The sequence below is a fragment of the Chrysemys picta genome, chromosome 1, assembly GCF_011386835.1.
Source record: "Chrysemys picta bellii isolate R12L10 chromosome 1, ASM1138683v2, whole genome shotgun sequence".
Taxonomy (NCBI): Eukaryota; Metazoa; Chordata; order Testudines; family Emydidae; genus Chrysemys; species Chrysemys picta.
The window spans coordinates 128276809-128348897 of record NC_088791.1 but is presented as its reverse complement, the minus strand read 5'-3'; positions in this window follow the sequence as shown (position 1 = coordinate 128348897).

Here is a 72089-nt window from a genome sequence, read left to right as displayed (position 1 = left end):
AAATATATTTAATACTTTTAATACCATACTCTGACTTTATGGTGCATTTCCTGACTTTTATGTGTTGTAGCATCCAACCTCAACATTGCGCCAACATAGGATTTCATTGGGAGGGAGGGTGTTATAAAACAAACAAATAATATTTTTTTAAAAATCTATGTCCACTCAAGAAAAGTGGGGCTTGGAACCCACGATGTAGCTAGAGGGGTTGTGGTAGTGCTTGTTTTGCTAAGGATATTAATCCCAATGCATTTGGGGTGCTTACAAAAATCACAAATGCAGTTTCTATAAATTGTTTTGAAAGCCTTAAGTGCACATATGCCAGATGGAAGAGTCAGTCAACTTGTTAATGTTAAAGTATAGTTAACTTGTCTAGAGGAGGAGACATGTGAATGTACAATTAGTTACATTTCCAAATTAATTTTCATATAAACCGGAGTCTGGCACTTCATAAAACACTCTTCTTTAAAAAAAAAATCAATTGAATTTGCAGGCACCAGAATTCAGCAGAAAGGTCCATCAGACCCCCTGGGTCACTTCTAATGCCACCTTTCTATTTTGGGTTTTTTACGGCAGGCCAATATGGGTCTTCCATAGATGGCTGACATTTTCTTCTATATGCAGTAGGTGGTCTAATGCAAAACCTGGGACTTGCATGGCTCTGCTGTGGCCCTGACAATTTTTGCTGGACAGAGCCCCTTATTTGTTTTTTAAAAAAATAGCTGGCAAAACAAGTGAAAAGTTGAGAGTTCTCAAACTAATAAATGATAAGAGGGGAACACCATAGCTTGAGTTAAATTATTGTCTAGCTATTAATCAAAATTGGTTTTTCCAATTAAATACAGACCTACAGTACAACATCTTTTTATTATGTAATGCATCTCGATATGTATCAATATACTATGTAGATTGCTGAAAATTCATCAGCCTCATAACTGTATTTGGATACTAAGACACAACATTTAAATAATCTATTCAAGTGTTAAACATGTTTGCATATTTGGGACCAATGGAAGTAGGGAAGGGAACTAGCACCAAAAATATCAAATACTCTTTGTTAAATGGTTTACATACATTTAACATCTATGAGACAGTGGCAATGACCTCTAAAGTTGATGTTTATCTTGGGTTTCACATCATTCAAAATATTTTAAATTCATGTCTTGGGTCACATGCATGCCAAGAAGGGAATAATCAGAAACAACCCGCCACCCTCCAATAAAAAAAGGTTATCGACACACAAAATCTAACACAGATGCTGCTGCTAAATGTTACCAAGCCTTACTTCGGGTATTGTATTCTTTTGTTTCAACAACTGAGATGATTATTTCTGACACTTTGCCGTTAAGTATGAGAAAGGAATGAAAGACAGCTATTCACTTGGCATAAGTTTACATTCCTGCCCATTACTGATCAACAGAAGCCTGTTGAGTTTCTAAATACTGTACAAGTAACAGCAAAAAAGGGTGCTGTAAGCCAAACTGCTTGCATCTTCATCCAGAATAAAACATTCTTACTGAAAAATCCTAAAAAGCCAGGATAAAATAAAATTGAGCATTTTTCAATAAAGAAAATAAGTAAATAAACACACTTACATTTTTTCTCTGTACGGATTATCTAAAAGGTTTTGCATGTGCCCTGAGACCTTTGAATAATTGGGGTTGCAATGTAGCTTTAGAAATATACCATACTTTAAAAAGACCAACATTGTAAAAATAGCACCTCTGAACATTTCAAAGGTAATTTAACCTACTGAGTGCCATAGCCCTGTTACCCCCACAACACCATCCTTTCAGAGAAGGCTCAGAATGAACATTTGGAGTCCTGCACAGTAATTGACTGTCCACTGCCACTGATGCATGCAACTCATGGAACTTGTATGACTAATTCCAAAACACATACTAAAACATACCTCATTAAGAGCTTGGCACTTTCTATTATAACACAAGCATGTAGGTTTTATGAACTATAAAGATCCACTGGCAGCAATGACTCTGGAGTGAAATACAAATGAATTATAAGCATCAAAATCTCTGAAAAGTTTCTGCAAACCTGCTCACATATATATTCGAGAATGAAACATTCTTTCAGAGATGGTGTCAGAAAAAACTTGTCAGGAAACTAGATGACAGTTTTACAGATTTCTCCCAGTATGGAAAATTACAGTCTTTCCCTCACTTTGGGCAGAACATTGATCCAGATTCTCGTCTTAGAATTACTGGGAAGATAGGATAGTAGATGGAGAGACTTCTTAGATCTAGAGGTGGAAGAACTAGCTCGTCTGATTTTGAAAGCATTCAGATATGATTGGTTTTGTAAATTCGACTCAAGTACTACTGGGTTGATGTTCTGCGCAGGAGACAACTATGGAAGATGTAGCTGAAAAACAAATGTACAGATACTGTGAAACAGGTTCTGGGTGAAGTGAGTGAGAAAAATCTGAATGAAAAAAATACAGTTGTTACTATAAAAATCTTTACAGTTCTCTTTGCATGTAATTACCTTACCATAGTATTCAGGAAAATCCCCATGACTGGTATAGGGAATAGACTATAATCTCTATGCTGAGCGTAGAGAAATAGTACAGTGGTACTGTTAAGTAGGCAAATGAGAGATGTATAAAGATTTTAAAGCTGACCATGTCTAAGTTGTTATTTATTTGTATAGCCCCTATCAGGATCGGGCCCCTTTGTGGTACGCACTGGACAAGCACAGAAAGACATGGGTCCATGATGTGAGATTTTTCAATCTAATTTGAAATAAGATGAACCAAAGCCCCAATCCTGCAAATGACAATGTATGTGCGCAATTTTACATATGTGAGTATTACACTGTCCTCGACATGACGTCTTGTGTGAGTAAAGTTAAGCAGGGGCGTAAGTGACAAGCGAGAATAACAAACAATGCAGAGGAATGGGGAAGGGAAGACGAGGGTACTGATAAGGAGATCTCACAGATACAAAGATACATTATTGCATAACTTGTGGGTTCTAAATAATTGGAAAGTTCTTTTTTTCCCTTTTATAAACAATTAAAATCAGTCATGACTGACTGTTGTTCAACACAGGCATCACTGGCAGGCTGATTTCTTGTAGACATTACAGAAAAAGTGGTTCTTGAGGAGGGATTTGAAGAAGAAGAAAGTACTGGATTTACAGATTAGTTTGGGGGTGTGTACAGTTTACATTTGGTATCTCCTTGTACCAACCTAGCTTTTTGAGGAACGTCTATTCATAATACATTAACCATTTCCCCCTTTTACTACAAAAACTTTTCTTAAAAAAAAAAAAAAGGAATCTTCCTTAGGGGGAAAAATGTTTTTAAAGTTACAGGATATAACATATATATATGTTTGTATAGCATGAACAGCATGCTAGACATTTAAGAGAGAAGTAATACAAAGGGGAGTATGGTATTTGTCCAGAAGAGTTTACAATCTAAGGCTTCATGTCTGCAAAGCACTCTGTGCAGGTGGATCTCTTCACCAGAGCTCTGGGCAGATGCAGAAGTCTGCCCATGTGGAGCTCTTTGGATGATCAGTGCCTAAATAGGTTGGCTAGTGGCAACATGTTACTGTCTCGTATTGCTCCTTGCTTGTGTCAAAATCCACATCTCTTTTTGATTTACCTAGTGTGGAAGGGTAAATTTGTGAAGAAGGTTGCTAAAGTGAAAGCTCATCTTTGATAAAACGAGAGTGGAAGTGACAATAAAGACAATATTTAAAGAAATGCCATTTCATTGTCGTTGGTTGTTCTTTGGAGTATGGTGCTACTTGATATGCTTGGCATTTAAATGTGATCCTAACCAGCCTTTGAAATCAACATCTAATTAAAACAAATGGGAGATGTAGTTCACAACTTTAATAAAAATAATTTGCACTGTTGTAGCATCTTCTGTTGAGGATCTCAAAGTAATTTATAAACTCTGCTAGGCAAGTAGTATTCCTCATTATACAGATGGGGAATTGAGGCATTCTGTGATTCCATGTGACCTTGGGCAAATCACGTAAAGTTTGGGGGAGAGTCAGGAACTGAATCTGAATCCCCTAACTCCCTGGTTCTTGAACAATATAAACAATTTTCTGAAATTTTTTTTGCAGCTTACATGGCAGCTACGGTAGCCATGGCAAGTCATCTTTTCAATGGAGATGGCTATAAATAATATTCCATTTAATTAATTCTTTTCTTAAATGAAAGCTTGGTATCTGAATGGAAAAAACCTGCACATACTGTATTTCCGGGGAAACCTTCAAAACACAAAGTTGCAATTTTTGTGCCCCTCCTCTCAGGAAACTACTGGCTCTCTTCACAGGGCAATCTGCCTCATTTGGTGAATTTACTCCCTGTTACATAATTCCAAATCTTGCTTGCAGCTCTGAGTCTTTATTGTGTGTATGTGAGAGAGAGAGAGAAAGAGAAAGGAAAAGAGTGATCCCCGAAGAACTAGTTTAACGTGCTTTATTTTATTACTGTACACACAATGTTCTGAGGTGTTTGGCACTCAGGGCCACTACATAAAAATGATTCATTGACTGATTCCACTTTAAAAACAGAAGTACTGTACTGATACTGGGAGTAACTAGCTACTATTATTAAGATATGGCAGAATTTTAAAAAGCTTTGTATCTGCATCCTACTGTGCATGTAAAGCATCCCTCACCATCCTCCCACTTATCCACGTACATGCAAAAGGTGCTTTTTAATGGTTTATAAAGGAAGCAAATAAATGCCATTAAATTGATTCCTCACTGGTCTCCCAACACACTAAATGCCATGTCCGTAAGATAACTGTAACGATTTCTTACAAGTCCTTTTAATTTCTGTTGTGCGTTTTTAGAGTGAGACTTAAAAAGACAAACGCTTGCAGCAAACTCAAACTGCACTATTTTTTTAAACATTATATATAGAATTCCATAAATATTACACATACCCTCCCGGATGTTGCTCTATGAAAGAAACTTAATTACAGCTATTTTGGGGATTTTGATTTTTAAAAATCTTACATTCGGTAGATGAAATCCTGGATATTAAAGAAGCTGCAAATAATATTCAGAATGAATGACATAGTTTGGTGGCCTTGTGCGATGTAAGCAGGTTCTGATTCAGAGCTGGGTTAGAGGCTACAGCTACAGGGAGATTCTGCCAGCAGCACATTTGTGCCAACAGAAAAGAACAGTTGATGGCATCTACCCAAGGTCAGCTCCTCGAGTTCGGGAGCTGGTCTTCTTCCAGATACTGTAAAGTCGCTTGTTTAAATGCAGCCAGTCGGCAACAATTAAGCATCTAAATAAAACATGCAGATTTTGTATTCCTATTGAAATCTCCTCCATGCCATGCTGTTTATTTTCTATTTCTCACAGTCTTCTTTATCCACCAATCAGCTACAAAATGGCGGTGAGAGCAAGGCAGACATTTTGTCTCATTAAAAGCTAAACAGAACAACCAAAATGCACTGAAAGAAAACAACCAATCTGAGGAGCCAAAACGGGATTGTGACAGGAAATATTAAGACTTGGAAAAAAGTTCTTTATATTGATTTGAGGTAAATTTAAAACAAAACTTAAGTAAAGACCCAAAACAACTATGCCCTTCCTACCCCCACCAAAACACCCTCCCCCAGCCCAGGTACAGTACAGTCTGGGTTCCCCTTCTTGGATATTTTTGTTCGGTTCTCTACCTATCTTAGCCATGCCCAGCTCCAAATTTAGTGTATGGCATATGGGTTCTGGACCACCCAGTGACAGTGACTCAGTCACTATAATCTTAACCACATTCTTCCTTTGCAAGTCTAGGCTAATGTTTTCTATTACACCTCAAGGAACTTTACATTTTTCAGCACAGCTTTTAAAACACTTTCACCAAAACCAGCAAATGCATTTTTAAACAATGGAACCCCTCTCAATGCATGCCGATAGTTTTTAATCTGAGCTAAACTATCTAATGGGTAATGAGCCTGCACAACAAAAACACTGACCAAGCCAATATCATAGCTCTTAAAAGCATAAAATCTACAAGCCAGGAAACACTTTCATTGTCTGGAACTATGTAACTACCAGACTTTGACTAGAGTTAATATGTACAGCAATTGATGAATCCAAAAGAGCAAATATGCTAATCTTTAGGAAACCTAGCAAAGCACATGCTACTTATTAAGGATTTATGTACCGGCCAAATTTCAGGTTTAAAGGTTCAGTCGTTTTTGCATTATTCCCTCAGGAAAAAAGGTGCAAATTTTTTTTAACTGAGAAAACTGTGTTTTTGTCACTCTCCTATAAATCACAAAAGGCTAAAGGGATTTTACTCAGACCCACTTAACCATACCAGATGAACAACATGACTGGGTTAATGTTACTTAGATAAGTGTACCTTAACATTTAAAAAACAGTAACACCATACGTTGTGTGGAAAAGATCTTTTGGATAATTATTTTTCAAAAGCTTCTATTTGCTAGTGATTTACAATTTAATAAATAATATTTTAAAGTTTATTTTTATACTGACTGAACAGTTAAGGAGTGATTCATGTTGAGTGGAGAGGTCTTGATGTCAGAGGTAACTGGGCCAAAGCAAGAGTTTTGCTCTCACTCCCCTCTCCTGCAAACTTGAACCAGTCACACTAAAATGTGGTGATGTGAGTTGGGGTTCAGCAGATGAGAGACTGAACTCCAGGAGCCTGTGCCTGAAACATGGACAGGCAGCGAGATCTAGCTACATGGGGAAGTGGCTGGTCCAAAAGAACCAAAATTGGATACCAGTTCCTGGAACACAGGTAGCAGGGAAAGGGTCAGCTATTTAAAAAGAGTGGCCAGCAGAGTGAGTCTTGAGACCATGTCCCCAGATGGTAAGTGGAAGGAGACGTCTAATCAATTACTGTGACTGGCCGAGCAGGAAGAACCCAACTCTGGGACCACAACCCCAGAAGGAGGGAAGGAGAAGACATTTGGATTCTGAGCAGTTAGCTTTGTTCGCGTACAGCAAGGACATACCAATAACATGGCATGCTCCTGTACATTTACATGTGAAAAATTTCCAGGTTGCATATTGAAACTTTCCTACTAGGTTCAGGAGGTATAGGAGGTAGAAGAGATTTTAACGGGCCAGACTGCAGCTGGTGCGCAAAGGGAGAAGAGGTGAAGTGCTATCACAGTCCACAGTGCCAGTGGAAGACAGGCCTATCAAGCATGAGCATATGGTGCACCTTGTTAATGTGTGGAAGAGCTCCCACTCCAGACTGTGCTTCACTAGAACCCCTGGAGGAATGCTTCTGAAGAGTCCAGCTGCTGTGAAACCCCTGATCACTCCAGCACGGGCTGTAGCTTAAAACACAATAGAGCCCTCTGTGTTTATGAAGAGATGTTCTTCCCTATGACATTTGTTTTCAATGTTCCATTTATCTCTCCAGTGGTGCTAGCAATCCACAGGAATGCTATGACAACAGGTGGGACAACTCTTTCAGAACTTGAGCAGTGCTGCCAAGATCAGGATGCCTGCCAAGCTCAATACACATACTGTACATGCAAAGGTTATGAACCATCTCTAAAACCACTGATTTAAAAACTATGTTAATATCAGCTCCACTTTGCTTTTGCTACCAAAATCGCTAATTCTGAAAAGCTGGTTGGTTCCAAGTTTTGTTAAAACCTTGAAACGGCGCCAAGGTTCATGAACAAGTTCACTAAAAACCCATTGGGATCAGATTTGTATAATTTTTGGTGGTGCCCAGAATGGTTCCAAGCAGAGCTGTCCCATCCATAGGACTGACCGGGGTAACCGCCTCAGGCCCCGCATTTTGGGGGCTCTGTGCTTCAGGGGGATGTGGGGTCCAGGGTGGCCTGTGGGTCTAGCGGGGGCCTGGTGCCAGCAGCAGCAAGCGACCAGGCCGCAGCCTGCCTCACTCTGCCCCACTGGCTCCTGGAGTTGCTTGGGGGAGGGGGCGGAAACCGGAAAGAGGCAGGGTGGGGGCTTAGGGTAAGGGATGGAATGGGGGCAGAGCAGGGGTGGGAATAGGCAGGGCAGGGGCTTGGGGGAAAGGGTGGAGTGGGGACGGGGCAGAGCGGGGTGGGCTGTGGCCAGGTCGCTCGCTGCTGCAGGCGCCAGGCCCCCTCCAAGCTGCCCTGGACCCCGCATCCCCCTGAAGTGTGGGGTCCCACAAAGCAGCTGCCCCAGTCTGTCCTATGGATGGGACAGCTTTGATTAAATATAAGCCCAAACATTGGTGGAGCCGGGCCCATATTCCTGAATATTAAAGGAGCATGGGCACCACGGGCCCATATAATTCGCCGCCTATGTAAGGACCATGACCTTTTGAGCAAAGCTAGCCCTAATTTAAGTTTTGGGAGGGTGGTGATGGGGGGAGGGGATGGACTTTGAGAATACTTAAGGTTTCACACTGAAAGTGTGGGAAACTCATGATTTCACATGATTTCATAGCAAAGCCCAATGAAGTTCAGTGGTTTGAATGGTTTTTCACAAAGAATTGTTAGGTTCTTTGAACTTGAAACTCAAGCAAAATTCAGCAGCTGCCAACTCATATAGAACAAAACAGAGGGGGAAAAAAAGTTTGTACAAGCTCCTGAGAATGGAATCCATTGAGTTTCACCTGTTGACCTTTTAAAAGACATAAATCTAAATACCTTACTGCTCAATTTTGTTTTAAATCTAAGACATTAAGGAGATATGTAGGTGGCACAGTTTATTTACCCTTTTGACTTATCTGTGTTAGCTAATCAGAGCTAGATTGTGTCGCTCATGCTCATATTTCCTCACATCTTGTGTAAGTGCCTGTCTATATTAGTAAGAGTTGCATAATGATTCCAGGGCCGCCCTAAGTGGCGAAGAGAGAAAAAAAAAAACCCCGCAATCGGCGGCTCTTCGGCGACAGCTCTACCGGGCCGCTTCATTCTTCGGTGGCAATTTGGTGGCCGGTCCTTCCCTCCGAGAAGGACTGAGGGACCCGCTCCCGAATTGCCGCCGAAGACCCGGACGTGTGCCGCCCCTTTCCATTGGCCGCCCCAAGCACCTGCTTCCTGCGCTGGTGCCTGGAGTTGGCCCTGAATGTTTCCCACAGAGGCAAAGCTGGCTCAAGGGGCTCATAGACCCCACTTTTCCCAATTTTTCGCACTCGGGGACTGTCACAGGCAATCTCAGCCTTTATTTTTTTTAAAGTCAGTCTCTAGCCCTTTAAAATGTGGAGTTAGCATTAGAAATAAAACCAGTTGCAAGGCTTTAAAGCTTGTTACTGTGTTCCTTAAAACTTCATGTTATTCAGACTCTATTGCAGCTGCCCAGGGCTGGCTTTCAAGGCCCATGACACTAAAGGCCAGGGGTTCTTCAGAGTTTTTGTGAGGGCGACACTACATCAGTTCACAACTGTGTGTGTGTGAGGGAGTTTTGAGGGGACTACCTGAACAGTTTCCTTCTCATCACTGCCAGCAAGCTGATTCACCTAATTTGCTGACTAGCTGAAGTCTTCTGGTTGTAAGAAGGGGCAGTTTATAAGCATGAGAGGAGAGTGGTCTTGAATGTAAAGGATCTATACATTGTTATACTTGCATGGTAATCAATGGTCTGACAATGACTTCTTCTGTAGTTTGGTCAAGTTATTTAATGTGTCTGCTTCGGTTTCCCCCCATTTTAAAATGGGGATAATAATATTCTGCCTGATGGGGGTTAGGAAAAATTAATTACTTAATACTTGAGAAAAGGAATATACAGGTATTATTAATATTAGAGAGATGTGGGGAATCTTGGATGAGTATGGAACATAGGTGGAAGTAAGAGGGAGAATGGAGGGGAAAAAAGCACAAGGGAGAAAAGAGAAGAAAGGGATTAAGGGAGGCAAAAACAATATGGGAGAGGACTAGTAACAGGAAAATATAAATATGAAAGGAAAATGAGAGGAGAGAAGTTGAGAGAAAGAAGAGAATAAAGAACAGAAAAGAGCAAAGAGAGAAAATGGTTTGAACATGAACTTGGAATGTCAGAAAATGGGGACAAAAAGCAAGAAAAGACAAATTATATGTTAATTAATTTTTGTTTACTGAATTTTCCTGGCAAACAGTGTGTACTTTTAAGAGTGGTAGAATGGGATGGGAGCACTATTTTGAGCCCGGATGGAATATTAATATTGCCAGCTACTCTGGATTCTATTGTTAAATCACTGGAAGAAGAGATAAAATAAGCCACATTTTGCTACCATGTTTATAGCCGTCGGACTTCTGCTTTTTTGGTGAGCTGTCCCTAAATATTTTTAAACGTTGGCATTTATGTCCAGATCCCAGTACAGAGAACTGGTTTCCAATTCTTCTGCAGCACAGGAGACACCCTGAACAATCACCCATTAATATAAAAGAGCCTTTAGTCTAGTACTAGATCCTGAGGAGTCATCTCAATGGCTCTTCCCAGAATCCAGAGGCCACATGTGTGCCTAATGTGGCAATCATTGCATACGGGATTTGGCTACGCTTGGGGAAAGAGGGGTGGAAAGTGTCTTGCAGGCCCACCTCAAAATATTTAGGCTAGCCTTGTTACTGCTTATTTCTGTACCCAGCCTCAGCAGGACTAAGGTCCTTTGAGCCAGGATGCTATTTGCTAATGCAAGATTTCAATGGCCACATATACGCCCAGAAATTCAGATGCTACTATTGGGAATACAGAATTGCTGTGATTTCAATGGTGAACTGGGATATATGAACTGGGATGAAACTAGACTTGTAAATATTGTCTGGAATAAAAAGGTCAACACTACCACCCCAAAGTGTTTCTTAGTTATTTTCAAAAGTATTAGAGTTACCATAACAACCTAATGTATCTTTTTATATAAATTCCTTTTCTCTTCATCATTTATGTAAGCACTGTTGCCTTGGCAACTAAAAGAATTGTTTTAATAAAGCAACGCCTTTTTATTTTTTTTCAAACTGCATGTTCCTGTAAGATTTCACTGAGAGAAGGCTCATCTCAGCCCTCTCCACTCCCCAAGACACTCAACAATGGAACAAAAGAAAAGCTGAGAATAATGAAGGAGGAGACCTCTTATCACCTCTTCCCCACAATAAAACTCCTTTTGTAGACATATCTGGCCTAAGTCTAAAACAATGTGAAATTGCATGCCCATTAGTCATATGTATACTGTATAGGGGATGCCACTAAATACTTAGTATGTGCCACTTCATATTGCCTGTGCTCTGCTATTGCCTGAGTATGGGAATCTACCTTGAGGACCTGGGGTAGTGGATGCTGAGTGTTTAATGGTGCCAACTCTATGCTGAAAAAGCTGCATTAATGTATGACCATGTCTTTGTCAGCAGCCTCTACCCAGGTTTCTGGGGAAAGGAAGAATAAAAGACACAAGTGCCATCTGAAGCTCTCAACAGTTTTGTAGTGGGTTCATAAGGTGCCAGAAATGCCAAAATGCAGTCCATGATTTTGACATATATAAACACCCTGGCCCCCCATCTGTGTTACAGATCTCCTCTTCACCCATAGACAGTAACACCTGTCTCTTAATTTATTTGACATCTTTCTCCCTTTGCACTCTAAATTTAGGATCAGATTGTACTCTATCCTACTGCATGTTGAGGGGGATATCTGACTGATCTGGGGTAGGTAGAACAGAGGAGAAGAGAAGTGTGAAAGCTTTAAATATATATATTTATGTATAACGTATATATTTCACATCTCCCCTCTGTGCTACCCACCCCAGGACAGCCAAATGACTTCCTTCTAAGTGAAGTAACATGGAGTACAATCTAGCCCTAAATTTAGAGTGTGAAGGGAGAAAAAATTCAAATAAAATAAGATACAGGTGTGGACGGGTGTTTCTCTCTGTGGGTGAAATTCACCCCCCTTGCAGAAGATTCCTGGAAGGTCTATGTACCTCTTAAGTTCTATTTTGAGGGCTGGTATAGAATGTAAGTGGGTCTTAAGCGTGGCAAGGGCGTTCATTGGCCCACTGCACAGGGATGAATTTTATGTGAAAATGGTACCAACTAGGGATCTGAGTACAGGACTGGGTACTATTTCCAATCCCTGCTGTGACACTGATTCCCTTTTGTGTCCTTTGGCAAATCACTTAAACTCTTTGTCTCTATTTCCTAATCTGTAAAATGAGCATCACGATGTTACCTGCAGTATGTTCTGTGGATGTGCAGATGACAAATACATAAATGTTAAGGAGGTGCTCACACAAAGTTGTTGTAGCCATGTCGGTTGAGGATATTAGAGCCTAGGTGGGTGAGGTAATATTTTTTATTGGACCAACTTCTGTTGTGGAGAGATGGATGCTTTCAAGCTTTCACAGAGCTCTTCTTCAGGTCTGGGAAACTTACTCAAGTCCCTTGAAATATGTGTTAACTACGTATGCTAAACAATCTGTTCCGACTTGTATTTAGCTGTGAAACTCTAAGTAAGTTTTCCAGACCTGAAGAAGAGCTCTGGTCCAATACAAGATATTATCTCATTCACCCTGTCTCTCTAAGGAGGAGCTCAGACATTACAGTGCTGGGAGTTTAAAATTAGTTTACATTTTAAATGAGTTTGGAAGATGAAAAAATTCAATAAGTGCTACATGAGGGTCCGATCTTCCAGGCAGACATTGAAGTGAACATTGACTTAATTAGAATTACTCAGCTGAGTCAAGCTAGGTGCGTCTTTTCAGGATCCTTATGCTGTAAGTAATTATTATGCTATAGCTCAGTCTTGGTTACAAAGATAAGGGGCTATGCTGATAAGTATAAATGAATAGGGGGCGGGTAGGAATTACTGATTAGGAAAGATTAGAAATAACTAAATATATACACACTTTGGTTTAAAGATTTCTTAGGGAAATGAAGTGGCATGATAAATCTTCAAATATTTGAAGGATATAAACAACAAGGTGAGAGAGAAAGTACTTAGGATTTCACAAGGTAAAAATGTAATTATGAAAGGGAAAAGTTAGGCTGAATATTAGGAAAAACATTGTAACAATGACTATGTATATTTTACAATATACTAGTCACCATAATAGTCTCCAACAGATGTGGTAAAAACCTCATTGCTTGGGGCATGTAAAACAGACTGGGGAAAATACTAGACTAAGAATTTTGGAACTTAAAAGATTCTCAAATCAATAGAAACATATCAACTCCAGGTCTGCAACAAAACTTTCTTTATTGTTTTTCTATAGAGAGCTAGACTTAAGACAGCTGTCACTTTCCCATAATTGTTAAGGGAGGCTGTTGAGATGGTTTATTCATACAGAGTGAAATTCAGTTATCAAAAGAAGACATATGTACCTTATGTGGTGCATAGGGCGTGTGCTGGCCCCTCTGCACAGGGGTGAATTTCATTCACCATGCAAAGCTAAAGAGAATATAATACCTAACAGATTATGTACAAAAGGGAACAATCCTGCATTGTCAAGGGAAATGGACTTGAATAACCTAACAGACTTTTTCCATAGCTAGCTTCTATAATTGTGTAGTCAACATCAACAGTTCTCTATAGACTTGCTACAGGCTCTCTCAAATACAGTACAATAACAGCAATACAGATTTACATTAATGGTATTCTACAGGACTTGTATGGAATGAACAGTTCAATTTAACAGTTTCCCTTAAAATTAGGGCATGGCAGTAATTGTCTCAAATCTGCCTCTCTGTAAATGAAACAACAATAAAGAAAAAATGCCAATGACTTGAAGCGTAATGGCTTAGGGCTCGTCTTCAGTGCAACACTGCCTTGAGTTGCCCCCTTGCCTCTAGCTAATCCAATCACTCTGTGCAGCTCAAGTGCCATTTCTCAGTATGGCTGCTCATACTCAGGCTAGAGCAGCCACATTGCCAAACAACACTGGATCCAAACAGGGTATGTCTACAATGGAGCTGTAGGGTGTGATTTCCAGCTGGAGTAAACATACCCAAACTATCACGGATCAAGCTAGCACACTAAAGATAGAACTGTAGCCAGGGTGGTGCAGGGGGCTAGCTGCCCTGAGTACGATCCTGCCTGAGACTTTAGGTACACAATCGGGCCACTAGCCCCTCCTGGTACTCGTGCCACTATGACTACACTTCTATTTTTAGGGCACTAGCTCAACCGGAGCTAGTATTAGTATGCCTATTCGAGCAGGAAATTACACCGTCCAGTTCCAGTATAGACATACCACAGCGTGTTTGGGTTTGCAGCTGATGAATTGTGCCGCAAACAAACTCGAGGCTGTAGTCTTTAGCTGCATCTTTACTGCATTACTACCTTGAGCATCAGCAGCACTGGAGTTTCAAGCCATCCTCCCTTAGAGGCCAGTTGGCTTGAGTTTAAAACTCCATCCAACTCAACCAGGAGACATCTGTGTGTGGACAGGAGTCGAGTCAGGGGCAACACTTGAGTTATACTTCGAGCTAACGTTGAAGGGAAAACAGGCCCTTACAATACACCCACATATGATTTGAGGTTTTAAATGTTCCTTTTCCCCCATAAAGTATTTATTTTCAGAACTACTTTTGCAAATAGATAAACAACAGTATGCCTCTGATTTTACATGGAAGGTTGCTTGTTAGAGATATTTTTGAATCAAACTTTGCATAAACTTTACCATATATATTTTGATGTCCCTAAAAAGTTTCTTATGACACATGACATCTTTCTGAATAGGAATCCTATACAGATTATTTGGATTAGAGTTTTTTTTTTTTTTAAATCCTATTTATAAGAGATTTTTGTGTACAGAGATTTAGCTTTTCATTTCTATGCAGCAGTAAAAGGGTTAATTTCGCATCTAAATAGGAGTTTGCCTTTAATAAGAAAGCACTAAAGCAAGCCAACAATAATAAAGATAAATGAATGCCATTATTTTGCCTTTTGTCAATATTTTTATAGTGACAAATAGATCAAACACAAGATATTGTTAAGGCTTTTATTTTCCCCTCCCCTTTGTAAATCATAAATGGTTTGGTATATTTCATTTCAAAATAAATTCCCAGTGGACTCGTCTAATACGATGAAATAAAAAAAACCCTCTGCTGTATCTTAGATGGAAAAGTATACAACTGCTGTCTTCCTCCCCTATTCTCTAGCTGTTCCTCTTTCCCCATAAGCTAACAGCACAGAGCTGTCTGCCTGAATCAAAAATGCTTCATGTTCCCTCTTGAATTAAAGTTAATTTCTGAGACTTCAAAATACTTGAAGCAACATATACATTTCAATCAAAATGAAAGATTTTATAGGCTCTATTTGTAATTATATATTCCAGGACCCAAGTATATTCTGTGCTGCACAAATTTAGCTGGCATACACATGTGAGAAGAGACAGAGAATTCACCTCCCAAGCATGAACTCAGTACTTCCAGGGTATGGTCAGTTTGGGAGTAGCTGTGTGTATATGAGAGAGACAGTGTGAGTTTAACTTTGTGCTTTGTGTGTGTGAGTGAGACGGGGGTTTGAGGAATGCTTGAAGACCCCACAGTCTGCTATTCTTGAACCTGTTTCAGCTTTAAAACAATCTCTTATGCAAGGTCAGAAGAAATTTTTGACCACTGAGCAATATTCGTAAACAAGGCCAAATTAACTTTTCCATGCAGCTGCAGAAAGGCAACAGCTCAGTGGCCAAATTCCCAAAATACTCCCTTACAGTACTGGTCAGTGGGGATTTAACTTGTAGACTTAAGACCCCTGAATGTTTTCTCCCCAGTATTTTTAGTCTGTTTGGGTTAGATATAACTTTAGCAGGCTCCTGACAGAAAGGTACAGTATAACTGCTAACTAAACTCAGCTGGGAGGGGGTACATTCAGATAATGTACTTTTTTTTTCTTTTAAAACCATTTGATGATAAAAGTTTCTTTCCTGGAAATTGATTTAATATAAACTGTGAATTCTGATCCATCTGGAAATGGAAGTGAAGGCAATGGCAGTGGCAGTGAGACAGCCTGGAGTTCCATTTGGATTGGATTACCATCATGGACTCAATCCAGAAGGGCAGTCCATGCTGGGCTGCTTCTTTCTTTCATACCTTTCTGTCACTGAATCAGAGCACAAAGTTTTAAAACAAAGGGAAAAAAGCACTGGGAAGGAACTGAAAAGGAAATAGATATATATTTTTATTGGGAGTCTCTTCTTGATAAACTGTTGCTCTTCCAGCTGTCTCCAGGCTGTAATTATGTCTATCAGCAGGATGAGAGCTCACCTTCAGTAAGAACATGCTAGGGGGTCTCCTTCAGTATTCACAATGTAGCCAGCCCAGCATCATTCCTAAGTGCCAAGTAGGCCTGCAGATATTCTGCAAAGGTGGCAAGAGTGGAGCCAAATTATTGATGAATGGGGCCCTATGTTCTAACAAATCTGTTGGGAAAGAGTGACATTCAGTATGAACACAAAATATTTTTACATCTCAGAGAAGTGAAAGCCCAATTTCCAGCTCCAAAAAGGATTATGAGTTCCAGCTATAGCATGGAAACGGTTTTGGTTACTTAGCATGTGTGTGAAACAATTGATTTTTTTTTTTTGCTGTGTTTATTTTGGAGCTTGCTATTTTTGAGGTCAGAGTTTCTGCTGAAGGAGGAAACCATATCTCTAGGGTATCAGGAATTAAACAGAGGAAAGAAAAAGCCATAGAGAAAGTAGCTGCCTTAAATAGGCAACTCAACTGTTTTGTTTCCTTCCTTGTTCAGCCTGTAGTCAGAAAAGAACCTTCAGTGTAAACATTAACTCATGTTTTAACAAAAAAAAAAATGAATGTAATATTGAATTTCACAGGAGTTCTCTTTTAACCTCTTTTCTGCTGAAACCCTTTTGGTACTGCTGTGCTTTAAAGGGACTATATAGGATTACTATAGGTCAGTTTTTGCCTCGGGTTTAGTTGTTAGATTCTCCAGTATCTTACACAACAAAATGGGACATATGTAAGGCTGACTCTCTGCACAAGAGTGAATTTTACCCAGAGGGACAGAGAAATTAAGAAATGACGGGCAAGAAAGAAAACATGTTTTCAGAGACTTGAACAGACAGAAAGAATCAATGAGGCAGTTAGATGGAGGGCAGCTGTTGCAGAGGACATGCCTCTTGTACCAACAGTGGTGACATTCCATGGCACAGAAGAGAGACCAGTGCTAGAGGAATGGTGCAAAAAAGGAGGAGAAAGAAGACAGACAAGATACCTGGAGCAAGGCCATGGAGGGTAAGAGTTGAGCCCGTTATTTATACTGGTCTGGAATCACTCTCCATTTGCATGCATTTGAGAAGGTCAGGAAGGATGTACAGTATATTTGACAAAGTAAGTTTACCCCAGAGACCAGCACATATGTGTATGTGTGAGGGGGTTGCTTGGCACATCCCATAGTATGGGGGATGCTGAGATACCTTGCACCCTTTGGCAGTTCCAGGACGCACTGTGCTAATGTAGGCATGATGCCTTCAGAGGCTCTAAGGGAGCAGGGTACAACATGTGAACACCTTTGCACAGCATAAAGAATGTGTCCTCTCAAGTGAGGCCAGCTCTACTGGTTAATGGGCTGGAGTGGCAGAAACCTTCTTTGAGGAGGCTATTGCAACAGTCAGTACTAGCTCTGAGCAACCTTTACACACTGTGAGCATAAGGACTAGAATTGTGTCTGGTCCCTGCCCTGGGGCACAGATCAGGTGAGAAGGGGACATGCTGTGTGTCCTCCACCCTCCCCCTTCTAATACACGAGATACAATCTGCCCCTTAGGTTTTTTTTTTACACATGGTAGTGGTAAGATGTAGTGGTTAATGTGAATTCTTTCTTTATTATTTGTACTACTGTGGTAGAGTCCAATGGCCTGATCAGGACTGAGGACAATGAGGAGTAACCTCAGTACTCAAGAGAGTTTTAGATGTTGAAAGAGAGCAAAGATTGGATCTGAAAAATGTCATGAGGAAGGAGTGGCAAGATTTCCACACAACATGTCTGTGTGGGCAAAAAAAGGTAGGAGTGAAAGATGAGTCACAGTCTATGGTGCTTTTTGTCAGGGAGGATGGTGGCGCTGTCGATACTGACAGACAAAATGGGGAAGCCAGGAGGGTTTTAGATGAAGGGAGAGAGTTCAGTTAAGCCATGTCAAATTTTAGTTGACAAGGAGACCTCCAGAAGGAGATGTAAGAAGAATGGATTGTACGGAGGAGGACAGATCAGCAGTGGAGAGGTTTAGATTTTTTAGTCACTAGTGTAAGATGGTAACTGAAGCAACATGAGTACACACTATCCCCTAGAGAAAGTCTGTAGAGATTGAAAAAGAGTGGGCCAAGAACAGGGCCCTGTGGGACTGTCATGGAGAGTGGCCACACAAGGAGGACAACAAAGGGACAGCCAAAGAGATTTTTCTGGCCTCAAGGATTAGTCAGTCTATAATTCCTGGAAGCCAAACTTTGCTCCTTTGACTGTCAGTACCATGGTATTCTATGTTAAATCAGCCAAGCCTAGTTAGTACTGCAATACTACACACACTGCACCTTTCATGTGTGGATCACAAAGCTTTTGCACATTAACTATGCTTCACAGTATCTCTGTGAGATAGGTATTGTTATACCAATTCTACAGAATGGCAAATGAGGTTCAGAGAGTTGTTCAAATGACTCACGCAAGATCATGTAATGGGGAGTTCTGACTCCAAGCTCCCTGCTCTAGTCACTAAACTAAGAGAATGGATTTTGTCTCATCATAGTCTTTAGAATACTGGAAATAAAAAAAAAATATGATGAGATCCGATGTTCCATCGTACAGCATCCTTTTCACGTTAGAAATTGTTTGTATATACATTGATACAATCTCTCTGAAAAGTACGACTAGGGATCCAAGTTTACCCCCGGTATATATGAAAAGTTTGGCGTCAGATTTCCACCTTAAATATATTATGCTGTTAGTTTTCCTTCAACGCAAACTAAGCAACTCTTAAGTGCTGAGTGAAATAAGCAGATACAAGCTAGCATGAGACACAAAATAATAACAGATTTAAGTACTCACAGAATTATATAACAAATAGATACCATGTTAAAAAGCCAAGGCTTTTGAAACAGATTAAGAGCCTGCAACCCATATTTAAACTGTGAATATGCAAGGACTAAGCATGCCTTGGGACTTGTGTTATTTGCATACATACTGTTCCAATCAATCAATATACGATTGTTAACGCTACAGACAAAACAACAAGAGACGCCTCAAACAGTAGACATTATTCAATTGATCTCTAACACAAGAATCTTCTTCCTGACAAGCTGTGTAATGCAGGTTTAACAAGAAGGATGTTGTAACTGAAAAATGGAAATGAAAGAATGTAGATTTGAAAGCAAGTAGCCTGAGAAGAGTGGTGCACAGTACCAAATTAAAAAGAGATTGCAACATTAATGGACTTCAAAGCTTTACAGAAATTTAGACTACACCAGCATATTGAAGCTAACTGTACTCTGCAGGACTGTACTTGGTTTGATTCTCTATTCTATCAAAAATATGAACATTGATCAAAATGTGAACAATCAACTATTTATTTTAAAAATATTTTTTTAAAGAATGCCTTACCTTTCATAAAGTAGAAAAGTCTGTTTTTAATGAAAAATCAGTTTCCCGGTTGTTTGCCGCTAACCTCCAGATCTATGCTGCAGCACAGTCCCTTTCCTGTTATCTGTGACATCAAAGCAGGCACATGCCCAAGGTAGTTGAGAGTGGATTCTGGTTGGTACAACTTCTGAGGGCCTAAAATTAAAAGAGAGAATTTTTCTCAGAGTTACTCTTATCCTCTGTGTCTATAGGAACATAAGAAATGATACACTTGATCACACCAGTCATCCCCCTTATACAATATCCTGTCTCTGATAAAGCCAGTACCAGATAATTCAATGGAAGGTGCAAGTAAGTGTAGGCAGTTTAGAATAACTGAAGAAAAAAAATTCAACCCCTCCTCCCTTAAAGATTAATGCATGCCCAGAAGCATCAGAGTTTAGATCCCGTCCACATTTTGATTTCTATCCTATTTTCAAATGAAAAGCTGCCAAAATTGGTCCACTTTCATGAATTTGAAACAAAATGCTAAATTTTGTTGTTTCTGAATTTCATTGTTAATAATTCACAAAACTCTCCCCAAAAGGAAGAATGCCACAGTCAGAATTATCTACAGCATTTTTACCACACCTAAGTGTTGCTTGGAAGATTCCCATCCAAATGTAATGCTCTGATGCAAGTACCAACGTGGCCCAAATGTGCTGATGTGGTAAGATCAGATGGGACGTCAGCCCAAAATGCCGGATCATCTTCTACAATATATGCTAGACATAATGGACTAAATCTGCCCCTGTCGTCTTTAATAAGTGAGGTCCATCATTACAGTGGAATTTGATCAACAATTCAGCAACTGTTCAATGCCCAGGAACTGAAGATTCCACAGAAAGGGTACAGTACTCTGTCTCGTATAATGATGTTAGTTTCACATTCTATTTTTCATGATCAATTAGTTTCTAGGTTTTCAAGTGATGTATCAAAAGTATTTAAAATAAAGAAATCACAAGGGATGTAAATAATGAACTGTTGGGAAAAGAGAATCATTTACCTTTAGAAACTTAAACAATAGATTATACACTATACTTTGTGCTCTGGAAATGATCACATATCAAATTCCTTCCTAGCAATGTTTAAAACTCAGCTGTTATGCTGCAAACACATTTAATATTCCACCACTGGATTGCCAAATCTGATTCTAGCCATGATAGAGTAATTATAATCACGCTGAACACTATGTATCAACGTAACTGAAGTGAGAAAAAATCAACCTCCCTTCTCTTCTGTTGCAAAATTGTTGCTAAGGTTGGTTTAGTCACAAGAAACTAGGATTACACATGTTAAATAAAGACATGTTCACACTTCTGTTATAATAATGGTTCTTTATATCATAAACAACTTAAGTATGGCAAACTACCTTTAGAAAACATCTGCTGGAAGGTAAGAGTTGGTGCCAAAAACCTTTAGTGGAAGTCTCTGATTGTCTTGTGTGTAAATGTATCCAGGATGTAACACTTTTACCCCTTTGGTGATTAAACTCTCACTTTGTATACCTTCAGAAAGTGCTGCAGAAACACATTTCTGATTCTTCACACATGAGAGTTATGTGCAGGAGTGACATTCCTTCAGAACTTTAGAAAATGTGCCAAATTTGCTGCTGACACAAACAAGTTGCACGCCTAGATTGGAAATGTGTATGTCAGCAGTGAAATTGGCCAAACATGTTTAAACAGACCTTTTAATTAAAAGCAAAATGCAGTTATCAGATGGCGTTTGATATGCATTTATTGCTTTGGAATCTGTGACACTTCCAATTCCTGGTAATGATATGCAGAGCTTTTTTGGCAGAGAAAATAGAGCTCTTTAGTACATCATCAATACATTGTATGTATTAACCACATGTTTTTTGTGTCCCCCCTCAGGTGTGAGTTATTAAAAAGAGTGTTTCAGATGTAAATAACCCCAAAGCAATGCATTCTTACTTCTCTCTTCGTATATGTATGTGTATATATATAGTTTTAAAAGCAAGACTTAGGACAGTACTAAAGAAATACATTAAATAGCATTGCAGTAATTGTTTAATACAACATCAGTAAAATCAGCAAAAAAGTTCCAGAAAAGTTTAGTAGATATTCTCCACCATTAAAATGACATACAGTTGGCCCAATTCAGCCCTCAAAGTCAATAGGAGTTACAATCCTGTAACTGAGTGCGAAATTGGGTCTTAATTCATGTGGTACTACTATATTCACACCATAGATTACATTAAACAGCTGCTGCAGCAGGCACCAAATACATAAAACTTTGGCTATTTCTCTAGGCATTGCACTGAAAACGCAGCCCAGGATAGTTATGAGTCAGATGATCAGGAGTGAGGTGTCACTAAAATTACCTTCTTTCTCAGAGAACATGGAACATACCTCTCCCAGACTGTCAGTGTCTTTGGGCAGGTACAGTATGGTACGGCTATAAATAATGAAATATTTTTCACAGAGTGCTCTACGGCACTTGTTTTAAGAAAGAGAAATAGTATTTACTCTTCAAAATGAAATACACATTCCAAATACTGTTTCATACACGTTCAAGCCCTCTCAAAAAAGGGAAGCTACTTACCCTTCGTAACGAGTATTTCAAAATGCGGGGTCTCTATCTTTATGCAACGGTGGGTATGCATTCACTCCATATGCCTGAGATCAGAGAATTCTAGTGTCCATTGGTCAGTGCCTGCGCCCTTGCTCTCCTTGTGCTCTGTGCTGGGAGTATAAGGGGTGGTGCGGACTGACGCCTCTCTAGTTCCTCCTCTTACCACGAATCAGAGAGGTCCAAAGCAGAGGGGAAGGAGGGTGGGTAGTGGAATACAAGGCAGGAATACAAGAACTCCAGTTACGAAGAATCAATAACTTCATTTTTTTCTTTGCGTGCCACTCCTTATGTGTATTCTACTGTGGGTGTCTGACAAGCAGTACTCAAATAGAAGGAGGATCAGTTCCGGACACCGGAGATTCCAACTCAGGCCAGGCAGTGGTAAGAAGGAACTGGAGAGGCGTTGGTGCGCACTACCGCTTACACTTTTGGCACCTACCACAAGAAGAGCAAGTGTGTAGGTGTGGAACAATGGAGCACATGCATAGCCCTAGTGAAATATACATAGGGACCAGCACAAATTAGTAACCTGTGAATAAACTATTACACTGTCAAGTTAAGCAGGCCAAAGTCTACTCTGTTTTCTTTCCCTCATATATTTTGGTTTACAAAGTAAATATAATTATTTGTATAATGCTGTACCACAAAATCCGAATACCTCTATGATCTTTTATTTAAAAAAAAATATTGTAAATAAACAAATACTCAGCTTCCCCAAGCAAGCCCATAGCAACAAACCAGCTCATGCTATGGTGGAATAAAAATTTCAACCTTTTAATAACAATAACAATGTTTTGGCCACCGTATCAACCCCCACCCCCCAAAAATAAAACATATCCTTACTCTCACTCACACACAAAAAACGCATCTTCCAGAAGATTAATTGTCATCACCTTCTTGCTCCTCCTAAAGTATGTGTCAGAGTATATACAGTATGCCCACATCCTCACCTACAGAGAGGAAGTTTTTATTTCACAGAATATTTTAACCCTAAGCAGAATTTCACTATAATAGAAATAGCAATCTGTGTGTAGTGCAGTGCGATAAAATACACTAGGCATTTCTCTCCACTTCACTATACAGAGTTTCACTATATCACAATTCATTGTAAGCAGGTCCTAATGTGTATTTATCTATCTATGCACATACATACAAAGCAAGATGATGTGCAATTTGCTGTATTAATCTTCAGTAATATGAATCATGGAATTGTCTTTGTTAAGATGACAGCCTGCCTTTACCACTGTACATTACTGGTAACACAGCGACAATGGTAAATGGATTTCAGTTAAGGACTAAAGAGACAAATGGCCAATGAATGAAAAATGTTTTACTAATTTTCCTCTCATAGCAAACAATGAAGTCAGATGTGCTTTCTGTTACGGTGTGGATTGCGGGCACTAGTGGTTCTTCTGAGGCATAAAAAAGGAAAAAAAAAAAACCCCCACAGGGGTAGGGACATGACGGGGTATCAAATGGGCTGGTCAGAAACTGTCTCAGCTCATCTGGGGGGGACACACCCCAGTAAGCAGATGCATGATATTGCACAGCTGCTACAGCCTAACTTAAAGTTCTTCCAGTGGCTGGGGACAGCCCTTGCTAAGGCTGCCTTCTTTAGCTATGCAGGTATAAAATACATTTAAGGGCATGCATTTAATCATAGCAGTTGTTTTTTGCAGCGTCTGTACATTCAGGCATGCTTGCAAAACATGTTTTGGTTCTCATACAGCACTTTCCTGCCACAATGGTGCAATAGGACGCAGGGTAGAACAAATGCCACCTCCAGGTTAGGCCCTGTATGAATGGGGCGTGGGTGACACAATGCAAGCCGGTTCAAGGGGTGAGCTTCAAAGCAGTGCAAAGGGCTCCAGGAAATTTACATTGCTTCATAACCTCTCTGGGGTTGATAATGGCATAGCAGACGCCTTGTCTCATTTTCAGGTCTACAGATTTCTGGAGCTGGCACCAGAAGCCAGCTGGGAACCCAGGCAGATGCCACTAGTGCTATGGAACCTGGACGTAGAATGGTTGTCACTGTGGTGTGGAGATTGGTTGCTCCATGCACGTGGCAGAGCTATGAGAGAAGTTTTAATGATTTCATGCAATTTCAGGATCAGGAAGGCCGGTCACAATATGGCCCATTAGAGAGGAACAGGTGCTGCGGTACATGCTGTCCTTGGCAACCTGTCAACTGGCATCCTCCACAATCTTGAATTGCCTTTCTGCCATTACATTTGTCAGTAGGCTAAATGGTTATTCCTGATCCTTGCAATGGTTTTTTAGTTTGATGGGGTTTGGCTTGGTGGTTGCATACCGTTGGCCCCAGGGTGGATTCCCATCATCTCATCACAGTTTACATGCTCAGGGATCTCGTGCAGATCCTTGGCACCGTAGTCATAGTAGACAGGAGGTGGCCTTGTTCAGGGCAGCATTCTTGATAGCAATTTTTGGTGCTTTCAGGATCAGTGAGCTAGTACCTGGGTCTGGTAGGGACTCTATGAGAAGGGCTTTGGAACTGCATGACGTACAATGGCATGAGCATTCAGTGATACTACACTTGCGAAGGTCAAAGACAGATCAAGTCAGCCGGGTTGAATCTGTAATCCTCTGGGAGGATGGTGAGCCTGGGGTCAGCTCCGTTCAGGCTTTGAAGGCCTACAGGATGATATGGCTGAAGGGGGAAGGCCCCCTTTTGATACATGGTGATGGGAGTCCCTTCACAGCACATCAGTTTGTTATCATGTTGAAACGGGGGCTGATGAGGTTGGGAGCAGCCAGCCCATGAATTTGGTCCCACTCAATCAGAATCAGGGCAGCATTAATTTGTTGTAATCTCATTACAGATGTTGGACGACCAGCCATACAGACGGTGGTGTGGATCTGCGGGCACAGTATTGTTTTTTGGGCCCATATGCACGCGTACAGGTTGCCTGAGTGTTTGCAGCTGGACTTTAGTGATGAAGCGATACTCAGTTGGCATGCAAGGAGGGACATGTCATGGAATCAACTAATACCACTGCCATATGCTGTGTGGGCCAGTCAGCGGTCACCAGATATAATTGTGGTGCATCTTGGGGAAAACGATTTGGGAATGCTTAAAGGGGTGGAACTAATGCTCAGAGCAAGGTGGGACTTGGGGGGTGATCCTTGAACTTTTTCCAGGAGTTAACATTGTTTGGTCAGACATGCTTCAGCACAGGGCCTGGCGGGAAGCCATGAGCCCCCCCAGCGTGGACAAGGCAAGGAGGTATGTGAACAGGGAGGTAGCCAAATTCCTTGGGACCACAGGAGGGGCAGTAATTTCACATCCCTGGCATAGTATATGGGGCAGCAGAGTTCTTTTGGGAGGATGGGGTTCACCTGTCCAACTTACGTGCTGTCATGTTTTTAACGGATATAAAAGACGGCATTAGGAGATGTCTGGGAACCCAACTGGGTGTGGGTAGGTGGCAGCCAAGTTAATTGCTGTTGCCTCCTTGTGGTGGATGTCCAATGCAGGTACTCCATAGGGAAGGTATACAGTGACCAGATAAATGGCTTGGAAAAGGACTTAAAAAGTGGTGTTCATTAAAGGAATGAATGATTGGGGACTCCTATGATTGGTACGTCAGGGAACCAACCCCCCCATTCTTATAGCCCACTTTCACCCTTCTACAAGGGGTGGGTGGATGGTAAGATCCTAGCAATGGAATTGTTGGAGAGACCTGGAGGGAAAAAGTGGGGTTTGGTGGAAGCCCGCCACCTGGGGTATGGTAAGGTCGCAGCAGTGGATTTGCTGGAGGGACCAGGATGGAAAAAGAGGGGGAGCTGGTCAAAGCCCGCTGGGTAATTATGGAATAAACATTGGGTTACCTGCACTGTACACTGTTATCTGCCGGGAATCCCAGACATCTAATAATAAAGTTGCGGCTTGATTAAACCCATGTCAAATGTCTCCTGTCCTTCTTTCGGCATAGCCAGACAAAGGGATATTGTTGACTCAAAATATCTCCTTTCTGTCTCCAAAAAACTGCATCTCTTATGGTTACAAATAATCCCTGAGATTACCATCACAGAAAGAAGTTATTAGTGGCTGTGTTGGGGGGAACTTCTCTATTGTTTCAGTTAGTTCACTCTGTACACTTGACAGCACTTTTTTCTATCAGGTTACTCTGTGATAGGAAAAACAAAACAAAACAGGCCATGCTATTTAAAGGGTACAAACATTAGAAATCTGATTTTTTAATTATTCTATTTGGGGGAAAAAATCAAGCGGTCAGTGTCCTTTTAGTTCTCACATGCTGTTAATTTTGTGCCAAGGCATACATCTACAGAAAAATTAACTGAATTTCCTGGTCAGTTTAACTTTTTCCCAGGCAATACTAGTTTATAAGGGAGGCATCCCTTTTAAATATGTTCTCATTATTTTCTACAGGCCATGTAAGTGCTTCTTCACTGGAAGTACAGTGCACTGCCCTGAGAGTATAAACTGGGTACATGTCACTATATAATAGTAAAATAATGGTAGCATTTATCGAGTCTAACTCCACCAGAACTATTAGTGCTCACAAAATACATCTATATACTTGTATCCCTACACAGAGTTCCCAGTATCTGCAAGAAAACAGAAGAGACAGAACAAGGAGTAATGGTCTCAAGTTGCAGTGGGGGAGGTCTAGGTTGGATAATAGGAAAAACTATTTCACTAGGAGGGTGGTGAGGCACCAGAATGGGTTACCTAGGGAGGTGGTGGAATCTCCATCCTTAGAGGTTTTTAAGTCCCGGCTTGACAAAGCCCTGGCTGGGATGATTTAGTTGAGGTTGGTCCTGCTTTGAGAAGGGAGTTGGACTAAATGACCTCCTGAGGTCTCTTCCAACCCTAATCTTCTATGAATCTTAAAAGAAAATTCAATTTGCATGATAACCACTCACCAAAGCAACATGAAAAATCTGTCCTGGTTCTGTAGGAAAAGTATTCTTTCCAGAACTTGCCATCAGCAGGCCAACAATATACTGCCCACAGACTCTCAGAAAAACACAGGCCAACTCACCTTCTTAAAAAACTCTTCAATATCACACACAAATGAAATGAGGTTTTGTTTCAACTGTAATTTCCCACTACACATGAATTAATTCAACAGTAAAACAGTGTTGACAAAACAGCTTAAGACAAAATCTTAAATCAGTTTTCAATTTCTGATTTCCTTTGCACAATCGTTATTAAAAATAATCATAATCTCCCAAAATGCAAATTCCTTTGGTATTCCACTATATGTGTACGAATGAAGAAAGCCAGAAAAGAAACATGGAGATAGGGAGGAAATGACATTTAAAGAGTCAGAGTCTGTTAAACAAGATGACTCAACAAATATATTGTGCTGTGTATGTACAGTAAATTTAGCAAAATAAAAGTGTCCAAAGGCCAGTGACTTTCAAAATTACAAATAAAATTCCATCTACAATAAAATCAGCATCTTTATTATTTTGTGCTGTCTGTTGCTTTTTGTGGGGATGTATCATCCCTACACCAACCTAATGGAAAGTTCCATGAGGAGGTAAGGGTCACGATGGGACACTTGCAAGGTAATAAATCATGGCCTTATGTAAGGCCCCCCTGGTGGTCTAGGGATTATATAAAATGAGGTAAACAAGGTAATAAATCATGGCCTTATGTAAGGCCCCCTTGTGGTCTAGGATTATATAAGATGAGGTAAACAAATCATGGCCTTATGTAAGGAACGGTTGAACCAATCGGTGTGGGGCTATACATGTGATAAACACGATTCTCCTTGTCCAATCCGTAGATGTGTGATTATAGCCTAATTGTGTTATGTAATGTTGAGAAAAACTATAAAAGAAAGCTTGCAATAAACAGAATTCGGATTCAGCTTGCAACCACATTGGTCGTGTGCTTTATCCGCTCCATATGGAACCCCACAAATGGTGACCCCGACGTGATTCGGCTTGGACATCGAGGCAGCCGACTGAAGCGTTCGGTGAGAAAAGGCGGAGGTGGCAGCCCCGGCAGGAGGTACCGGAGGATACCGGCTCCTGGTCGTCCGAGAGAGACGTTCGTGAGCTCACAGCCGACTGAAGCGTTCTGTGAGAAAAGGCGGAGGTGGCAGCCGAGGCAGGAGGTACCGGAGGATACCGGCTCCTGGTCGTCCGAGAGAGACGTTCGTGAGCTCACAGCCGACTGAAGCGTTCGGTGAGAAAAGGTGGAGGTGGCAGCCGCGGCAGGAGGTACCGGAGGATACTGGCTCCTGGTCATCCGAGAGAGACGTTCGTGAGCTCACAGCCGACTGAAGCGTTCAATGAGAAAAGGCGGAGGTGGCAGCCGTGGCAGGAGGTACCGGAGGATACCGGCTCCTGGTCGTCCGAGAGAGACGTTCGTGAGCTCACAGGTGAGCGGCTGCATTTAATAAAATGGGCTCTGCTTTGTCTGCAGAGGAGGAGACGGTGCATGATTTTTTATTACGCATCGCTGAAAAGCGGGGAGAGAAGCTTCCCTCTGACGCGTTGTCCCGTTTGTTGAAATGGGGGCAGAGACGCGGGTTTTTTGTTACTCCTGATACTGTCTTTGATAAGGCAGTCTGGGAAAGTCTAGGCTCTGACCTCTGGGAGTCGGTCTCTCATGGCAACAAGAAGGCCATGTCATTGAGCCAAATATGGTGCAAATCTAAGAAACTGATAGAGACGCTTGCGGCAGAAGCCGAGGTCCAGTCGGCCATTAATAACCTCTTTCGGCCAAAAGAGGAGCCGCCTTATGTGTTGCCAGTGGGAGCCCGTAAGTTCTTTGGGGGTGAGGACACTATCATACCACTCATCCCCAGTGCACCCGAAGCTGATCCTAGTATCGTCCCATTACCGGACGACCCCGCGAATAAAATGGAGGTCTCAAGCCCAGAAGGGGATAAGTTACAAGAATTTCGGGCGAAAATGTACAAACAGGGCCTTCAGCTATAGGACATGCTGAATCAGTTGTCCCATTTGGCCGGTGAGAGCCATCCCCCGCAGTCCCACACATTGCGAGCCCTGAACCAGCCCGGCTTTCCTGTCACCAGTGATGTTTGTACCCCAAAGTTCCGGGCGGAGTTTCCGGGGCAGGGTGAGCAGTTGCGAAATAGGTTGGAAAAAATGGCGGAGCCAGGCTTATCTAACTTTAAAAGGACATGTAGGAAAAAAACACCGGATAAGATCCCTCCGGCGGATGATGTAGCTACCCCCTGTCCTCGTTGTGGTTTGTGGGGCTGCGCAATTGGGTGCACTGGACGAAATAACGTGTCCATGCACCGGCCACTGGATGTCGCCAACCCGTTTGCTCCAAAGCCTCCGGCATACTCATCCGATGTTTCCACCCTGCGACATGCTTCGGACAATATCCCGGGCGGCTCGGGCCCCCCGGAGCCCGTAAGGCGTTGGCACGGACTTATTAGGGAAGCCCATATAGAGGGGGAATTTGCGCCCGAGGCTTATCCAGTAGTGATACCGGACCTGCACTTGTTGTTTGTCACAGCCTAAACACCTGATAATGCTGTACTTCTGTTTGTTCAAACTCCTTATTATAGGAGCAGGGGTCTTTGTATGTCCAAACTCTGTACCTTTTGTTAACCCACGACAAAATGTTTGAATCACCTGGGCGAACCAGACTGGCCAAGAAGCCCTTTTTGCTTGTCCATGGCCACCCCATCGGATCCCTTTAGAACATATCTTATTGGTTATCCCTATTTACACCCCAATGGTTTTCGTGGGCATTTACGTAATATTACGTTTCTTAAAAAGTTCCTTATTTAAGAAAAAGGGGGGAGGTGTGGGGATGCATCATCCCTACACCAACCTAATGGAAAGTTCCATGAGGAGGTAAGGGTCACGATGGGACACTTGCAAGGTAATAAATCATGGCCTTATGTAAGGCCCCCCTGGTGGTCTAGGGATTATATAAAATGAGGTAAACAAGGTAATAAATCATGGCCTTATGTAAGGCCCCCTTGTGGTCTAGGATTATATAAGATGAGGTAAACAAATCATGGCCTTATGTAAGGAACGGTTGAACCAATCGGTGTGGGGCTATACATGTGATAAACACATGATTCTCCTTCTTGTCCAATCCGTAGATGTGTGATTATAGCCTAATTGTGTTATGTAATGTTGAGAAAAACTATAAAAGAAAGCTTGCAATAAACAGAATTCGGATTCAGCTTGCAACCACATTGGTCGTGTGCTTTATCCGCTCCATATGGAACCCCACAGCTTTTACTTGAAACATTCAGCTATGTTTGCTAGGGCATTACATTGAATTTACAGATATTTTATTATATGCACCATGATCAATATATTCACAGAGGATGTGTCAATATGGACTAGGCGACTGCACATGCAACTGGGAATCAGCAACTCCTAAATTCTACTCCTGACTCTGCCCCTGTATGTGCTGAATTCCAGTCTTGAAAGGATGAGGCCCACATTACATGCATAGTTAAATGCTTTTACTTTATCTTCACCAATAACACTAAGAACTTGGTTCTGTAAATGCTTAGGCAAGTGAGTAAAGTTACACATGTGAGTAGCCCCACTGATGTCCCAGTGGTCCTCCCTGGCTAGTCACCATGATAGTTCTCTAAAAAAGGGTCAGCAACCAAATGAAGTCACTGCCATGACCATGCCCCATCTCTAAAACAACTTCCAATCCTACCACTAACTGCAACCAGCCATGTTAGCCTGCATGCTGGTCTGCATCCTGAAAGTCAATCAAATCGGCTTCCCCTCTCTTTCTCTCTCTCTGAGAGGCCCAGGCAAGCAATACCCAGCTTAAAGGCCTAGGATGAATTAGACAAAATTTAAAACCAATAAGTAGGGTCTTACCAAATTCATGGCCGCGAAAAACGTGTCATGGACCATGAAATCTGGTCTTTTGTGTACTTTTACCTTATACTATACAGATTTTACGGGGGAGACCAGTGTTTCACAAACTAGGGGACCCAACCCAAAAGGGGAGTGCGGGGGAAGGAGGTTACAAGGTTATTGTAGGGGAGTCAGAGTATTGTCACCCTTACTTATGACCTGCCTTCAGAGTTGGGTGGCCGGAGAGCGGCGGCTACTGGCCAGGCACCCAGCCCTGAAGGCAGTGACCCGCCAGCAGCAGCACAGAAGTAAAGGTGGCAATGCCATACCATGCCACTCTTACCTCTGCGCTGCTGCCTTCAGAGCTGGGCGGCCGGAGAGTGATGGCTGCTGGCCAGGGGCCCAGCTCTGAAAGCAGCAGAGCAGAAGTAAGGGTAGCAATACCAGCCCATGCCATCCTTACTTCTGCGCTGCTGCTGGCGGTGGCGCTGCCTTCAGAGTTGGGCTCCCAGCCAGCAGCCGCCCCTCTCCAGCTGCCCAGGTCTGAAGGCAGCGCCGCCACCAGCAGAGGTAAGAGTAGCAGTACCGCAACCCCCCCCCCTACAATAACCTTGTGACCCTCCCACACACAACTCCTTTTTGCGTCAGGACCCCTACAGTTACAATGCTGTGACATTTCAGATTTAAATATCTGAAATAATGAAATTTACAATTTTTAAAATCCTATAACTGTGAAATTGCCCAAAATGGACCGTGTTTTTGGTAGGGCCTTACCAATAAGAAATATTAACATGAATAAAAAACAAACAGTGGGTACTGATTCACCTCTCAGTTGGGGCTTATGCCCACTTAACTTTGTTGGGCTGAATTCTCCTTAATTATAACAGTGTAAAACAGATGTAACTTCATCAAAGCCAAAGAGCTAATATGGTGTAAAACTAGCATAAGGGAAAAACTGAAAATATTTCAGGCTCACTGACAGTTGGGCTCATTGACTTCAGTAATATTGCTCTCAGTTTACTCCCATGTAATTGAGACCTGTCTTTCACTGTAGCAGGGTGCTGGTGCAAAAGCACCTAATTAGCCCCTGCCCAGTCAGCTCCAATCAAGGGAAGCAGATTGGGGCTGATGAAAAAGGCCTGATGCCGGCCTGAGAATTGGCAACACTTGCTGGCCTGACAAGCCAAGGGCTACAAAGGCTGGGATGGAGCCAGAAGGCAAGGGGCAGCCAGAGAGAAGTCAGTCAGGGAGGGAACTGGAGGCCAACTAGCTGAAGGCTGACTCTGCCTGTAAAAGAAATGGAATAATCCCGTTAAGCTTGTAAATAGCTAGACACTGGTGGTGGGATAACTGTAGGTAAATAAAGACACGGGTGTTACACAACCCTGAAGCCTCTCTGAACCTTATTGGGGCAGCAAGCGGGCCCCAGGAAGAGGGGCAGGTTGTGAACCCTGTTACACTCACACAAAAAAAGGATTAAAAAAAAAACCATATTCCTACAATGTTTGCGGACACTGTTGAATTTTAATATGTATGAGTAGCTGAAAGTGATATGCCTAGAAACTACAAACAAAACCGAGTCTATTCCATTCTATTTTAATCATTCAAGCAGAAAGAAATGCAAAAATAAAACACATAGTACATAATGAAAAATAAATCTAATTTTAAATAAAAATACTTTCATTTTTAATAATTTAAGAGGGTGTTAGTAACACAATAAATAGATAGGGATGTTTTTGTTTTAATATATAATTTTAACATGACAACAACTGTTTAAATGGTATTTGCAAGTTCATGTAAATATTTTATTATGCATTCTACATGGCATTTTGCTAAGCGATAATTTTATCCTTATATTTATTATTTCTACCATTTTCACAGAAAACGAAGGCTATTAAAGGTAAATTTAATTTCAAAAACTTAAAGCAATGTCAGAGCTATAATGTCTTCTTTATTCTACATCCATCTCTGCTTTATCCAGGACTATTTTCATCTGCAAATAATTCCTTAAGCTATAAATGCACAGTAAGATACATAACATACTGCATAACTGAAATGGCTTCCAGAAGGAGAATGAAAATCCAAACTGTCATCTCCAACTCTGTTTCCCAGTGACACTGAGGCAGAGTTCCACAAATAGCTGGAAAGTTATATTAAGTGACTGTCTGATGTCCTGCCAGAGTCTTTGATAGTCGTCCAGAGTACATAGGTCAGATATTGTTTATTTATAGAGAAGATAGGCACTGTTTAAATCATCTGAGATTTTAGTAGGTTTTAAATACTGTACTGTACATTACATTTTTGGTAAAAGGGGCACAGATGCATAAGATGACTGTAGAAACATCCCCTTCCCAGTTAATATGGCAGGAAAGCACTAAAGCACATTTAACTGCATCCTTATTCAGGACAGCACTTAGGAATGTGCTTAACTTTGATCATGTGTTTAAGTCCCACTGACTGGTATTTACACCGCACACCCACCATTGGTATTCCCATAGAAATGTATACATTCGTTTAAAAGAACATCTTTATCCCTCCCTTTCTCTCTTGTCCATTTAGATTGAAAGGTGTTTGCAGTGGGGACTGTCTGTCTTATTATGTGTTTGTATAGGTCCTAGCACAACTGCACCCTGATCTGACTTGGGACAACTAGATGCATAAAATAACCGAATTTCTTTTTATGCATTTTCAAAGTATATTGAATGAGATGCCTGCTATGGTATGTATAAACAACGTGACTTGCACTCTTCTCTGCTGTAAAATATTCTATTTATCATTAGCAGAGTAGCTGGGGGTCAGGACTGTTGGGCTCTTATCCCAATTCTGCCACAGACTCGTATTTTGTTCAAGTCATTCTTTCTGCACCTCTGCTCTCCTATCTGTAAAATTGAATAATGCTCACCTTTCTTAGGAAGGTGTCATATGGTGAACTTACACTCACAAGATGCTACAGAATGACTGTTACCCTTTGTTTTGTAATGAAGATGGAAAAAGAGTGCATCATGTGATTTCTGTTTTAGGCTGTCAATAATATCAGCAAATCAATCTTTGTTTTGGGTACATAACAAAAACCAGGATTTTTCTATTAATTTGACCTTTTCTTCTGATTTCAACCACATAAAGTACCAAAACAGCATTATTTAATACGTTGAACTTTGGTTCCTCCCCACTCCTCCCCCCAGCTCTCATCATATGAACAAGCTGGAAAATTAAAGTGTATTAATGCTTCTTTCTCTTGGCATTGCTTTTATTTTAGCTTTGCAGATTTTCAAACTTGACAGAACATTTAATAAGACATAATAGAAACGCTGTGTGTCAGTTCCAAGAACGAGAAAAACACTCAGTTTTAACCTGTCTGAAACAGAGCAAGCACTTGCAAGAAAGAATCCTAATAGATAGAATTACTTGTCTTCGCTAAAATATTTCTAATATTGTATCAGTTCTAACTATGATATTGGGCATTCCCATGAATGCCCATAAAGTCAATGATTTTAAAAGCTTAGTTTTGATTACTATTTTGTAATTATATTTATTTTGATAAAAACAACATTTTACCAAACTGAAATTTTAATCCATTTCTATTTTGGCTGACAAAAATAGCCTCCAATGCCCCTTCTCATGCACCGAACATGGTCATTTTTGGCCAACTCCATTGTCCCTCTGGTGCTTACTTTTTTCTGGTGTCTTGACATTTTCTGATGGCCCATTACCCCAACAATTCACTTCCTTTTGCTTTTTGCTCCACGCCGTTAACTATTATATAGTAATTTCACCCTTTGGCAGCTCTCAGATATTTCTGATTTCCCCTTTAGAGGCTCCCGTCTTTCACTACTAACCACTAGGTGCTCATGGCATTTTCCTATCCTCTTTCAACCACTCTACTGTTCTCATTGGTCCCCTCCACAAACACAATAGCTTCCTATTTCTGTTTGAGCTGTTTCCTTCCCTCTCAAACAAAGTCTTGCTTCTTTTTAAAAAAAAATAAATAAATGATTGGTTTTGTGTTAAGGCTCTAGGTACGTTGTTTATACATACCATAGCAGGCATCTCATTCAATATACTATGAAGTGTCTCTGGGTTGGGATGAAGAATCCTCCCTTGTCACTGGGAGACGAGGTCTGGAAACAGCAGAAGGTGGACCGGCTGAACAACTGGAAGAGATCGATGTACCAGAAGGGTTGCCAATCCTACAGGATTGTCCTGGAGTCTCCAGGAATTAAAGATTATGTCATGTGAGGAAACCTCCAGGAATACGCCTAACCAAAACTGGCAACCCTACGTACGGCTCTGTCTGGTCTGATTTCCCTAATGTCTCTGAGGATCAAGGGACTAGGCCAGGATAATGTCCTTTGGAAGTTTCTATTCCCCTTCTTGGATATTAGGAAATATCTGGTGTAAAGCCTATTTGCTGGTGTTGCTGAGGAACCTCCTCTACAGAACCCTTTAAAAGAAGGGAGCCTATCACCTCCAACAGGAGTTTATAATGAGAGAAACTGTGAAATTGAGGGAGCCTTCTGTGATATTGGATCAAGTAACCATCCCTGATGTTATCTAATACCCAGTGATCAAAAGTAATCTCATACCAGATGTTGAAGAGGAAAGAGAGATCAGAACCGAAATGAAGTGAGAGAAGTATATGGCTCTGAAGCATCCTGTCGAAAGTGATGTTTGGGAGCTAATGGCAAAGATAACATATGGTGAGGGATCCTACTTCTGTATTGTGTACTTTTTACAGGAGCCATTTTAGAAGAGGCTGGATGTTCATATCACCTCTCAGGTTGTAGACTCTGTTGTTGTTGAACAGTGGGAGACTGTCTCTGAAACCAAAAGGCTGTGTAATTTGGCTTTCAATTAGTCCTTAGTTCATGCTTTGCTGCACATTGGGCTACCCACATTTGCTATCCTTGCCTGTCAACTGCCCTTCTCTCCAAATCTTTCCATTTCATGTTGATGTCGTTCAGAATTGTTCATTTCCATGTTATTCGCAGTCTTCCTTTTTTTCTTCTTGCGTTTTCTGGTTTTCGTTCAAGGGCGGTATTTGGTAAGTGTTCTTTTTCCATTCTCAGTACATGTCCCAGCCACTGATGTCTTCTTTTGTAGATTATTTGTGAGAGGGTGCATTGTCCAGTCATTTTTCTGACTTCTTCATTTGTCTTCCTATCGCTATATGTTATTCCCAATATTCTTCTCAGAAATTTGTGATGAAATACCAAGAAAGATACACAAAAGCTGGATGTAAGTTGCCATGTCTCACTGCTATATGTTACGATGGCGATAACAATTGTTTTGTATATGTTCAGTTTTGTCTTGAGGGAGATGTTTTGAGTTGCCTGATGTTTTTAAGTTTTTCAAATGAAGTGTTTGCCTTCCCGATTCTTCTTATTTCCTCGGAACTAGTACCGTCTTGGCTGATGGTACTTCCAAGATACGTAAAATTGTCCACCTTCTCCAGTTTCTCTTCAATTTTGATTTCTGTCCCTGTAGTCACCATTAAAATGACTTTACATTTCTTTGCATTGTATCTCAAACCTATCTTCTCTATTACTACTTTTACCTAGTCTGTGAATTTTTGTAGTCTGTTGGCATCTTCACTGATAAGAGCGATGTTGTCAGCAAAGTCTAGATCAAAGTCTAGATTTGTATTCAATTGAATTGTTGAATTGAATTGTTCCATTTTAGGCCATATGTATCACTGTTTTAATCCATAGTTGATGACCAGCATAAACTTTAGTAACAGATGCAAATTGGTAGGTGACTCTCTATGGGCTTGTCTAGATGGGATTTTTATTACATGACAAGCCAGGGTGTGACTCTGCAACACACTGGTTTGCTGTGCAGTAACATCCCATGTGGACACTGCTACAGTGCAATAAAAGTTCGAAAGTGCCCATTGATGAAGTACCATTTCAAACAGCAATGTTCACTGCTGTGTAAAAGTGTCCACACAGGACGTTACTTCACAGCAAGCTAGTTCACTATAGATCCACACCCTGACTTGACACACAGTTACATCCCATGTAGACAAGTCCTTGAGCTTTTCCAGCATCATCTGCCTAACCACTAAAGAGGTCAGAGCCCTCAAAAGTTAGGCCCTTAATTGGCTTCTGACTCAGTTTGAAGCCAGACATGATGTTTGAAGCTCTTCTCAGAGCTATACCAGTGACCATCTCTCTCACCATTGAATCTGAGGTGTCATATATTAACGCCGGTGCCAAAGACAATATCACTGTGTCAGGTTTTGCAGTATGTCAGAGAGATTATGAACTTCCAAATTCAGGGCTGCATAAATAACTGAAGAAGGCCCTGCATAATACCTTTCCATTTCCAATGGAGTATTGGTTAAGGAAGCCAAATGGGATCTCCAGATTGGACTGGTAGAACTTTCATGGCCAGTTCTGAGGGGATCCAGTGTTCTTCTGGGATATTTTGGTTTGAAGCCAGAAGTGAATATCACTGCATAGAGTCAAGCAACAGAGGCAACGCTAATAGCATCAACGGAGGGGTGATGTTCTCTGATAAGTGGAGAAATCGACTGTGTCAGAGGTATTAGCACTGGTCAGGTAGCTATATATTTAAGCAACAGAGACTGACTTGAGGATTGAGTGCCAAAGGTGACAGTGAAACCAATAAGGAGTCCCCAAAGGAAACATGTGCCAGTGGCAGAAATGCAGAGTGATGCTTCCTCCTCTTCTCCTCCTTGGACTCTCTGGAACATGTAATCTTCTTTTGCACCAGAGCAGCAACAGGCAGAGATCTGGAAATCTGCCTTTTGGTTATGGTGTTGACTTTAAAGCTGCCAAAGGAGGCTGCAGTGCCAATGACAGTGCCGACAGAGATTGCAGTACTGCTGCAGACTGTCCAGATGAAGCTTGCAGTGCTGGACCATGCCAGGTGGGAAGCTTAGCTGCTAATGCTATTTTGCCTTGGAGAGGTGGATCTCAGGCCTGATATCGAGCCTAGTGGATAGAAGAGGAATGCACTTCCTTATGAAGTCTGAATTGATGATGTCATCCTAGCACAAGTGCATCCTCGCTACTGCACGCTCTCCCCAGTGAACCTGGCTTTTCTATACAGTTCCACAGCTCAACGCCAGCAGGAATGAATTCTATTAGTGGGAATGCACAGAGGCCCTTGAAGAATAAACTTAATTTCTTAACTTCCCTTCATAATTAAAATATTGAAGAGCCTTTATATTCCTTGTTGCTAATTTCCATAATATCCCCCTTTTACCGCATCAATATCCTTTCTACAAGAGTGTGCACAATACTCTTCTGCACAGTGAGGTAGTGAATGACTAGAAATAGTTAAACTGGCTGTAATAAAATAATGGAAACCACCCCAAACTCAATCTCAACCTGACATTTTGGGTTTGAATAAATGTTAATTACAGTTAGTCAAAAAATCAACAAGAAATGTTAAGGGCATTTTTCAACAATTTTTACTGTCTTTATAAAAATTTGGTCAAAAGTTTTTCATTGTCCAAACATTTCTAAATAGCCCCATAATTGGGTGTAAAAACATTTTTTAAACTTTTTAAACTTTTGATTAAAAAATGTCAGGTGTTCCTTTTCATTGAAAATAATTTTTTTGGCAAAAATATTTGAAAACTTAGGAAATTTCAACCAGTTTTATTCATTATGCAAGTGTTCCATTTCAATTCTGTCTTGTTTTCATAACACTGTACTGTCATTGATTTTTAAGACCAGAAAGGGTCATTATGATAATCACAGGTCATATATTTCACCAATAATTCACTTCTTGGTTCTAGAAAGGACAAGAAAACAGAACTGACAGAATAACATGAGAAAGGCAATTCAGTCTCTCTCTCAGTATTTCCAGCATCACCAGAAGCAGATAGCACCAAAAATCTCATCAGAGAACCTGTTCTCAAAAGACTATCAATCTAATTTTGCAAACTCAACAGATTGAGCTAAATAGCCAAACTTTTTTATACTTCTCTGAACAGACGGTCTGAACCATGAAGAAAGGGCAGTAGGGTTTGATTAAAAATATAGGAAATGGGGGAAGGAGGACACAGAGATATCACAAATAGTATGTGCCATTTAATAAACTTTAAGACAGTTAAGAGTTTGTTTTTATTTTTTAGGTAGAAATTTTAAAATGTTGGATTTTATAATGGATTATAATTCTACCAACTGAAATTGCCTTTAAGTAGACTTGGCAATCAATACTGCCATTTATAGTCCATAATAAATGCTTTGGTTGCAGTGCAGCACAAAGGAGGTAGTCAATTACTTGGAAACATGCTTTCAGTTTCGGTAATGGGAGGTAATTTTTAACATTTTAAGGAAAAGACTGCATTGTTTAGAGTGAAGACGAGAATTTTGCCTCGTCTTCGGTCTAAACAATGCAATAGTTTCTTTAAAATGTTAAAAATTACCTTCCATTATCTAAATTGAAAGCATTTTTCTGAGGTTTTGGCTAGGCAGGGTTATCGCCAAGGGGTCAGGTATTTCAGTGATTTATTTCACTTGAAGTTAAAGTAACAATAGTTGCTGTTTCTTTGTTTTTAGAAATTTAGGGGGAGAAATCTAACTTTTTAAAGTTTGGTGTCCCACCACTCATATCTTTTTGATTCTAGTTCTTCTAAGGCTTAAACCAAACTTCCTGCTTTTCATAGAGGTCCTATTGGAAATGCAACCACATGGAGACAGATGAGAAAAAGAGGTCTGGATTGAGAAGCTCGCGGAAGCCAGCAGCAATGGTACAAATCTGGGGCCAGATTCGGTGTTGCATCTCTCAGGAAGCAAAGATGGCTTTATCTTTGTGCCTCCTGAATTCCAGGCTGTTGTGGATACCAGCATGACCCCCAATGAAAATGAGAGCCTTCAGTTTATAGAAGCTTTATCCAGCTTCTTAAGAGCTGCTCCAAAACCCAGAATTGCTGTGGAGGACAGTGTAGGGATGCTATTACACTCCTCTGCTGGTGGTAGTCTCCTGAGGGACTTTGTAGCCCTCTTATGCCCAAGTGTTGTAAAGGGGCCACAGCAGGGGCTGTAATCTGACTCCTGATCTTTAAAATTTAATTCTGCAGTGAGATCTGCTAGTGAGTGGACTCTGCAGAGGGGTAGGGATCTGTGCTATTTTGCAGGAATGGCACCTTTGGCCTACACTAAATGTTAATGCTATCTAAACAATTTCATCAGAGGAATTTCCAAAGCAAGATCACAATTTAACATGTAAATCAACACCTCTACACTATTTTAAACTCCAGACTTTGTAAGAGGTTCTTATTGTTAATATACTTGGAGGAGTCCTGCAACAAATGAAATTTTGAGACTAGCAAACCACTGATAAAGTTAGTGCAGGCTATTTTGGAAAGACGTTGAGCAAGGGTTTGATAATTTAAGACTAGAAGGAGTTTTTCACAATAATTAGGAACAGTTCAGAAAAGGTCAACAGTTCAGAAAAACAATAATCTTTTTAGGAATATTAAGTGATTTAAATAAAATGCACTGATGGGATGACAATCTATTCATTATAAATTATTAATGTCCCAAAATTACTTTAAGTAAATTGTTGTGAATCAGAAATGTTATTTCTCTGAAAACTTTCCATTAGGGCAGTTGCAAATAATTTTGTTGTATCATAATTGTATTTTATTTAGAGAAATGGATACTGAGATACAGTTAAGAAATAAAAACTGTTCATGATGACAAATACTGTTAACTAATATTTTTGCTGAAAGGAAAAAAGTAATTTGTTTTCTGCAGTAACATGTTACTCATAATTTTACTGTGCTTGTCTGATCACCAGTCAAAATTCAAACATAACAAATCTCCTAGTGCTGTAACCATCAGCTCATAGAACATTAAGTAACACTGGAAATTAATCATGCAAATTATTTTGTGCTTGAACTGACAACCAATTGTACCACCCATAGATATGGTGTATGTTTTATTTTAGGTTACTGGCTATTCTCATACAATATACTTCATGTTTATTGTTAATAATGTTAGTTCAAGGCTTTCTTTTTCTTTCTGCTTCAAATTGTAGCTTCTGCTCAAGAAATTACAGAGATGATTCGTACAGTAATTTTTGCATTATAATCACTTTGTAATTGACATGTGACTGAATAATTTTTATAAATAAAGTCCCAACAGTTAAAATTGATTTAGACATGATATAATCAAGCCACTTGAGGAAAATTATAATACTCTAGTATTCCTTTTCAAAGTTTACACTTGAGGGTTTTGGCAACAATTGCTCACTGTGCTAACGTGGGTGCAACTCCAATAGTGGGTGTGAGAGTGCAGAGGAAGCTCTTAAAGCCTCTGGCATTTTTAACACCTTGTTTTTTAGACCTGCTTTGAGGAGGGTTAGACAACTTAATGGTAAAAATACTGGCAAGCTGTGGGAGCTTTATAGTATTAATGGCCTGGTTAAGAGTTTAACTTCTTATATAAGCAAAACTGGATAAGTTATGGATGGTGCACCCACCATTCAGCTTTCACTCTCTATTTGTTATGTATTGTTATTTTTAATTATTTCCATATGGTAGTGCCTAGAGACCCCCGACTGAAATCACTGTTCGATCCTGCCAGGGGCATGTGAACACATAGTGAGGAACAGCTCCTGGCCCAAAGTCTAAACTTTGTCTAAACAGAGACGAGAGCAACAGAGGATAGAAAGGTAAAATGAGGCACAGAGGGTGAAGTGACTCGTCCTAGGTCACACAGCAGGTCAGTAGTAATCTCAGGAGTAGAACCCCAGTGTCCTGAATTTGAGTCCATTGCCTAACCAAGTGAACCATTCTGCCTGCCCCTTATTTCAACCAGTTTTGATTGAGAATCTTACTCTTTAAAATATTTTTGGTATTTTAATACAATAACACATCTTGATACATTTAAACTTCTGATCACAGGAAGGAAACTGGGTGACATCCCAGACCGATTTCACATCAACCCATGGTATTATGTGGGGTCTTAATCCCAGAACACTTTCACCTTTAGGTGAGTGAAACAGCTATTCCCAGTGTGTGACAGATCCACAATAACTGACATGCAATGACCTAAAATACCAAGGAAGCCCCATGGTATGCTTTGCCAAAGATGGTACGTTTTAGCCAAGGAGTTACAGAAGTACACTGCTCTGTGGTATAAAGGTCATGGAAGTCCCAGTGTGCAAAGGGGGGTGAATACTGCCCATAAAGATGGGCAAGAAGACAATACTGAGTTCCACGTTCCACAGGATGACAATGGACTCCACAGTGGATGTTTGGGTTCTGGGTTATTTTTTATTAATAATATTATGTAGCAGTTTCATCTATACATCTCACGTACTTTACAAAGGGAGGGTAAGTATCAATATTCTCATTTCTGAGATGGGGAATCTGAGGCTTAGAGAGATGAAGTAACTTGCCTCAAATGACACAGCATATTGGTGGCAGAACCAAAAACAGTACCCAAGTCATCTTTTCAAGCCCAATGCCATATCCACGGGAGCACACTTCCCCCATATATAGTCAATAAAATATGAATACAAAAAATAGCAGGCATTCCAGTACTAACTGATTGTGAATATTTGTTTGATTCCTACATTACTCATGGTGTGAGCCTTCAGATACGTACTACTGCATGCTTCTTAGGTGGCAATATGTGGTACAACTTTTTAATTTAGATACTAGCAACATATCTTAACTGCACTTCATTATGAAGTATGTTGTTTTGTTTAAAATACCTAATAAAAAAAGAACACTGTACTTAGAATACAAGGTTGAAATTTTTAGTAAAATACTGACCTTCTACGCACTCCTTATTGACTTGAAGTTCATGCAATCATTTTATTCTACTTTTGTATAAAACAGTTGACTCTGTGTATTGCACTGAAGAGACACTCAAAAAGTAAATTGTTCAATATCAGTAACCAAACTTCACTAAGTGCTACACACACTTTTAACTCCTTCTGAATCTTGATGAAGCTTAAAAATAATACTATAGATTCAACTGTCAATTTCTTTTGTTTCTTGTCCTCAACCTGAGATTTCCTGATTAACTGTATGTTCTATCTAAGTCCCTGATTCTGAAAAAAACTTACACATGGGTTTAATTTTAATCATGTGAGCAGTCCTATTTACTATAATGAGACTATTCACTTCAGTTTAGTTAATCATGGATGAAAATGTTAGCAGGATTTGGGCCTAATTTTCTAGCATATAACCTTATTCAAAAACTATTACTGCTATATTTAGAATATCAATAATAATAAGTTAGAGTCTGCACTTATATAGCACACCTTTCATCTCAGGATCTCAAAGAGCTTTGAAAATGAATCACTATTACTATTCTTATTTTAGAAATAAAACACGCAGATTGAATAGATTACTGTTTCAAATTGATCACCCTACTTTTCCCTATTAGTAAAACAAAATTCTAGTTTAGTATAATCCAGTGGTTAACAACCAGTGGTACTTCTTTGCAACTTACTCCTGGCACAACCTTCATATCCTAATGATAAACCTCTGCTCTAGGGCCTGAAATCCTGCAACTGCCTAGCTCCCATTCAGTTGAGTGTGCACTAACGGATCAAATTCACCTCAGTGCAGATGCCCTTTGCACCACTTAAACCCCCAGAAAAGTCCTTAATGCACAGCTTTAAACTGGGTCTTAAGTGGTACACAGGCCATTGTGCTGCCCTCTGTATTGAAATGCATTTCACCTTAATCCACTGGTTTAAGTTGGGAAGCTCCAAATCCTTGTTATACTTAGGACCTGATCTCCACTGTGTTCAATGGGCACTAACTTGGCCCATTAGTTAGTAACAGGGAACCTAGTGAATTCTGTTTAAGTGAGAGTCAGAAAAAAGACTAGTTGACGCACTCATTCCTGTGATGCCTCTGCTATGCTCATAGGAGTGAACGGTGGTACAAATATATTCCGCTAGTAAGTATACATAGATATCATTGAATATCCACAGGGGTCCTAATCTGCTGAGTTTTAAGGCACCACTTTTACCCAATAAAACTAGGGTGACCAGATGGCAAATGTGAAAAATTGGGACGGGGTGGGGTGGTAATTGGTGCTTATATAAGAAAAAGCCCCAAATATCAGGACTGACCCTATAAAATCAGGACATCTGATCACCCTAAGTAAAGCAATCATCATAACAAGAATCAAAATACACAGTGGTATTTAGACTAAATAACCCTAGTTTTTTCTCCTTTTCAGGGTATTTCCATTCATTTATACTGTATTTCATCATCACCATTCATGAGTTAATGGAAGCAGTTTTCTTCAAGCTCATTACCGTATGTGCTTGTACAGTGCCCAAAACCACGCATAGAGTATTGGTGAGTATAGTGAGCTCAGAAATACCTGAAAGCCTCTCAATGGATTCTCAGAAGCCTTTTCTTTGTGTGCCTTGATTTCATCTTGCCAAATAACTACTGTATCTTTTTGGGTGCAATCTGTGACAGACATACTGTGGGTAAGGGAAAAAGCAAACTTAGTAAATGTGAATTTGGTAGGAATTTAAAGAAGATTTAAAGCAAAAGCCGACATATCATAAAATAAATATTTAAATTCTGTTCCGTCCCCCCTACTGTCTGTTTCACTGACCCAACATTTCATGTGGAGTAGATAAACAAGAAACGCTAAACAAATTGTGTTGTTTCATAGAGAAGGATGTTTTCTTTAAAGCATATGGATTCTAGCAAAATACACTCCACCCTAATTACGGTGACCATATTTCCCAAATGGAAAACGGGGCCACTCATTCAAACCCTGCTGGCCCCCTCTCCACTAGGATATCACTGATGGATTAAACCTTGCCAGCCTCCACGCCAGGCTATCACTGGTCAATTGAACCCTCCCGGCTGTCTCCACCTCTGCACGGGATTGGCATCTCCGCTCGCCTCCCCCATATTCCTCCGACTGCACTGCATCCCACTTTTTTGACAAAAGTGGGCATTTGTCCCTTTTGCTCTGGCAAACTGATCAAGGTGGCCAGAGGAAATGGGACAAATGCCCTCTTTTGCCAAAAAAAGTCAGGACAGCCAGCACAGGGCTTAAAAAAGAGACTGTCCTAGCCAAAACTGGACGTATGGTCACCCTAACCCTAAATAAAAATATTTCCATTCTAGATTCACCTTTCCAGACAAAAGTCTTCCTCTGAGTTACTTTGATAAAGAGGCCGAATACTCTGTCAGTGTAAATTAGTATGGCTACATTGACTAGAATAAAGCTGCACCAGTTACCAGCAGAGAATTTGGTTCCTATGTGTGTAACAATCTGTGCAGGATTTCTTTAACTAGATGAAAGTAAGCACAATGTAGAAACTATTAGGTTTACTATTACTGTAGAAGAGTTCCGTGTTCTCTCTATAAAGTATCTAAGAATTGTCTGCTTAATTTTTCTTAAAGGAAAAGGGGGGGAGGGATAGCTCAGTGGTTTGAGCATTGGCCTGCTAAACCCAGGGTTGTGAGTTCAATCCTTGAGGGGGCCACTTAGGGATCTGGGGCAAAATCAGTACTTGGTCCTGCTAGTGAAGGGCAGGGGGCTGGACTCAATGACCTTTCAAGGTTCCTTCCAGTTCTAGGAGATGGAATATCTCCATTTAAAAAAAAAATCATCAACGTATTAGACAAAGACTAGTCAACTATATCTCTGTATCATAGTTGCACACAGATTTGGAGAAGAATGGAGGTGAGGAAGTGTCCTTATGTGTACCTCTGTTTTTCTTTCTCCAGCCCATCCTTTAATGTCTTTTTTGCCTCCAAACTTTTCTCTCATCCATCCATGGGCCCTGTGCCATTGTGACCATACTTTTGATGGCTGGTCTGGATATGGCTGCCTCAGAAATCAAGTCAACTTTGCTACTATCACTGGTACATCAGTGAAACCCACTGCCATTAGGCCATCTGGCTGGTGCAACTGTCACCCATGTATTATAAACCTTCTTAGATTCTTTGCATGGATCTACCCGTGTCAGAAGGAACTGTATACATAAGGTATCACTTTATGACTTGTAACATTTAAAAAAAAATCATGATTATTATAATTGCTTATCTTTAAATATTTGCCAACACATTTACTATGATCAATTAATTATCATTCTAAATTACAAAAATGCCAAGAAAAGGGAAATTTATTATTTGTGGATAATATTTAGTTCTTCAACCTTTAAAAAAAAAGAGTTGGGTGAAGTTAAGTGCTCATTAAAGTTGAACAGCACTAGTTACAGGCAGGTGCCATATAAACAGGAACTTTATGGCCTCCCCCAATGGGCATCAATCCTAATCTGTAACACACTTGCTACTCCAGGTCTGGACTGCTCCTCATCAGCAAGTGCCAGTCATAACAGACTGTACAATCATTTGTTATGTGTTCAAAGATCACACATGATTTAGGCCTAATTTAAATCCAGTTTTAGTGGTGAAAGTCTGATGCATCAACTCACAGTTTCAACTACCCTGGTTCTCTAATGATGAGCTTTCTTTTCATTCTTTCAAAACACATTTTGCTTTTGGTAATTTCTAAATTTGCAAACAAACATATATATTTAAAATGTCTTTTTAAAAGAATTACTGTGCACGTGAAGTACTTTTCAAAAAAGCTTTCATTGCATGTCTGTTATTTTGGATTTGTCACACACATTCACACAGGCCTAAAATGTTCAAATGGGACAAGTGTTTTGGGTGCCTCACTTTGTGGATGCTGAACTTGAGATATTTTAAAGGGAATTAAAGAGGGTGTTAAGCAGCTTCTAAAGATCAGGCCTTCTTAAGGCGTCTCAAATTGGATACCCAATACCACTCATTTGTTTGTAAAATATAAGCCATGATATCGTGTAATGGCTCTGAAGTAGCTATTGCAAGCAGTATACTAAACAGCTTTACATCTTAGCACCACATGGGCTCTCAGAGCATTTTATTTACTTATGGCTAAATTCTGCCCTTATTAACAGCTATAAACCTCATTGACCTAAGCAGTGAAACAGTAGAAGAACTGGGGAGATAAAGGAGAGGGTGTGGCCTGGCTTGCTAGAGGGAGCCTACAGAGAAGATTTTTATGGTTGTCAGATTTTCTATAAAGAAGTGGGGAAGAAGCAAGCTATGGGACATAGGAACACTTGACAAAGCCATAGAGTAACCCATTGAGGCTCAGAAGCTCCAATGTTCTTAAGGATTATCAAAGATGACCTCCCATCTAGGATACAAGAGGGAAATGAAGAAGAGGAGGTTATTCACCTTGTGGAAGAAATACAGTGATTGCACAGAGTGAATAATCTCTACTTCTTTGAATAGTGATCCCTATGGGTCCTCCACTTCAGATGACTTCTGAGCAGTATCCCCAGAAGGAGGAGGTACTAAAGACAGAACCGCACAGCCAACTGCCGCGTCATATCTAGAGGCATGGAACAAGGCTCAGTGTTTGGAGAAAGTATGTATTGAAGACCACCTGGTGGCTCTGCAGATCTACGTTACTGGAACATCTTTAAGTAGGGTCATAGACATTGATTGTGACCTTGTAGCATGGGCTAATACCCCAGCAGGAGGCTGGGCATTGACAATGTCATAGCAAGCGATAATACACCATGAAATCCACCTTGGCAGAAACAGTGGCTCCATTAGATCTACCTGCAATGGAGATAAAAAGTTTAGGAGACTTCCAAAATGCTTTGATCCTATCTAGATAGAAGGCCAATGCTCTTCTGCCTTCTAAGGTATGGAAAGAAGCTTCCTGTCCTAGAGCTATGTGGTTTCAGAGGAAAAAAATGGTAAACGGATAGTCTGGTTCAGGCAACATTTGGACAACACCTTACATACAAATTTTGGGTATGGACATAGGAAAAAAACTTGTCCTTGAGGAATACCATAAAGGGAGGCTCCACCATCAAGGCCCCAATTTCTCCAACTCTTTCAGCCTATGTAATGGCTATTGAAAAGCCTTCTTCGTAAACAGATTCAATAAGGAACATTTCAAATGGGAGTCTTGTGAGACTCTGAGAACTAGATTAAAGTCTCAAACTGAGAGGTGGTCTATACTTGATGGAAGAGGATCCCCTGTCCTTTAATGAAGCTTACTATTGTATGATGAGAAAATATGGAGAAACCCTTTAACTGGAGAACGAAAGTCTGTTACTGCAGCCAAATGAACCTTGATCGAGCTACTTGATAAACCTGTTTTCTTCAGTTGTAGCAGGTAATCCAGGATAAGCAAAAATGAAGAAGATTCAGGTGTGAATGTTCACACCAATAGCTAAATCATTTCCACTTCTGTAGGTAATTATTATGGTGAAAGCAGCAAAGAGTCCTGTGGCACCTTACAGACTAACAGACGTTTTGGAGCATGGTTAGGTTCTTTCCTGCTGTTTTATAACACCTGCTGTACCTCTTCAGAACAAGCAGATTTTATCCCCATGAGCCATCAAGGAGCCATGTCTTGAGGAAGGGAAGTTCCAGTTTGGTATGAAGCACTTGGCTGATGTTCTGTGAGAGGAGACAAGGAGTGCACAGAAGATTGTTTGCTGGTCCAGCAAACAATCAAAACAAGTAAGGATACCATTCTTGTCTCAGCTACATTGGGACTATCAGGATAATCCTGGCTTTGTCCTGCCTGTTTTTGTTCATCACAGTTAGAATTAGAGGTATTGGCGGAAACGTGTAATACAGGCCCTTCATCCAAGAAAGGAGGAAGGAGTCCCCAAGGGATTGGAAGCCAAGATCCCTTCTTGGACAGAACAGATGACAGTTCCTGTTTGTAGTGGTGGCAAAGATGCTCACTTCCAGGCACTCTCAAATTTGAAATATTTCATCTAGGATTCATAGATCCAATTCCCATTAATAGTCCTGGGAAAAGCACCTGCTGAGGGCATTGGCCATGGAGTTTTGTACTTTGGGAAAATACTCTGGTTTGTATTGCTGACTGGAGGATGTTCAGTAACTTGTGTTGCAATTCCTTAACTTCTTCGAGTGGTATCTGAAGGGAGTCTGCCACTTGTTTAATGAGATCTTGGCCTAAAGTCATCGGCCACGGACAGTGGTGGGGGCATTGCCGCTTTGTTTGGTGATGATGAGATGATGGCAGTTTGAGGGGTAGCCTCCTTATCTGCCTTGGTATCCTGTGTCTCAAATGTCTCCTCCTGCCGGGGAATGGTCTGAGGTGGGTAGAGTTTGTGTCTCCCTATCATTCCAGTGAGCTAAGCTCGGCGCCCTCAAAAACTGCTGTCTGTAAGCAGCCCCGGGGTCCCAGTATGCCCATTGTGGAGTTCCATACAGGAGAGGAGGTGACATCCATTAAATTTGTTCTTGTCATTTGTGGTAACTTCTCTGGGCTTCCTCTTGCCTCTGTGATCAACATAGAAGGGGGTGAGTGGGAGACCCCTGCACAGAAATAGAAGAAGTTGAATGGACTGAAAGGAGGCCAAGCTGAAAATGGTGGCAAGCCAGGAAGTACTGGTGACAGACGAATGTCCAGTGACTGAGCGAGTCTCAGTACTGAGAGGCATTCAGTACCTATGTGCAGCGGAGACTACAGTTCCTATGCTACAGTTAAGTCCTTTGAGTATCTATATTCTTTAGGTACCAAATGGAATGATGGTCACTCTCAAAGTGAATGGTACCAAAAGCTTAGATTGCTCTGATAAAGGCTTCGACAGAGGTGGATACTTTGATTTACACGGTACCAAGGGATTCCTCAAGGTGGGTACCAGAGGTAGGATTGTGTCCGGTGGTACTGTTCTGGAGGAATGTCTCTCCTTGCTGCTCTTGACACACCCAGATGGTACCAAAGATCGCTCAGAGTCTTGTTTGCTCTTAGAATATCTATGGGGTTTCCTGGCTCTGTGGGTACTAGAGAAACCTGTAGCCTGAATGTTACTGGACAGAGAAGTCAACAGTTCTGAGACCACAGACCCAGTGAGAGATTGAGATCTTTTAAGAGCACACTCCTTGCGAGGTGAGTCAGAGCTCCTCTTCCTGGGACCTTTGGAGGACTCTGAAACCTTCCCTTTTCTGGGGCAGTCTAAGCCGATGTCGGCAGCTTGCTGGATCTGCCTGGAAACTGATGTACAGGGGGATTCTCCTGACCTGGCTCTGAAGCAGGGTGAAGGGAGTGCTGCAACATAAGAAGCCTCAGCTTGTTTTCTCGGTTCTTCTTCTAGCCCTGGACATAAGGGCTAAACAGAAGCTACACTTCTGTGGAATGTGCGGCACTCTCAGGTAGCGAATGCACTTGGAGTGGCCATTTTTAACAGGGATGATGTCTCAGCAAGTGAGGAAGTGTTTGAACCCCGGAAAGCCAGGAATGCCTTCCCAAGAGGAGGACAAAGGGAAAAAAATGTTGCACTTTCACTAATAAAACTAAATTAACAACTATACTAAGCTAAACTAATACTAAAATGTTAATAGATGAGGCACGTTCAAGTCAGACATGCCAGAGCTCCTTCCCAGGCCAAGGTGGTTGAGAAGAAAGTGAAGGCAGTTTGCCCATGCAGCCGTATATAGCCTCAAAGTGGGGCACAAGGATGTGTAGAGCACATGCATGGGCTGAACGGACGTTGCTAGTGAAAATCTCCAATCATGGGATACGTGCACCTGAAGTCCTCAAACTGCCAGTTGCATTAAATAAAACAAAAGCAAAAATTACCGCTGTAACAGGAATACAAAAAAGTGACCTAATCTACAAAATATGTCCACAACAGACCTGATTCTGCTCCCACTCAAGTCAATGGAAATTTCATCTTCAGTTAAAGATCCTACTACCTGTGTGAAGCAAAGCATTACTGACTTGTAATGTGACATGCTTAAAACATATGTCAAATATAATTGGGTCAGATAAGAGATTATATGCAATGGCATGATTTTCAAATTTCCTAAAGCTTCAATGCAGTATAAAGTTGTAAAATAACAGTGCTCCAGGAAGCTTTAAAGATTCAATATCTCAGGTCTTATGCTCTTCAATCACGTGGCTGCAACATGTCAGTATTTAAGCAATGTTCTTTAATACGAGCCCTGAAGTCTGTTTACAGTCACCATTTACATATCCAATGCACTGAAATGCTGAACTCCTATCATCCTTACAGAAATGCAACTTCTGTGAGTAGTACAATTGGCTAAAAAGTGTTAGCTGTACAGCTTATGGAAGTTTTAGTAAGCTGGATGGATTTCTTGTGGATTCTACATAACTATACAAATACTTCAGCGAATCATTGAAAATTCCTACTACTATTGTGAGATTCCCATTGCCTAAAAATATAGCCCTCTCAATCATGATTTCATGTCTGGAAAAGAAGTATCTATTCTTCTTATAATTTTTTAAAAGAAGTAGACAAGGTTGGAGAGGCTGGAAATAGGGGATTTAGACTGCTTTATGCTCCCATTTCACGAGTAGATGATAGGTTTTATCATGCTTACATGATAAAGTCTTGTTAGTTAGGGTGTTGTTACAGCTGCCTTCCCGTTTAACTTGCTGCTAATAAAGCAAACATAATCATCCTAAACATGAATTGGCCAAACAGAAACAAGGCTCTTTTTGCATACCCTGCAAAAGAAATCTGTAAATGGGAATAATATTACTACCTTACAGGCGTGTTGTGAGAATAAACACATTCAAGATTGTGGAGCACTCAGATACTATGATAATGGAGCAATATAAATACAACAGATACAACTATGTTCTGCATGAAACAGAAAGAACCCAGCTTGACATTCAGATGCCAGGCTGAGTTTGCAGGACTGCCAGTTAGAGAAAATGTCTTTTTACCTATACGTTTAAGCAAATTTAATGCAGAATCAATAAGACATAATAAACGTGGAGTCCACAATGTAATTTTTACTAAGTGACTTTTCAGAGAAGAATTGCATCATAAAAAATATTGTCATGAATACAGCCACAAATGATAAGTTTTATAGTAGCTTTACCATGGAGTTTAAGTCATCTGCTCTGGCTGAGACACTCACCACTAGAATGCAGAATGTCAATCACTTACACTATCCAGAAGTTATAGCACCACACAGATTCTAATTAGGAACTAAACACAGTGTTATCTAAAATGATTCAGAGAAGGAGTAAGTTGATGCATGTTTTAGAAATCCTTCTTGTTGCACAGTAGTTAGTGATAATACCCACCTCACAGCTCATTAGCAAATCAAAATATTACACTGTATAAATATTACTTTGCTCTTTTATGTGTAACAGAAGTCCAGGATCTCAGGAACCTCCATTACAGAGTAGATGTGATTTAGTTATATTGGAACATTGTAGAAAATGGAAAGCAGACCTGATTGTCCAAAAACAGCAAGAGGGAAGCCAATATACTGTATACTTTGGTCCTCCCTCTGCACAACTAGCACTACTCAGCCTCAGGACATTCGAAACTCTGGAATATCTACTGGCAGAACACAAAGAAACTATATATTGTACAACTCTGTACATGAATTCTCAGTACCTCACTGCTGGATTTCTTTCTTTTTTTTTTTTTTCGAAAACAATACAACCCACTATAAATCTTCACAGCACTAACTTAAAGTCTGACCAGAAGGCTGAAGAAAACTGGCACAGAACTGAAATCAAAAATATAAATGTTTAATAGCAAAAGAAGGATATGAAAGGACATGCAGCTGTTTTTCTGCACAATTTCTCAAAATGGGAACTGGAGAGCATGTCACAAATGTAGACTGTGCTCTCACTTCTACTTGAGATAAACATTTATACTCTATTCATTTTAAACAGGAAGACATAACACTAGGACATGACCTTTAATTTCACTGAGCCTGTGAAAGCAAGCCACCCCAGCTCCACTGCAATGCAGTTAAATATCTAAGAAGAGATGCATGGTATTCCACTGCTTTGTTATTACAGGTGTACTTGATTTTACATTCAATGAGGAAGGTGTAGTTTTATGGCTCTGTGGAAAAATCTTTAAAATGCTTGTATCTAATGATGCCAGATTGGTGTTGGAAAACATAATAGGAAGATAAAGTACTGAAGAAATTATCTACATGCCAATGAACAAGCGGTTAGGTAAATAATAATAAACCATACATAAATAGATTTGGTTTCTTTTTAGTGTTATTACAGATGTGTGCCTACTTTTATAAGAGTAAAGTTCTGATGCTTAAACACTAACCCTCTAGGTTTCTGTAGGCTGAAAACTGATTGAGTTTATGGGATATTTACAAAGATGAAGTAAGATTAATTTACAGGGGGAAACATATTTTGAACAGTCATAAACTAGTTTGTGTGGTGAAGTTGGTACTGAAATTTGTTTCTTCTTTGTAAGTTTCCCCCCCTCATTTACTCCATAAAAATGAAAGCAGAAAAGTTATTAAAAAGTGGGCAACTAAACATTTTGGTGAGTCAACAGACAAGTATTTATATACAGCATTTGTTAAAATAAAGAATGAAATAGGACAAGTTTTCAAAAGTGACTAGTGATGATGGGTCTTTCAGTTTTTTGGGTGCACAATTTGAGACATCTTAAGGAGAGGCCTGATTTTTAGAAAGTGCTGAGCCCCTTTATGGTGTCTCAAGTAGTATAACCAAAAATGGAGGCACCCCAAAATAACTGGTCACTTTTGAAAATCTTGACCACCCACCAAGGTTTAAAGAAAAGTTCTCCATTATCTGTTATGAATAGTTTGTGACACTTACATGAGAAAAAGCAAGAAAGATAGAACTATGCACATAAAGGGTGAAATCCTGGCCCTATTGTGCAGTTTCCTGGAGTATAACTGCCTGAAGTAGGAGCTCTGCTTTCGTTTAGTTTGACCTCTCATCATGAGGGGGCCCCTTCATGAGCTACTGAGGGCTCAGCCCTGGGTTACTTCCAACACTGGTTGTATTAGAGTTATGCAGTCCCAGAAACACACAACTCCAAAAGTCAGTGAATCACTCAAAGTAAAACTAGCTAAACATCTACCTATGTAATCAACATGCCTGGGAAAATATGTGTTTTTAACCACATCAAACCATACAACTTTACTCTGCATTTTTCATAAAATGGGAATGTGCAAATGCCATATTGTATACACTAGTATTTATAATATGTCATCTATGAAAAAGAAACTGCAATATTAGCTTATATAAGAATAAAATATGCCATTACATGTATAACATTACAGTTTGCACCCAGTCCCCATAAGGAGCTTGATCAGATCCAAATACGGCTGAACTTTTATCAGACTTTTGTGAGTTAAGTCCATCTCTAGATAAAATTTAATTTCTTAGCTGTTGGGAAGGGTTCCAGACTGCAAAGAACATCTGGAAATATTTTGCCTTTCTATACAGCTTTCCATCTGAGAATCTCCAAGTGCTTTACAAATATGAATAAATTAATCCTCCATATACTAACACTCCTCTGAGGTATTACTATCCCAATATTGCATATAGTGAAATTGAGAAACTGAGAGATCAAGTGATTTATCAAAGGTCACACAGGAAGCATGTGGCACAGCTGGGAATAGAATAGACATCACCTGACTCCTCATCCTGTACTTCAGCCACAAGACCAACCTTCCTGTCTGGAAAAGTGTGTAGGATGTGTGACAGATATTTGTTTTCTGTGTTACCTTTGAGGACCAGAGCTGAATGAAATTTTAATAAGAAAAGCCAAAAACACATTCACTTTGTTTCAGGTTTTGTTACTAATCCAAAACCTGAAAAATTTGCTGAGGCTTCTGAAAATTTTGATGCATCTAGGTTACATTTAATAAAAATTTGAGTTGGAATGTATAGTTCCGAGTGAAAACCACCCAAAATTTAGCTCTTCATCATTTTGACCTGAAACAAGACAACATTTGATGGTTTAAGCTCATAAGTGTGAAGATTTAGAATCAATTGAAACCAAATTTAAAACAAAACTCAGGTGCTGCTGAACTGACTTCAGGCATTACCATGGTTTAAATGTTTACTAATATTAATAGTAAACTAATATTGAATAAGAAAAATAAAAATAGGTTCAGCAACCCTCCTCCCCCCCATAAACAGAAACTGCTTAGCTTTGCTAACTTCTAATTGGGAGAATTACAAAAACAACAGTAAATTAAGCTAATTCACTATAAACTCTTCAAGGGCAGGAACTGTGTCGTACTGTATGTTTGTACAGCAATGGGACCTCCATCCTGTCTCGGACTCTACTGGACGTCTTGGCACCACGGTATTACAAATAATAAAATTGTGATGCCTAGTATTAGTACCCAGGTGAATAACGCCTCTACAAAATCCTCAGATGCTGACCATGTCACCAGTTTACATCTGAGCAAAAAAGACTTTGGCAATGTCCATGTTTGATTTTAGTATCAAATTCTGGTTTACTAAAATTTCATTTATGGTACTTATGTCCTCCATTAAAGTGTTATTTTAAATTAAATGCATACATTTGCCCCAATTAATGTGCAAAATATTGTGTAAATTAATATGATCCAACTACAAATGATTTTTTTATGGATAGAGCCCACTGAGGGATATAAAATGAGTTGTAATATTGATTGAGTTGTGAAATTAATAGTCAGTAGGAAGGACAAAAGGAAGTACTTTACATAACACACAGTCAACCTGTGGAACTCATTGCCATGGGATGTGAAGGCCAAAGACATAACCGTGTTCGAAAAAGAATTAGATAAGTTTGTGGAAGATAGGTTTGTCAATGACTATTAGCCAAGATTATCAGGGAAGTAATCCAATGCTCCAGGTGTCCCTAAAACCTCTCACTGCCAGAAACTGTGACTGAATGACAGGGGATGGATCACTTGATAATTCCCTTGTTCTGTTCATTCTCTCTGAAGCATCTGGCATTGGCCACTGTCAGAAGACAGGATACTGGGCTAAATGGACCATTGGTCTCACCCAGTATGGCAGTTCTTATACTGAACAATAGTATAGTGAGTTTGCAGGTGGGCAAAACACTATGGTCGTACAGTAGGTTGCAAGATGTGTAAACCAGATGTTCATCTCTGGTTCTACTCCTTTAAGGTAAAAAAATGTTTAGTTAATTCTGTAAATCAATAGCTATTCGTGCAGGCTAGTGTGGGTCGGGTGAAAAGCAGCTCAAAACCATGCAAGAAAATCAGAGTTTCAGTTTGGCCTCAAAAATATTTTAGTAGGAACATCATCTTTAAACACACATACAAGTATTATATATAGGGCCCTACCAAATTCATGGCCATGAAAAATGTGTGTCAGCCCATGAAATCTGGTCTTTTGTGTGTTTTACCCTATGCTGTACAGATTTCATGGGGGAGACCAGCGTTTCTCAAATTGGGGGTCCCGACCCAAAAAAGAGCTGTGTGTGTGGGGGGGAGGGGGAGGGTGGTGTCACAGTATTGCCACCCTTACTTCTGCGTTGCCTTCAGAGCTGGGCGGCCAGAGAGCGGTGGCTACTGATTGACAGCCCAGCTCTGCAGGCAGCAGCGCAGAAGTAAGAGTGGCAATACCATACCATGCCATCTTTACTTCTGTGATGCTTCTGGTAGTGTCTCTGCCTTCAGAGCTGGGCTCCCAGCCAGCAGCCGCCACTCTCCAACTGCCCAGCTCTGAAGGCAGCGTTGTCACCAGCAGCAGTGCAGAAGTAAGGGAAGCTGTACCACAACCCCCCCTACAATAACCTTGTGACCCTCCAACTCCTTTTTGGGTCAGGGCCCCTAAAATTACAACACCGTGAAATTTCAGATTTAAATAGCTGAAATAATGAAATTTATGATTGTTAAAATCCTATGACAATGAAATCGACCAAAATGGACTGTGAATTTGGTAGGGCCCTAATTATATATAATTTCACATTTTTGGTAAGAACTATGTTTATTGCACAGAGAACAGTAATTTTTCCATAAATAAGTAAGGCCATAATCTGGCAATTGGATCTGTGTGGATGGATTTTTGCAACCCCACAGATTTGATGGCAGGATCAAGGATTAGAAAAGACAGAAATAAACTCCTAATATGAGTATTACAGAACTACAGCACCTGGCCTTGCCAATACAGCGAAGTGTCCTTTTTCAAGACACCCACTTATCCAAATGCCCGATGAATAGTTAGCTAGATACGTTAGATGAATTTTCAAGTTCAGATTAAAAATAGGCATATTCTGGTAGCTTTTTCAAAGTAGTCAACTGTTATTGCATCAATGTGACTTTTTTGTTTGTTTGTTTTTGTAAATGTGGGTTTAGAATTTTAATTTTTTTTTTGGCGTTTTGGGGTGCTATTTTTGAATTATTCCAATTAAAATTGATTTAGTTAAAAATGTAAAGCATCACATGGCTCTTTTGGACTTAAATAAATAAATAAGCATCTCTACTGTCTGTTAAAGTTGTTCTAAAGCAGTAAAGGTCATCAGTGAAGCACTGTGTCCACTACTGGTAGAGACTTTTAATGTAGAAGAGAGGCAGATTTGCTAATGTCTGCTGTTGGCAGCCATCACTTAAAAAAAGGTCACTTGATGCCAACAATCTGGCTAATTATCTAAACTTCTACTTTTGGTCAAGTAACGTCTGAAAGTATCTGGGTTCTTCAGGTCTCCTTGACCTTGGTTAATCTAAGTACAGATCTGGATATGCCACAGAGACTATATTGTTTGTGTTGATCTCCTCCTGATGAGGAGTAAATACCAGGTGGCTGTGGTGGGACACTTAGTTTTATATGCTGCCTTCAGCACAGCTACTCATGAGGTATTGTAGACTCGCCTACGACTCCTAGAACTGTTGGCTTTCTTTTCTCTCAGAGAGATCCCATAAGTTAGATTGGGCCACTGCTTTTTGTCCTAAGGAATCTCTCATGTGGGGCTCTGCAGGGTTCCATTTTGCTCCCCTTCCTGTTTGGTGTGTTAGTAAGATAAATAAGGACACATGATTTATCACACTTTCATTGGGCTGATGACACCCATGTCTATACCTCAATCTTTTCCAAGCGAGACATGGCTCTTGAATGTCTTTACAGTGTTTCATAGAGAACTGGGTTAGCTGTCGGAAGCCCAATTATGATATGACTGAGATGATGGTGATAAGATGCAGGAAGCAACCAGATGTCACAGAAAACATATTATAAAACTGCCTCCTATATTGCACGTGTGCTTTCCATTTGTTTGCATTATCAGTGTATTGTAGGGTCTCAGTTACTGTTAGAGAATTATACAGCTGCCGTGACCATACTTTTTCCATCCATCTGACCTGAGGATTGTGTTTGGTTCTTTCAAATGTGGATGTCATTACTGTGATCTGTGCCCTGTTCACCTCAAGATTAGACCACTGTAAACAACCCAGAAACTGAACTGGGTACAGCATGCTGGCCCCCACTTATTAATTTGTGTAGGTTGCCATGAGAATATGACACCAATTTTCTACTGAATATTTATCAGTTTGAGGGTGGAGATACAGGTGTTGATTTTGAACTGTAAAGACTTAAACAGCTTGGGATCTCCCTATCTGAGAGACTGCCTCTCTCTGTGTTAAAGCCTCAGTACAAAAGAGAAGGAAATGCCAGAAGGATGTGGTTTATGAGCTGCCCAGAACTGCGTCAAAAAGCATGAATCTGGTTGAATCTTATCCCATGGTAAGACCCATATGGGGCTTTTGGAAAGGCTGAGCTTAATAAGGGACGGTTCTTGTGGTTTAAATAGAGTATTTGAGTTTTCTTCTCTAGCCAGGTATCACCTCTTCATTATTAAGAGAGTTCCTCCTCAAAAAATGGGAACCTTATCACAACGATCTACAGTCTCCTGAGTCACATCTAAGCTTTTGTTTTAATATCCAGCTTTTATTGACTGCATCTCATGTGTGGTGCAGTGGAGTAGCACAACACTTTCACATCTGGAGACCTGGAATGAAATTATTTAATTATTATTAAATCCTGGGTTAGGTCATAAGTGTAAACCTGTAGCAGTCTTTTCTGTCCCGTCTACAAAACCACCACCGCTCACTCTGGCACTTTAAGCAGTCCACTTGAGAAGAGGTGTTCCAGATGTGGACTGGGATGCATCAAGAAAGCTCTGTGTGGAAATGTGCGCAATGCCTGTCCTCGTTATGTACTGCTTCAGTGTATCAGTACTTTATGTACCAGTACTATTAGTTCTTTGTTTTAACGTGCCACACTTACTCACACTCTTTAAGACAAGAAACACAAATTTAAATGGACAGGCTAGTGCATTCAGTGCCAGCCTCTCTATAGCAGTATTACTTTTGCAGATACCAGTGGAAGGGAGATGAACTAGGCAACGCAAGATGCCCTTTCCGGCTTTATCATAGTTACCTGATGCAAGTCCTGCCATAACTTATTCCCAGGACATAGCTCCCAGAAAGAGGACATATTAGATATCAGGAATCATTGGGTGAAATACTCTGCCCTGTGTTATGGAGAAGCTCAGAGTAGATGATTATAGTGGTCCCTCATGGCCTTAAAATCTCTGGGTGAAATCCTGGTTCCACTAACTTCAATGGAGTCAGGATTTCAGCCTATAAATTACCGATGTACCACATTTCAGCCAAAAGCCCAATCTAAGATTCTAAGAATATTTTTCCACTCTCCAAGAACCAAAATAAAGACAAATATATTCATTCTGAAGCAGATTCAGGGAGGACAAGTGCACTATGTGCTGAGTTTTCCCACATGCAATATTTTTCTATTTCATATTGTGCCATCTCTGTCATATAATACACAGTTTTGACATCAGTTTTATTTTCCCCTCTTTCCATTAAATATCCTACCCTTAATATTTTCCTTTTATATTAACTTTAATACTTTGGAAATCAAATTAATTCAAAGAAAGCATGAAGTCTAGTCCAGTGTCACAGCACAGTTAGTTCATTAAATAATACTAGTATTTGAACTTAGCATTTCCATTTTTGGAGAAAAAAATTAATTAATTTTAACTGGGCTTCCAAATGGGAGCTACATCAGCACTTTCAGTTTTAGAATTATTGCTCTTCTTGAAAGCTATCAAATAATTCCTAATTATATTTCCTCAGACACAAACTCTGAATGTATGCACAATGCTAAATGTACAGGGGTCACCATTAAATTCTTTACAATTTTATCTTTGCTAGGAATTAATGTTGCTATAATAAATACCACGAATACTGGGGTAATATTAAATACTTGCAAAGGTAAAAATGTAAAGGTTTTATTGGCAACTGCATTACTTCGTAATTTTAAATAGTGAAAGACTTTTTTAGAGTTCACTTTAAATTGAAAGGTTTCAGAGTAGCAGCCGTGTTAGTCTGTATCCGCAAAAAGAACAGGAGTACTTGTGGCACCTTAGAGACTAACAAATTTAAATTTGTTAGTCTCTAAGGTGCCACAAGTACTCCTGTTCTTTTTTTTAAATTGAAAGACTTTTTTAGAGTTCACTTTTAATGTACATCATTAATTGAAGTCTCCTTATAATCTCCATGTGACAAATTGTATAACCCATGATTTATTCCAGCTAAATTTTCACATTTATTAATGGATGTTCTGAGTTGAAACACTTTATCCACCAGCAGGTTACCAAGACAAATACTATATTTAATTTTCCAGAAATCCTGTTTGCCTGGTTTTATTTGGGTGGCAACATTTCGACAGCAAGAACAAATGACCCACATCTTTATAGAATAAAATGGGAATAAAAAAAGAGAGGGTTGCTGTGGAAGTTAATGGCCTGAGACATCCAGGGGGACTTGAAGGAGTATCTTGCCAGCTTTAGTGGTTCCTGGTTCCACCTACACCTGAAATGGACATGCCCCCTTTTCATTCACAGGGCTGCAAACTTTGCTCCTTTATGCCCCTGCTTACTGCCTGAAAACATCAGGCCACAACAGATTATTTTTTTTCCTCATGTTTAATTTCCTTCTGTATCACTATACAAGTGTTTCAATATTTCTATGCACAAAGGGATTTTTAGCCTGTGAATGAGACACCTAAGGATTCCAAGCTGTAAAAACGTGCATCTTGCCCCTTAAGAATCTGCAGCCTGCTTGTATCATCTCTTAGGGTGAAAATCTGCTATTCATATCCAATCTATTTAGTATATTAAGTTTAGTTTGCATTTTTTTGTTTATTTGCTAGGTAAGCTGCTTTGATCTGTTTGCTATCACTTATAATCTATCTTTTGTAATTAATAAACTTGTTTTTGTTTTACCTAAACCAGTGAGTTTGGAGTGAAATGTGTGGGAATCATAACTCGGGGCAAATGCTGTTGCATATTCCTCTCCACATTGAGTGAGGGAATGAATTTTATGAGCTTACGCTGTACAGTTATCTGTGCAGTGCAAGATGTTATAATTTTGGGTTTATACTCCAGAGGGGGTGTGCGCCTGGGGAGCTGGGAGTTGCCTTAACTGTAGCCTTCCTATGCAGAGACTGGTCAGAGAGCCAGCATGTAACTGCAGTTGGGTGTGTCCCTACCTGTATGTATACTGGTGAAAGTGTAGGCTAGAGGGCTTTGCAGCTTGTCACAGCAGTACAGTGAGAGGGAGCCCTAGCTGGTGGATCAGGCGCTCACTGGTATCCCAGTTCCAGGTGTCACCCCGGGGGAGAACCCATCACAATGTGTATACACATGCAGCTCAGAAGCCTGATCCAACTCCCTGTGAAGTCAGTGGGAGTCCTTCCACTTCCTTCAACAGAAATTGGATCAGGTTTTAAGAGAGCAAATCTTCAGTCTAGAGCTGGTTGAAATAATTGTTGCAAAGAGTTTATTTGTAAATGCATTTTTCATATCTGGTCAGCTCTTATCGATGTCCAAAAGGTATTCATCAAATAATCTAATGATTTCCCCCTCCCCGTGAATTACATCATAATTTATTCACAAATATTTTCCTCGTGAGATCAGCTGCATTTCAGTCATAATATGCAACCCAGATTGATAGTTTAGCACCATATACTGATTATGCTGTGGTTTATTTGCTTTTTTCACATACTTTTAGGTTTTAAGTAGCTTTTAAAGCACTATCAAAAGTCAAACAGCAGTGCTATGTGATAACTCTTTGGTACAAAGAATCAGGGTTTTCCAAAGTTATTTGTGAATTAAATATAAAGTGCATTTTCTTAACTTTCAACACCTTCCACTGCTTTAACTGTTATAAGTACTCCTGTGGGAATTCTGTGCCACTGCGCAATGCAGAATTTTGCAGAAATTAATGTTGTGCATGCAGAATTTCCTTTCCCTCCCACCGAAATGGGCTGCAGAGATGTTGACTGCCACTAGGGGTTGCTGGACCCAGCAGAGCCCAGCTCACAAATAGAAGACAAGGCTGGGGGGAGGAGGAGAGAACTGGAGAGTTCCCAGCAGCTGCAGTTCCAGAACACCCTGAGGGAAGGAGAGGGCAACATGCAGGAAACTCCGTGCAAGCCCAGGTCCCCCCATCAAGCTGTTTCTCCCTCTGGATCCCTGGGCTCCGGGAGGGGGGGTGAAGGGCATGTGAGTATCTGGTCTGGGGGAAGGGCATGGCTGGGCTCTGGGGGGGAGGGGTGTGAGTGTCTGGGCTGAGGGGGGGCCCATGGCTGGGCTCTGGGGAGGGAAGGGGGTATGAGTGCCTGGGCTGGGGGGGCATGGCTGGGCTCTGAGGAGAACGGGTTTGAATGTCTGCCCCACCCCACCTGGGCTGGGGGGGGAAAGGGGGCAGAGAAACAGGAACTGGGTTGTCATAGTGGTTTCTTTAACTCTCTACTCCTGGAGGAATTTTTGTGTGTGTCTGTATTGTTACAGACATACTTGCTGACAGGTGTTTTGAAATAAATTACCAAAATAATTGAAACTGGCATGATTATATAGTGTTATTTTGACAAATACAATTTGCAGAATTTTAAAATATTGTGTGCAGATTTTTTAAATTTTTGGTGCAGAATTCCCCCAGGAGTATATAACTGACCCTTTAACAGCTAGATCTAGGCAACTATGTTAAAAGAATGAGGAGTACTTGTGGCACCTTAGAGACTAACACATTTATTTATTTATAAATTTATTTATTAATTTGTTAGTCTCTAAAGTGCCACAAGTACTCCTCGTTCTTTTTGCTGATACAGACTAACACGGCTGCTACTCTGAAACCTGTCAATATGTTAAAGAGACACCATTTAAACACACTTCTATGAGAATTTTTCTTATCTACTATTGTTAAAACTAATACGTAGGTACACTGTATAAGAAAGTGAATAGAAAAATATTTTGCTATTTGTTCAGTTTTCAACTTTGTGCATTTGACTGCACTTTGTGTATAATCAGCTTCATTGCTTCCCCTGTAGAGTCACTCCGTTGGTTCCCTGACGGTCTGCATGAGTCTTTTACACTAAAACATTTATAAGTTAGAAATATATGACTTTAAAATAACAAAATTTGGCATAAGAACTCAGGATCCGTTGTAATGACTGAAATAATTTTTTAATTCATTTTTTGTTTTAGCCTGAGTAGATTTCAAAATCTGATGACCTTGGTGACTGGAAATTTTGGATGCCTGACTGAGACATTTTAAGGAAGCCTGATTTTCAGAGTGGGTTTTGTAAACCAGTTTTTAACAAATATCATCTATGACTAGTGTAGTCATGTGTTAGCACCCTAAATATAATACAGGATAACACATTTTAAATGTCAGTATAGATTCAGATAAAAAATAGTGCCGTGTCCTTTAAAAATGTGGTAGACAGGTGCCTACTAACTCAAAACAACATGTACACTACTTTTTGCAGCCTTGCTAAGTGATTTCAATGGAGCTGGTGAGATGGCAGGTTTTGCTTTAGGTTTGCTGAGAGAAAGGCTCTCTTCGAGGCGAGAGCTAGGGACTGGAAAACCTCAGATGTTTTGTCTATGAAATTAAATAACTTACTTGTGTTTGTTCAAATAAGAAAATTGCATCAATCCCTCATTAAAAGAAAAACAAAACAACTAAAACCACAGTACCTGGCCATAGTAGGCAAAAGCACATACTTTGAGAAAAGAACCAGGGCATATCTGTTTTAGCTACTGCGCCAATAACTGAAAGGCATAAACTAAAATAATTAAGGTAACTAAAAATGATAATGGAGACACAACCCAATTCTATTCCTAGTACAGAAAAAAAATACCCTTCATTACCTTGCAGTTAAGGCTGAAAGAATCTATCATGTTCTTGAACAAAAATGTACTGTAGCACAGTAATTTGATCAAGAAATACACAGACACTGGAAAGCCTGGAAATTCAAAGCTGAGATTCCATTTTAAAGAGTCCCCAAACACATTTGTAAATGGGCAAATACAGAGTTACGATTACCCAAACCATGTTAACTACATCCATTTAGGCTATCATCCATTCTTCATCACTTCTCTGTTCCTTGTAACAACGACAGAAATTTTGTTGGTATTGTATCCAAGAGCTTTTTCTAACAGCTTTAAGTAGTCATCAGCCTACTGATGAGTTGAACATGTGTGATGGATAGATTAAGATACCTCACAGTGTCTGATTATTGTCTGGATGGCACCATGGGGCAAACTTCAGATTGTTTTGATGAGCTAAACAAAGACTTATAAAACTTTTGAAATATTCTATATTTTTTTAAAGTGGAACCTTAACGTTGAATTCCTAGGCTTTCTGAAAATTATGTTCAAGAAAACTGCAGAGTTATTTCCAAGAGAGTTTGCTTAAGTAAAAGTGACAAAGTCTCTCAATCTTGACTGCAGATAATTTTTTTTGCCTGGGAATTTCCAGAGGCTTTGTTTAAATCTGTCAAATCATCTAGCAATTTCTATTTCTCCTTCTCCTGCAGGGCTCCTCAGCTCTGCAGGAGACAATCTGTCTCCCTATTACTCATGCCCCTGAGGAGCACCTGAACTCTACAAGAGAGAGATGGATCTGCGGGGAAATTATGCTGAGGGGAAATTGTGCTCTAATGGAGGACCTAAGGTCTGAAAAAAAGACCAGTTGCTTTCCAGGAGCAGAGCCTAAAACTCCATAGAAACAGAGCTCCCCTTCATTCCCTCCAGCTGAGCTTAGTTGCTTCACAGATTCAGAGCTGTGAATTTTTTCCTTGTTTATAAGAAGGAATCATTAGAAAGTATGTACCTGCCTGAAGTGGGGTGTTAGGGTGCTGTTGGGTCATCCAAATTTGTTACATATGTGAAAACGTCAGTTAATACATGAATAAATGAATAACCAACACTTCACTTGCACTACTCCTCACAAGGACCACTGGAATAAAACAAACATGAAGTTGTTAGGATAAACCATTGTGAAAATACAATGTGCCAAAAAACAGACTTTTTTTTTTTTTTTTTTCCAAAAAGCGCAAACATGTTGGTCCAATTTGCCTAAAACTTAAAAAACAAAACAAAACCTCTGCTGAACAAACATCTGGCAATTGAAATTATGGAGCAAGGCTAAAAGTGGGCTTATAATAGGAAGCTAGGTTCAACCTTAACTACAGAGAAACTAGCCCCTCACCATGATGAATGTTGTTTTAAGTTTTTCTTAATAAGTAGGATATTATAATGATCAGAAAGATACTCAGATCCTTATGTGTTGTACTGTGGAATAAGTGGCACAGATATACAATTTATAATGGCCAAGAGATGGGTCCTGATTTCCAGCAATGCTCTTTAATGTTACTAGTGCAATTCAGAGTCTGCAAATAATTATGCCCATAGATCAGGTAATTAGAAGGGTTCCAATTGCACTCATAGTGAACTGTAGGCACAATTATTTGCAAAATTGCATTCACGAAATTAGAGTGGACTGAAGCTTGGTTAAAAAAAATCAAGCCCTTTCTCTTGGAGGTGGAATTTTTAACAAGGTTACAACTTTCTTGACCAGTCCCTACTGAACAAGTTAGAATCAAGCCTTTTGCAGTTCAGAAATGAGAGATCCTGTACCAAGGTATGGTACTTGTTTTATCACAACAAAGACTTCACAAGGTGGAGTATAGTCCACTCCTCAGTGGAGAAGGCACAGTGTTCAGATAGAACTCATAAAAGGTAAAACAGAGATTTATACTAAAACCCAACAATATGGAAACTTTGTGCACAATCTTGCAATCCCCAGTCAACCAAATAGTCCCACTGAAGTCAATGGCAATACTATATAAGTAAGATTTAAGGACTGCCTAGTATTCCAGTAGAGTCAATATTCTGGAAAACTTCAGTGACGGTACTATTGTGTGATTCCCTCCCCGCCCTGAACCCCAACCCTCCTTGCTGTTGGTGTCTGTAGACAATCTCCTCAATAATCTCAATTCAGGGGATGTGGTAATTCATGTGCCAATTCTCTCTCAACTGTCCCGGGTACAAAAGACGAAAAAGGCAGGCTAGACATTTGCTTATTCCTGGACTGTACAGAACGGGGCAATGTATGCTGCAGGTGGACTACCAGATTATGTCCATCCTTCTGTGAGCTACTGAAGCTAGATACACTGCTGATCTGCGGCGCATTTGCTGACAATCCAAAAACAGCTGGCTGGTCACATAGTGCTGATCTCCTCATTTCCAGATGCTAAACAACATTTTCAGCATCTAAAAAAAGGCTAAAAGTGCACTATGCATTTGATGAATATTTTCATTTAACCATTGGCGCAGTGATGTTGTGTGGTTGCCTGTAGAAGGGGAGTGGTCTGTGTGATCGTGCCAATTTCACATTCATGTCAGAAATAAAACCTGCATTCAAACTTCAGCAAAAGCGTGGATTCTTTAGGACCCTTCCCACAATTTAAACAATTTACTCACAGTCTACAAGATGTCCTGCATATGAATTTCATCAAAAGGCATCAGAGATCCCACATCCATGAGGTCCCCATATCCACAAGATACCTTTCTTCCTTGCTCTTCTTGTTATGTGTATTATCAGTCATGACATTTATTACAGTTCTCGATAGGACACCTCAGGAAGAAAGTGTTCAAAGAATTTACAAGCCACACAAGAGCAGTAAGAATTGCAATCCAGGCAGGGTTCTGGAACAACTATAAAGTGTCTAAACCTACCCTTTTAAAAACATATCCAAAATGCCCCTTTTCTAAGGCAGGCTGAGAGGAGATAGCCCTCTTTATTAAAGGCTCAATGTTAAGGAAAATACATACTAGCAGACAGTTAATCTTTATGGACCAGATTCTCTGATATAGATGCCACTGCTTTGCACTGCATAGCTGGTGTACTATGGCCTTAAACCGGCACAAAGCCAATGTAGGGCTCTTACTATACTTTCTTGTCTGCATTTTACATTGGGGATGTTGCAGCCAGGATTACTTTAGAGCTGCCTCATGGGGGGACCAACACAGTGCAGAATGTGGATTGCGGGAGTGGAAAAGTGAGTTTTAAGTCATCTTTGCAAAACCCACTTGACCTGTGTTTTGCACAGATTATATATGTGCTAAGATCTGGCATCATATCTATATTATTTTTTCCCAAAAAGTTCCTAACAAGAAGCTGACTATAACCCTCAGTAACAACCACAAATAGTAAGAGTTTTACTGCTGTAGGGAATATTTCTGTTAACTATTGGGGAAAATGCTGTTACCAGAAGAATAACTGGATAATGGAATAAGCTGCGAAAGGAAGTTGTGGAATCCCTTTGACTGGAGATAAGCCAGAGCTGGCTTAGTGATAATGGAGTACATTCTGTCATGATACAGTGAAGCAGTGTGGAAGTCATATCCAAACTGAGGGCCTTATCCTACAAGATGGTAATCATCTCTCAGCTTTCCTTACAGAATTGATCCCCAAATGATTCTTTAAAAAATTATGACAACCCAATAGGCCCTAGACAGCAGCACCTACAAAGATGCACTGCAATTCCATTCAAATAAGGAATTCTTTTGGAAGGTAATTTACCAAAACACCTAAAGAAGTGTAAAGCTACTGGCTATAGCAGAGTCCTCATGACTAAAGAGTTTAGTGCCTATGATAATAGATCCAAATTTTACCCTTAGAAATCATTTTGCTGATAAACTGAAGTGTGTCATCAACAGCATATGCTACTTTTTCTAAAAACAAAATCTGACCAGATCAATTGAGAGTTTTTATTTTTGGTTTTGGCAGATCCAGTTCAGAAAAGGTTGCAAAATCTGCAATCACGGCGCCTCCTGGATACCTGGTGTGCACCCTGCCAGTAATAGGTTGACATGTCAGAATAATGTTTACTGTTTCTCTTCCGTTGCCACATCTTGTGCAGGACTAGCTGCTTGGCCCTGCACAAGATGTGGCACTGGACAGGATCGAGCTGCTTGGAGCATATGAAGACAATAAATTGAGCCCCCAGTAAATGAGGGTATCACTTTTTTTGGTGGCCCAGTTGTGGCTACCTCACAGATTCTCCCCCACTTGTTTTCCAGGAAACCTCCTTCTACTACTCCCCTACCCTTCTTGTTATAGCTTTATCCTACCATGTGAAAGAATTGAGGGCAGGTGGGGAGAGAAGGTTTCATAATGAATATTGGTCACTGCAGCTAAGTGGATGAGGAGGGCCCCCCAACAGAATGCCTTTGAAGGGAGCTCTAATTTAGCTCTAGTTTCACTAGTTGGGTAAAGATGCAGTGACAACAATCTGCATTAGGGTACCCAGCTCGCACGCTAGCAATAATTTAACAGTCATTTGATCTTCAGTGTGATGTTTGTCAGGGATACCCAACCACTATCACTTCTCTTCTTGGTTTTAACAATCAGATTGCTGGTGCAAATAAAATACAAAGCTTCAACATCTAGGCGCTTTGAACGTCAGGGTTGGATAACACGCTACGATTATATGTTGACAACATTCTTTTATTCATTTGGGTCCTTTCATCCGTGACACTCTACGTATAATCTCATAGAATGAAAGGTTTTGGTTTTGTGACAAAATGCAAAATTAATCATCTTAAATATCCAAATCCTCACTATTGTATCTTCCAGTGAAATAAAGTAACACTGTTCTTTTGTTTCTTGTCTTTCTTAACTATCTTGAGTAATGTTTTAGTTTTGTTTTAAGAAGAGATTCATCCCCTTCGTGATTCATGTTACCCAAGTGGACATGAGCAGAGAGCTGACATTTACACGTGTCGGTCATGTTTCAAATAACATACAAACATAAAAGAGGCTATACTGGGTCCATCTAGCCAAATAACCTGTCTTCTGACAGTGGCTGGTGCCAGATGCTTCAGAAGGAGTGAAAAGAACAAAGCAATTTGTCGGGTAATCTATCCCCTTTCATCTAGCCCCAGCTTCTAGCAGTCAAAGGTTTAGGGACATCCGGAACATGGGTTACGTATCTGACCATCTTGGCTAATAACCATTGAAGCTCCATGAGCTTAGCTAATTCTTTTTTTAACCCAGTTATACTTTTGGCCTTCATAACATCCACTGGCAACAAGTTCCACAGTTTGACTATGTGATGTGTGAAGAAGTACTTTCCTTTGTTTGTTTTAAACCTGCTACCTATTAATTTAATTGGGTGACCCCTGGTTCTTGTGTTATGTGAAGGGGTAAATAACACTTCCCTATTCACCTTCTCCACACTATTTATGATTTTATAGACCTCTATCATATCCCCCTCTCAGTTGTCTCTTTTCCAAGCCAAACAGGCCCAGTTGTTTTAATCTCTGCTCATATGGAAGCTGTTCCATATCCCTAAACATTTTTGTTACTCTTCTTTGTACTTTTTCCAATTGTATTACTCATTCATTAGCCCATTCGTTTATAAGCCGACCCTCCAAGATGGTTAGGTAAAGATAGCAAAAACCATATGACCCATTCATAAGCCGACCCTATATTTCAGGGGTTGGCAAACTTTGGCTCCCGGCCCATCAGGGTAAGCTGCTGGCGGGTCGGGACATTTTGTTTACTTGGAGCATCTGCAGGCATGGAGCCCCTCAGCTCCCAGTGTCTGTGGTTTGCCGTTCCCAGCCAATAGGAGCTGTGGGGCTCCGTGCCTCCAGACGCTCCAGGTAAACAAAATGACAATATATTAGATATTCAATTCAATGATTCCATAGAGTTTAAAATCATCAAATTTGGATGTAGACCCATTTATAAGCCGACCCCAGCTCTTTGATGCGTCACTTTTTTACCAAAAATATTCGGCTTATGAACGAGTATATACGGTATATCTTTTTTGAGATGGGGTCACCAGAACTGCAAACAGTATTCAAGGTGTGGGAATACCATGGATTTATATAGTAGCATTATGATATTTTCTGTCTTATTAAATATCCCTTTCTTAATGGTTGCTAACATTCTGTTAGCTTTTTTGACTGCTGTGACACTGAGCATATGTTTTCAGAGAACTATTCACAATGACTCCAAGATCTCTTTCTTCAGTGGTAATAGCTAATTTAAACCTCATCATTTTGTATGTTTAGTTGGGGTTATGTTTTCCAGTGTGCATTAGTTTGCATTTATCACCATTGAATTTCATTTGCCATTTTCCTGCCCAGTCATCCAGTTTTATGAGATCTCTTTGAAACTCGTCACAGTCTGATTTGGACTTAACTATCTTGAGTAATTTTATATCATCTGAAAACTTTGCCATCCTCACTGTTTACTGCTTTTTCCAGATCACGTACGTGTACATGGAACAGTACAGGTCTCAGTACAGATCCTTGGGGGACCTTCTTCACTGAAAAAAATTAAAATGTATTCCTAACCTTTGTTTCCTATGTTTTAACCAGTTACTGATCCATGAGAGGACTTCCTCTTATCCTCTTACTTTGCTTAAGAGCCTTTGGTGAGGGACCTTGTCAAAGGCTTTCTGAAAGTCCAAGTACACTATATCCACTTGTTTGCCCCTTGCCCACATGTTTGTTGACACCCTGAAATAATTCTAAATAGATCAGTGAGGCACGGTTTTCCTTTACAAAAGCTGTGTTGACTCTTCACCAACAAATCGTGTTCATTTATGTGGCTGATATTTCTGATAACCAGTCCTTCTCCTATCAAAATCAATGGAGTCTTTCCATTTACTTTAATAGGCATTGCATCAGGCTATAAGAACATTGTTTCTAGAAAATGAATACTTGGACTTTTATTAAAAATAATAAACTGCCGCAATTTGATATGTTTGCTGTTGGGAATGTGGCCACAGGATGTATTAATTCCCAATTATGATCTTTAATATAATGACACACCCAGTGAAAAATACAACTGTTTTGCTTTTTTCAATCATCTTCTATTGATTATTGATGCAAACAAGATATTGGAGAGACTGAAGATATTGCAAAATTGTGGAAATATTTGGCATCCATACTGGTAATTTATATATGTATAATATTTGTAAGCAAATAGTATGAATACCATCAAGATACTTCAAGGGAATATGCCTCCTCATTTTTGTTCCTCTCTTGGGAAATGAAGTTCCCTTCCTTCTTTTAACCTTTCAACACCACCCCCCAAAAGTCTTTCTGTTTTCTCTAGTTTTGGAAGTAGCTGAGATTTCCCCCTATTCTGACAGAACCATATTTCTACTTTTTAAAGGAAGAATTTTCCCCTTACTTCGTAGGAGACAAAATATTAGACAACTGAGCAGAAATATAGCTATGTTTAGAGGACCTGTTTTAAGTTTACAAAAAAACCCACAACCCTAAGCTAAAAGAAAATTATTAAGGTTGCAAAGTCATGCACTCAAATGTTAGCAAAAGACAGAACTAAGCCTATTTTTTCCCTAGCCTTGGTCTTGGAAACAGCTAAACTGTTTTGGCTGAAGTTTTCCAAAACAATTCAGCCTGTGACAGACACCCGAGCATGGAAAATTTCAGGAAAACCTTTAAATCTGGCAAAGTTATAAGCAACTGAAAACAGAGTCTTGTAATGGGAAGTGTCATGCAACCTTAATAATAGGGTATGTTACCAACTGATTATTATTCTGGTTTAGTATCACCATCTTTAAGTTGGATGGGAGGTCAGTACCTTTAAAATAAATTAGATAACTTGAGGACACTACTTATTCTTTATGTTACCTACACTATTTATATTCCAGCATGATCTTTCTCTGGACAAAAGAGGATTATCAGTCATTTCCTGTGGACTGCAAAGGAGCCTACACATAAATGATAGGCTTGCCAGAGGGATTTAGTATTGGATCAACTGCACTGTCCATTTTCCATATGTATTTCTCACCAGCCAAGTTTAGATCCCTGGTGTACAAAAGAATCTATTTTTTCACAGATAGGTCCAAAGCTCTTGGTATGAATAGTTCAAATTATATAATTTATTGTGGAATTATAAAGAAAATTGCAGCTGAGAGGAAAAGTAGTGCAACCAAACGTGTCTCCTGCTATAGACACATTTAAATTAACT